The sequence below is a fragment of the Saimiri boliviensis genome, chromosome 15 (genome assembly GCF_048565385.1).
Source record: "Saimiri boliviensis isolate mSaiBol1 chromosome 15, mSaiBol1.pri, whole genome shotgun sequence".
In the NCBI taxonomy this organism is placed as follows: Eukaryota; Metazoa; Chordata; class Mammalia; order Primates; family Cebidae; genus Saimiri; species Saimiri boliviensis.
In genome coordinates this window covers 26,102,770-26,174,858 of record NC_133463.1, presented here as the reverse complement: position 1 = coordinate 26,174,858, position 72,089 = coordinate 26,102,770, and the positions used below count along the sequence as shown (strand labels likewise).

The following is a 72,089-nucleotide window of genomic DNA, read 5'->3' as shown; positions in this document are numbered from 1 at the left end:
GGCAGGATCTGAAACAAGGCCAGGCCCCATTATTAGGGCAATTTCCCTTTAGGCTGATTGCTGCAGAGACGCTGTAAACGCACCTTTGCGGAACACAGACGACACGGGAGAGGTGTTTGGCAGTAATATCAGGACGCCCAGGGAACGCAGGGGGCGGGCGGGAGAGGCAGCTATATGCACATCCCACCCTGGGATCCCTGCCCTAGCTTAGGCTGAGGTCACTTGGGGGTGTCGGCTTCTTTGATCCTCTCTTTCCCTGCAATCTGCTAGACGGAACTGGAGAGAGGGGCCGTCCTAGCTTTAGGCACAGCCAAAACAGCCTGCCAGGCAGGAAATGCGGGGGCTGCACCTTAGAGATGGTCAAGACCAGAGTGAAAGCACAGGGTGGCAACCGCCCCGCCACCCCAGTTGTCATCCCGCCGCCCACCCGGGTTCTCATCCTCGGCCTGCCCTCCGGCCTCCTGCCCCGGGCCCTATTTTCCTGCTTCACAGGCACACGGCAGAGGCAGTGCCCCAGGCCGCTTGGGCCAGCCAGAAGCAGGCAGCAGAGGACCTGTGGGTGCCTAGAGAGCTAGGCCCATAGAGGCCACGTGGTCAGGGCTGGTGATGAGAAGCAGGTGGTGAGAACTGGGGCCCCTGGAGCAACAGGGCAGCCTGTGTCTAAGCAGGTACTGTGGCCCAGCTTCAGCAGATTCTTGCGGTAAAGGAACAAGAGCCTAGTACCAGCAGATCTAATTTTTCAGGAGAAATTAGAAATCTGGATTTCATGTGAACTATTCCACCTTTTAAACTTTTGCATGAAAAAAAAAATCCTCTATGCAGGCCAAATGAAAATTATCTGCAAGCCTGATGTGGCCTCCAACTACAAAATGGAACTTGGTCTTGTTGGAACTCAGAAAACAATACCCCAAAGTAAGGGGCTTTGGCACGTTAAGTGCTCTGAACTGAAGGAGATTGGAAGACCTCAGAAGCATCCTCAGATGCAAGTTCTCTCTGACCTGCTTCCCTCTGTCCCTTGTCCCTCTTTTTCCCCAGAAGCAAGTCATAGAACCCAAAATTCCTCTTCCCAAGGTGGGTGATAGAAACTAGAACCTCGGCCGGGTAGAGTGGCTCACACCTGTAATCCCAACACTTTGGGAGGCTGAGGCAGGTGGATCACGAGGTCGGGAGTTCGAGACCAGCCTGGCCAACATGGTGAAACCATGTCTGTACTTGAAAATACAAAAAATTAGCCAGGTGTGGTGGCATGTGCCTAGCTACTTGGGAGGCTGAGACAGGAGAATTGCTTGAACCCAGGAGGCAGAGGTTGCAGTGAGCCAAGATGGCACCATTGCACACCAGTCTGGGCAACAAGAGAAAAACTCAGTTTCAAAAAAGTAAAAAATAAATAAAATAAAATAAAAAGAAACTAGAACTTCTCTCCCCTAAAGCAAGCAGTAACATCTAGAAGGGACACACTCTCCCTTTTCTCTTGAAGACCCTCATTCCAAGAAGGCTCCTGCCCCACACCCAGGAGGAAGGAATGCTACACAGAGCCCATGAAGAATCTGAGCAGATGAGTTCCCCCTCAGTCTATTACCCATTCATCTGTCACATTTCTACATGGCTGTCCCTGCTTTGTTGAACCCAAGCACAAAAATGGACAATTTTTCCCGGGTCTGAATGAATTTTGGGTCTGAATGGTCCTGTGTCACATAAAACTTTGATTAAACAAATCTGCCATGCTTTTCCCTTGTTAACCTGTCTTTTTTATAGAAATATCAGCAGTGTCGGCTGGGTGTGGTGGCTCATGCCTGTGATCCCAGCACTTTGGGAGGTCAAGGTGAGCGGATCATGAGGTTAGGAGATCGAGACCATCCTGCTAACATGGTGAAACCCCATCTCTACTAAAAATACAAAAATTATCTGAGCGTGGTGGCACGTGCCTGTAATCCCAGCTACTCAGGAGGCTGAGGTAGGAGAATGGCTTGAACCAGGGAGTTGGAGGTTGTTGCAGTGAGCTGAGATTGTGCCACTGTACTCCAGCCTGGCAATAAAGTGAGACTTCATCTCAAAAAAAAAAAAAAAAAAAAAAGTGTTAGCTGTGCTCCTTATGAAGCATGAGGAAAGGGATCACACCTTTCTGCCCTACGGTAGAAACTGAGGCAGCACCCTGGGATGACTTGCTCCCTCCACTCACCACCCTTCAGCCACCAGAAGCGTCTTTCTGCTCCTTGACCATCAACTCTGGGGACTTTGTGCACAGCTCCAGTTTGTACCCTCCCCTCTACCTTCCCCCATGCCCTCACCCTTTTGCTAGCTAACTCCTATTTCCCCTTAAGGGCTTATCAGAGCATTCATCTTCAAACTTCCCTTGCTGCAGCCCAGAATAAGGAATGTATTTAATATCAAGCCCCAGAACACAAATGCAACAAATATTTGTTATGTAGTGGAGGATGGGGCATTCAGGATGGAAGGTGAGCAAAAAAGAGTATAGGTAAGACTGAAAATGGAATAACATGTCTCAACATTAATTCATTTACTATTTATTATTTACAGTCTATGTGGTGCCAGGACACAGGGATGAGCAACTGTACAATTATGCTTTAAATATTCATAACTATTTATTGAGTTCCTACTACTTGTACGATACTTTAACTGTTTATTGACTTTAGGGATCTCTGAAAGCTCACAGTCTAGTAAAGAGGTAAGAAATTATTTACAATAAGCGCTAAAGCAATGGTCTTTGGTTGGGCATGGTGGCTTATGCCTATAATCCCGGCAGTTTGGGAAGCTAAGGCAAAAGGATCACTTGAGTCTGGGAGTTTGAGACCAGTCTGGGCAATGTAGTGAAACCCCTGTCTCTAAAGCGAATGAATGAAAATAGCCAGGCATGGTAGCATGGACCTGTAGCCCCAGCTACTCTGCAGGCTGAGTCAGGAGGATCACTTGAGCTGGGAAGTCGAGGCTGCAATGAGCCAAGGACATGTCACTGCACCCCAGTCTGGATGACAGTGCAAGACTCTCTCAAAACATTGACGAAACAAAACAATAGTCTTTGACTTCCGGTGTATTAATAAAATGCACCGACTGTTCATGATGGTGAGGGAGGTATTAGATAATTTCTTTTGGTTATCATCACCTGCTTTCAGGTTTTAGCCCACCAAGCCATCAGGTGTATCCATTCTGAATCCTATAACCTTCTACTTAGTGTGGTTGACCTGCCTGTTGTAATAGAGTTTCGCTCTCCACTCACTGTTTCTCTGGGAACACTAATCCCACTTGCCTGCTTTGTAGATTATTTTACAAATACAAATAGCAAAACTTCTGTCCTACACAAAATGTAGCTAAGCTAACTCCCAGGACTCATCTGGCCTTTCTAATTGACCAGACCTTGTGCCATAGCTGCTACTTAAACTTTCTAAAAGTGGCTGTTCCTAGTTACTGTATCCCTCATCATTAATTTTTTAAAATTCCATTTGTTTCATTAATTTGTAAATGTATTTCATTTATTTACAGTTTTCTGCTTGTGTCTCTGAATGTAATTTCTCCTTGGAGGTTTTTGGTACCGTATCAACCCAGGGAGTCTACCCTCTAAGTTTTAACCAGAATTTAGGTTTTCTTGCCATAATTAAAGTGAAAAATGTGTTGTTGGATCTGCCTTGCAGAGAAGTAGGAGCCCCGCTGGAATTCCAAAAAATGTTTTGTAATAATTTAGTTAGCTTGATATTAGACTTTTCCCTTGTGCTTGTAATTTAGATTTTCTCCCCTTAGCTTTATTTCATTATGTCTGATTCAATCTGTTATACGATGCAACTTTATTTCTCAGCCTTTCTTTGTGTGTTGAAGCAATGTATGCTTAACTACTGTACAATTATGATTCGTCCCCCCAACTTATACTAACCTGCCCCCACTCTCCAGGCCTCCTGCTCCAGAGCCAGCTTGGGGCATTTACGAAGCTCTGGTCTCTCTCATGTGGGAGTAACAGGCCTTTAAGGCTTCCTCAGTGGGATAGGGGGCCTGTTCCCTCCCAACGCACATGCAGTGGGCATGTCCTCAAATATGGGAGGGGGTTAAGATGCTTGGCCCCTGCTCCCCTACCTGCCAAACTGTGACTATCCCCTATAGTTAGGCCCTCCAGAGATAAGCGACTACGTACCTTTACAGCAGGATACTGAGGGGCAGCCGTATGATCTGTGGTCTTTGTTTTTCTTTTCTTTTCTTTTCTTTTGAGATGGAGTCTCACTCTGTTACCAGGCTGGAATGCAGTGGTGCAATCTCGGCTCACTGCAACCTCTATCTCCTAGGTTTAAGCGATTCTCCTGACTCAGCCTCCTGAGTAGCTGGGATTACAGGTGCCTGCCATCATGCCTGGCTAATTGTATTTTTAGTAGAGATGGGGTTTCACCATGTTGGCCATGATGATCTCAAATTCCTGACCTCAGGTGATCCACCCACCTCAGCCTCCCAAAAGGCTGGGATTACAGGCATGAACCACTGTGCCTGGCCAATCTGTGGTTTTTCTTTTCCACCCCAGCTTCCACTTCTGTGGAAATCGGAAATGTATCAGAGGAGCATTTACCCAGTTGTTTTAATTGTTTTGTTTTTAGTTGTTTTATATTTTTTAATGTATTTTGTATTTTTTAAATGTATTTTGTAATTTTTTTTAACATGGCGAAACTCCATCTCTACTAAAAATACAGAACAACTAAAAACAAAACAATTAAAACAACTGGGTAAATGCTCACAAGCTCCTGGGAGGAACTTAGTCATGTGGCCACTCAGCTGCAAGGGAGCCTGGGAAATGTGGTCTTTGCTTGAGCCACCATGTACTCAGCCAGACCCTGCTATCATGGAAAAAAAGGGAGAATGAATAGAGGCACAACTAGCAGTGGGCCCTGGGTATCAAGAACCATCCCCAAGCAGAACCACAAAGCTGCAGTGCAGGGCTCAGGAGCTCAGTGTGATAGCTGGGAGTCAGTTGAGTTGTCAGCACACCTACTGTCACTGCTGGTGACATCTTAAAGGCACTGCATGGCTTCTGAGGCTGCTAGAGGGAGGATTATTTTTCAGGAGTCCACAAGGGCTAACAAATGTGTTTCCCACCAACATTTTTTTTTCAGTATTTGAATTCCTCAGCCTATCTTAGGCTTTTTGGCACACCAGGTGGATTTTAGTTGGTCTCCCTCTGCCCATGGTGATCTTATTTTCAGAACAACAAAGGACATGCATGCTGACAGGTGGCTTGACCATAGATCTGGATACCTAAACATTTCTGGACATTTCAGCAAGTGTGGTCATCCTGCATGTGCTTGTATAGGATGATTACGTGTTGCTCCTGTAATAGTCACTGAAGGGGCCTTTGGGATGCCTCTGCTTTCCCAATAGAGCTGTTCTTCACATAACTCCACACCCATTCTAGGCAAACCACTCTTGTGCAAAAACTCAATGGCATGAAATTTGTGAGAAAAAAAAAAACACAACAACAACAGGTCGGGCATTGTGGCTCACACCTATAATCCCAACACTTTGAGAGGCCAAGGCGAGTCAGGAGTTCTAGACCAGCGTGGCCAAAATAACAAAACTCCATCTCTACTAAAAATACAAAAATTAGCTGGGCATGGTGGTGTGCACCTGTAATCCCAGCTACTTGGGAGGCTGAGGCAGGAGAATTGCTTGAATCTGGGAGGCAGAGGTTGCAGTGAGCCGAAATCGTGCCACTGCACTCCAGCCTGGGTGACAGAGCAAGACTCTGTCTCAAAAAAACAAAACAAAACAAAACAAAAAATAGTTACATAAAATAGATTGACTTCCAATTAAGAGAAAAGGAAAGATTTGCAGCCATATCTCCACAATAGTCATTAAACAACACCATCTGGAGCAGATTAAAGTTAGAAACATTCATCAATAGAGAACAGAGAGGAGACTCAGATAATTCATAGAAGAGAAATTCTTATCACTGGACTGGTGAAGATATAATTTTCAAGATGGTAAAAATATTAATCAAATCTTTATTGTTTTTAGCAAGAAATCCAGGTTTCTTACCCTGGCATTCAGGACTTTGAAAATGAAGGTCTTGATCTCATTTATGAGCAGAGATGCAAAAACACTAAGTAAAATATTTTTTAAATGGTGCATTATGACCAAGTAGGGCTAATTTTGGGGAGGCAAAAGTGGTTCAACACTAGGAAATCTATTAATATTATTCAATACATTAATAGATTAAAGGAGAAAAACCATTTGAGTATCTCAGTTAGATGCTGAACAAGCTCTTGATTAAATTCAATGCCATTGTTATTAAAGACTCTTAGTAGATGAAAGAGACGAAAATAGCTTCTGGAAACACACAGCAAACATCACACTGAATGGAGTAAATGTAATATTCTCACAAAGACAGGAAGAAGACGGTGACGCATCCTACTAGTGCTACTATTCACTGGAGTCTGCTAAAAGTCTTAGTGAACCAATAAAATAGGTACAAGAAAAGCAGTATAGAGATTGGAAGGGGGTAGCCACAGTGGCTCATGCCTGTAATCCCAGTACTTTGGGAGGCCAAGGAGTTTGAGACCAGCCTGGCCAACATGGTGAAACCCCATCTCTACCAAAAAATACAAAAGTTAACCGGTCATGGTGGTGGGTGCCTGTAATCCTACCTACTTGAGAGGTTGAGACAAGAGAATTGTTGAATCCAGGAGGTGGAGGTTGCAGTCAGCCGAGATTGTGCCATTGTACTCCAGCTTGGGTGACAAAGTGAGACCCTGTCTCAAAAAAAAAAAAAAAGGATTGAAAGGAAAGAATCAACTGTCACTCTTTGTAAATCATATTATTTTCCAGATTAAAAATGCAAGATAATAAAATGAGGAATGATTAGATTAATAAAAAAGATACAAAATCTATCAGAATACTACAAAAATACAAAATACTTAGGCATAAGTACTCTCAGAAATACGGGAGCTCTATAATTATAAAGGATCTAAAATTATCAAAGTTCATTGAGAGACATAAAAAAAAGACCAAAAGAAGAGGAAAGATATTCTAGTTGCTGAATGAGAAAACTTGTTACTGTCTAGATATTGGTTTTTTAAAAATTAATAAATAAATTTAATTCACTCCTAATCCAGATTTTAATTGGATTTTTTGGTAGCTCTTGATAAACTGATTTTAAAGTTCATGCGTATGGACTATTTCTGAAAGGGCAGGTAAGAAACTGGTAAAGCCTGTGGAGGGGGAATTGAATGATAGAATTTAGGAGATGGGGGCCAACCATCTTCCTTCCTGTCTTGACTTTCCTTCCTGTGTAGGACTGAGTCCGTCTCATGGCCCTGGATACCTTCTTGAAACTAAGCATCCCTTTCCCACAGTCCACCTTCTGGTTGCTAAGACTTCTCATCCCCAGCCAACCCACAGACAAGGGCCCCATCAGACACTAGCATCCAAGGCATCCTTCCTTCCTCTCACTGGAGGAGAGTATGAGCTCCCAAACAGCGCAAGGTGGACTGGAGGATTCCATTGTGCTTCCATGCTCTGTGAATCTGGGAGCTGCCAGCTACACTCAATTTACAGTGGGATGAGGTGGCTAACAAAATGAGTTAAAAAATAATTGCTCTGGCATCTTTCCTTCCACCAAATGACATTCTCAGCTCTCAGCAGGGAGTTGAAATGAACCCAAAGTAGCAAACTGATATTTTAATTTGAATTGAAACTGAACTCAAGTAACAATATTGTTCTATCTTTGAAGCTTGAACTAAATCTGACCTGGACAAAATCCAGAAAATTTCTTAACCTATTCCTTCTCTCCAAAAACAACCTGGAGTAACAGCCTCGATCTTTCTGAATTCTGAAACTACTTCATGTTTTATTTTTCCAAGTGAGTAGAGAAATATGTTAAATAATTTTTAAAAAATTTATTACCATGATAGAAGCATGATCTCTTAAGTACAGATTATATCTTTGCTGTTGAAGGAATAAAAGAAGTTGATATACTTCAAAGGTTTTATTTAATTAGAAAAAAATGTTAAAACTGGTATAAAATAATATGAGGTTTATACTTTTTTTTTCTTTTTTTTGTGTTTATTTTTAAAGTGATAAACTCAAGCAGCTACATAAAACATAATTTTTAAAAACTTGGTGAATATTATAGCCCCATGTTTTTGTTGTTAGGTCTGTAAAGAATTTCAGTATGAGAGAGCAAGGTAGTAGGAAACGTAGGATCCATGAATCATGGTTTGAATGAGTCCTTCAAAGTTCATGTGTTGGAAACTTAATCCCCAGTGCAACCTTGTTGAGATCTTTGAGTAGTGACTGGATTAATATATTGAGAGGTGAAAGGATTAATGCCGTTATTGCTGAAGTGGGTTAGTTTTCATGGGAATAAGTTTCTGTTAAAAGTAAGAGTTCAGTCCCCTTATCTGTCACTCTCTCTTGCTCTCTTGCCCATCTTATTTCTGTCGTGGGATGACACAGCATGAAGGCTCTTGCCAGATGTCAGCACCATGCTCTTGGACTTCCCAGCCTCCAGAACTGTAAACCAAATAAACTTTTGTTTTTTATAAATCACCTGGTCTCTGGTATTCTGTTATCACTGCACAGACTAAGGCATGAACTAATAGCCATGTCTCCTTGAGACTTGACAGTATCTAGAATGCAGTTGGAACTCAGTACCTATATGTTCAGTGAATTAATCAAGGAGTTCCTCCTGCCTTCTGTGTGAGAACATATTTACCTTTGTGCATTGTAGACCTTTGGTCTTGATTTTAAATGTTTTCTCAGCTCAGCCCTTTTGGTTTCTAGGCTTGCCTGTGAGTCTTTCTCAGCATTGTAACCACCTCTCTTCATTTTCTGTGAATATCTCCGTTATTCATTTTTTTCTTTCTGACTTGTTAATTCATCACAAGAGTTTGCATATGTGTGTGTGACTTTTCTGAATATTTGATCTCTAATATGACCTTATTTTTCTTAACTTAATTAGAAACCTCAACTTTATGCCAGGCACGGTGGCTCAAGCCTGTAATCCCAGCACTTTGGGAGGCTGAGGTGGGTGGATCACAAGGTCAAGAGATCAAGACCATCCTGGCCAACATGGTGAAACCCCGTCTCTACTAAAAATATGAAAAATTAGCTGGGCATGGTGGCATGTACCTGTAATCCCAGCTACGCAGGAGGCTGAGGCAGGAGAATTGCCTGAACCCAGGAGGCGGAGGTTGCATTGAGCCGAGATCGTGCCATTGCACTCCAGCCTGGGTAACAAGAGCAAAACTCCGTCTCAAAAAAAAAAAAAAAAAGAAGCCTCAACTTTATTTTCTTCTTATACGGAGTTGTATACTTTAAAAAGTATGCACAAGATTAAAGAGGGACTATGTATCTAAGAAATTTATTTCTTTTTTCCTTAGATATCTAAATACAGGCTAGCTCTTATGCTTTGGCTCAAATTTTGACTTGGTAAATTTGTTCTATTCATTTCTTTCTTTTTTATAATTGAAAAAATAGGGATGGGCCTTGCTATATTGGCAAGCACTTCTCCTGCCTTGGCCTCTCAAAATGCTGGGATCACAGGTGTGAGCCACCATGCCCGGCCTATTCATTTCTTTCTATATCTATGGATAGCACCATTGCCTTCCCTTGAGTATAGCAAAGTGGGGCATTTCCCCCAAATTGTACAGAGGAAACGCTAAACAGCAGTGAGCAGGAGAGAAGCAACTGCCCCAAATCCCACTCCCATATATGCTCATTCTTCAAGTTACTCTTTTGACATTGCCTCCCATTTCTTTCCTTCAGTGCCACTTTCTCTATTTCTGTTTCGAATATTTCCAGTCTCAGTTCTGATGACCAATGCTGCCATATAATTCATTTCAGCTTGAGGCTACTTGTACCCCTCTGGGGAAAGTCCAGGTTGTTAAATACTATGTGCAAATATCCCTTGCACAACATCCATATCTCCATCTATTTTCCATTGAGACACAAGCACTGTCACTTGCAGACTTCAAAGTGCCTGATCCCTGATCAAAGGAGCACATGATCTGAACTAAGCAATGAGAATCTTGCCCTATCAAACTGAGATCTTGAGCCATGTGACACGAGGATCCCAAATGGCAAAACAGGTTTATTCCAAAGGGCGGGGCTGCCCATTAGTTCTTGCTCCGTGGATCTCTGGAGCCACTCCAGTTCCTGTCCTCACTGAGGCCTTTTCCTGTGATTCTCTGGGCTACTCTGTGGCCTTTCAATACATTTCCTTTTGTCTTTAGTTATCCAGTGTTCATTTCTGTTGTTTGCAACCAAAGAGCCCCAAGTGATAACCAGTGTTTGCAATTATTTGAGGACTTCCTGTTTCTTCATTGTTATGCTTTAATAAGAGCCTGCCAGATTGATCAGTGTGGATTCTTAAGCCTTGACCACCAGATCGTTCATCTGTTATGTCCACTTTCACCAGCTCCTTTCCAGATACCTGAGTGCCACCTTTGCTTCTCTTGATTCTATCTTGGGAAGATGTGGAACTATCCTGTTTATATTAAAGTCTGTTATTGACTGGATGCAGTGGCTCACGCCTGTAGTCCCAGCACTTTGGGAGGCGGAGGCGGGCAGATCATCTGAGGTCAGGAGCTCAAGACCAGCCTGGCCAATATGGTGAAATCCTGTCTCTACTAAAAATGTAAAAAATTAGCCTGATGTGGTGGCAGGTGCTTGTCATCCCACCTACTCTGGAGGCTGAAGCAGGAGAATCACTTGAACCCAGGGGGTAGAGGTCGCAGAGAGCCGAGATTGCACCATTGCACTTTAGCCTGGGTAACGAGAGTGAAATTCCATCTCAAAACAAAAACAGAAACAGCCAAACAAACACGCAAAAACACAACAGAAGTCTGCTATCCATTTGGGCTGACAGGATATACTTTACTGCCTTTTGGAGAACAATTGAGCTTTATAACTATTTATTGACTTAAACAGAAACCAGCTAAACGAGAATGAAATCAGCTACCAGGATTTCTCCCACCTCACTTTCCACCTGGGCTCTCTCTGACAATAGGTAACCTTTGGATGAAGTTGGCACAAAACTTTGAGAGACAGGACTCCTAATTGGATGACATTTTTAACATAAAGCAGCTATGGTAGTGTCACCAAGAGCTTTCCTCAGGAACACAGATGGCTTGCCTGGGGCCAGCACTCTGCCTTATTCTCTCCATCCCCCTTACCTTCCCTCTTCCACTCTATTTCTGCTTTTGAGCAGCTAGAGTGACAAGTTCCGGTGATTCCTTTTTTTTTTTTTTTTTTTTTTTTTTTTTGAGGAGGAGTTTCACTCTTGTTACCCAGGCTGGAGAGCAATGGTGCGATCTCGGCTCACCGCAACCTCCGCCTCCTGGGTTCAGGCAATTCTCCTGTCTCAGCCTCCTGAGTAGCTAGGATTACAGGCAAGCGCCACCATGCCCAGCTAATTTTTGTATTTTTAGTAGAGACGGGGTTTCGCCATGTTGACCAGGATGGTCTCTATCTCTTGACCTCGCGATCCACCAGCCTCGGCCTCCCAAAGTGCTGGGATTACAGGCGTGAGCCACCGCGCCCGGCCGTTCTGGTGATTCTTATTCATCACCTGCCTCTGGCAGACTGGGGCTTCCCTCTGAGGGCAGTGGCTCTTGGGAAAGGTCTCAAGGACTCCCCAAAAGCCTCAGGTCATGTCAACACAGTCATTCCCTTGGCTCTTAGCTGGGCTAACCGATAGCCTTGGTGACCTTTAGCAATGACAGAGGTGTTCTTTGTTTGCGATGGTCAGACAACATCTGCCCTGGCAATGCTGAAGCACCTCTGAGCAAACCACTCAGCATGGTCTGATGTGATCTTCCCGAGGGAAGATGCTATGTCTGCTTTTTCTCTCCACCCTGGTTGATGGAATAAATAAATGGTTGATGAAAGTATAGCAGAGTACACACAACTAAATTTTAGCCTCTGAGCAGCACAAGGACACAAGAGTCATCTAAGCAAAGTGGTGAGAAGGAAGGACTCCAGGGTCTCTCCAGAAGAGGAAGCATTTTGTAGTGAGTGGCTAAGGAGTATAAACACTGGACTCTAGGCTTAGGGGCCCGTTGTACCACTTAGCTGTTAATTTGGGCAAAGTTACTTATGTTCTCTGAGCCTTATCTGTAAAATGGAGATAGGATTACCACCTATCTCCTAGGGTTCCTGTGACAACTAAATGAGATGAAACCTAAAAAGTCCCCAGCATGAAGACTGGCACATATTGACTGGCAATCAGTATGAGCTATTGCTATCACTGGTAATAAAATCAGCAACCAGCCACCACGGCGGAACAGCCCATGTGCACTGCGACCTTTCTGAAGGCAAAGGCTGCAGGAGGCCTTTCCAGGGAGTCAGGAGTGGAGACGCCAGTGGGGCGCCTTGCATATGGCAGCAGAGGTCAGCATAGGACAGAGCAGAACCAAGGAGAGCTTGCCTTTCCCCAACAATGCCACACTGTTGCCCAGATCCTGCAAGCTTCATAACTCATCCGAGGGGGAAAACAAGGGAAGGGGGAATCTTGTAGTTATCTATGTTTGTAGATGGGAAACGTTCGTACCTGCCACACTTGTAAAAGTTTGTCTTGGCACAGCTGAGACAGAGACACAGAACTATCTGGTCTGTAGGGTGAAGCTACCTGTCTCCCCATCCCTGCTGCCCTTCTACCACCATCCTTGCCATTATCCTTCTCTCCTTGAGGGAAGAATGCAAGTCAGGTAAGAAAAGGGTGAGGCACTGCCGCAAAGGTTGGCATTCAGGTACTGGACTGAGGCCCTGGACTTCTTCCCGCTGGGGCTTGAGTGGGAGCTCACCCTGGCGGTGACTGTGTGTTGCCTGACTGCCAGCTGAGCACCAGGAGCTTGATGAGCAGAGACACAGGAGAGTCCTCTAGCTTAATCCCTGAGAGGCAAGTGGAGTAGGAATGGGAAGGAAGAGCTAGATTCTACAGAAATCTCCAAGAAGAAGTGTTGGGAAATCAGAGTCAGGGGAAGTAAGAGAGGACTGGGATTTGGGCATAGACAGCTCAGGGAATCGTGATGCCATGGCCAGCTGCGGTGGCTCATGCCTGTCATCTCAGTACTTTGGGAGGCCAAGGCGGGCAGATCACCTGAGGTCAGGAGTTCAAGACCAGCCTGGCCAACATGGAGAAACCCCATCTCTACTGAAAATGCAAAAGCTAGCCGGGCAAGGTGGTGAGTGCTTGTAATCCCAGCTACTCAGGAGACTGAGGCAGAGAATTGTTTGAACCCAGGAGGTAGAGGTTGTAGTGAGATGAGATCACACCACTGCACTCCAGGCTCGGTGACAGAGAGAGACTCTGTCTCAGAAAAGAATTCAGATATCAGGTATCAAGAGGGCGAGTGGGTCAAGGGTGAGGGAACTGATAAGTATACTTTAGTCAAGGGGAGTTAAGATGTTGGTGTGATGTCCAAGTCTAAGCATCAGGCACACTAATGAAAATGTAATTACTGTATATGTATGGAGTGGTGGTTCTCAAACTTTTGGTCTCAGTACTCTTATACTCTTAAAAATTATTAAGTATGAATATCCAAATAACTTTTTTTTTTTTTTTTGAAACAGGGTCTTACTCTGTCACCTAGGCTGGAGTACAGTGATAAGATCTCTACTTACTGCAACCTCCACCTCCCAGGATCCAGTGATTCAGCCACCTTAGCCTCCCAAGTAAATGAGATTACAGGCATGTGTCACTACACTCAGCTAACTTTTGTACTTTCAGTAGAGACAGGGTTTCACCATGTTGGCCAGGCTGGTCTCAAACTCCTGACCTCGTGATCCTCCTGCCTTGGCCTCCCAAAGTGCTGGGATTACAGGCATTTGCCACTGTGCTGGGCAGCTCCCAAAGAACTTTTGATTAAATCAATGTTAATTGTATTAGCAGTTAGAACCAAGACATATGTTTACTAATCTTTTTAAAAGTAACAGTAACGAACCTCTTAAACATTAACATAAATCATATTACTATATTTCCTGAAAAAAGTTTAGTGATCATTTTACATTTTTGCAAATCTTTTTAATGTTTGGCTGAACAGTAGATAGTTGGATTACCAAATCTTTTTTTTTTTTTTTTTTTGAGACAGGTTCTGGCTCTGTCTCCCAGGCTGGAGTGCAGTGTTGCAATCTCGGCTCACTGCAACCTCTGCCTCCTGGGCTAAAGGGATCCTCCTGCCTCAGTTTCCTGAATAGATGGGACTACAGGCATGCACTACCATGCCCAGCTGGATTCTCAAATCTTTTGCGCTCAATTTGTTATGATATCTCGTATTTCACCGAAGTCTCTGAAGAGAATCCATATTCACACAGGTAAGTCGTTGGAAAAGGGAAGGTCTTATGACCCCTTCCAGGGAGGGATCCTGGACATACTTTTGGGAATTGCTGGTCTAGAGAGGGGTCACAGATTTCGACAATTTTTTTGAAGTACTATTCCCAGAGATGAGAGTTTTGTAAGAGTATAAAAGAGATCTTGTTGGGAGAAGAGAGAGAAAAATGCAGACAGCTACGACCTGAGCACTAGGTAAATCTGTACAGTTGATCTTCGTTATTCATGGATTCTGCATTTGCAGCAAATTTGCCTATTTGCCATATTTGTAACCCCAAATCACTACTTGTGGCATTTTTGTGGTCAACTGCAGACATGCACAAATAGGTGAAAAATTTAGGTAGCGTGATGTGGGACTAGACATACCTGCAACTGAAGTTGGTAATGGTTGTAGTTTGGGGTCCTCTGCCTGCTGAAGTTAGGACTAGCCCTGGATTCAAATTACAATCATGAGTTGAATAACCACATTTCAGTCAACAACAGACCACATATACAATGGTGGGACCAAATTGTAGTGCCATATGATTACAATAGTTTTGTTTTGTTTTGTTTTTTGAGATGGAGTCTCACTGTTGCTCAGGCTGGAGTGCAGTGCCGTGATCTAAGCTCACTGCAGCCTCCATCTCCCAGGTTCAAGTGATTCAACTGCCTCAGCATCCTGAGTAGCTGGGATTGCAGGCACGTGCCACTATGCCTGGCTAATTTTTGTATTTTTAGTAGAGATGGGGTCTCACTATATTGCCCGGGCTGGTCTGGAACTCCTGACCTCAAATGATCCACCCACCTTGGCCTTCCAAAGTGCTGGGATTACAGGCATGAGCCACTGCACCTGGCCCACAATACAGTATTTTCAATGCACCTTTTTATGTTTAGATCTATTAGATACACAAATCCTTAGCATGGTGTTACAACTGCCTACAGTACTCCATACAGTAGCCTACACTATGTAGGAGCAGTAGGCTACACTATGTAGCCCAGGTGTGTAGCAGGCTATGCCATCTATGTTTGTGTTAGTGCAGTCTACAACGTTCACACAACAAAATCACCTGCTGATTTCTCAGAACATATCCCTGTCGTTAAGGAAAGCAGGACTGTACGTAATGAGATATCTTGGGGATGGAACACAAGTTTAAACGTGAAACTCATTTATGTTTTGCGTACACATTTTACACATGGCCCGAAGGTAATTTTATGAAACATCTTTAATAATTTTGAGCATGAAACGAAGTTTTGACCACAACCCATCACATGAGATCAGAAATGAAATTTTCTACTGGTGCCGTCAGGTCCATGCTCGAAATGTTTCAGATCTTGGAGCATTTTGAATTTTGAATTTTCAGATTAGGGATGCTTAACTGGTGAATTAAATAAGGTTTCACTGATTAGGGATGCTTAACCAGTGTATTAAATAAGGCATTTTTAAATAGAAACACACCTAAAACAAGGTTATATATTGATCAATTGACAAGAATGTAAGCAGAGGCTCACAGAAAGCTAGACTTGTATTTCCCCGATGAAGTCAATTCCCCTGTGAGTTCAGTATTCACTAATTCAGTGTTTTTGGCACCATCATGGAAAAAACTACCTTGAATAATGAGACTCGGCTGTATTTGGAAGTGGGAAGAGGAAAGAAAATCTAGGAAAAACAGAGAAAGTTTCAGTAAAATCATTGCTTGTGAGAAAATTTTCAAAAAGGAGAAACTGGTCAACTTGTCAGCCACAGCAGGGGAAGAAGAGGCAAGTTCAGCCTCTCCTGTCTCCACCACTCTGCTAGTGAAGGTCCCATCACCTCTGCCTGGACAGGTTTCTCCTAGACTTTTGCTCAACTAGATAAATAAATAAATCTGTGAAGCCTGGAGCTTGTCCAAGCTGCATGTGCTTTCCATCATAGGAAAGCAGTGAGAGGAAAGGACTGCTCGACTCCTGTAAAGAGAAAAAGGGAAATAAAGAAATAAAGTGGCCAGGCCAGATACAGTGGCTTATGCATGTAACTCCAGCACTTTGGGAGGCCAAAGCAGGTGGATCACCTGACGTTGGGAGTTTGAGACCACCCTGACCAATATGGAGAAACCTCGTCTCTACTGAAAATACAAAATTAGCCAGGCATGGTGGTGCATGCTTGTAATCCCAGCTACTTGGGAGGCTGAGGCAGGAGAATAACCTGAAGCCAGGAGGCAGAGGTTGTGGTGAGCCAAGATCACGCCATTGCACTCCAGCCTGGGCAACAAGAGCGAAACTCCAGCTCAAAATAATCATCATAATAGTAAATAAAGTGGCAGATGGCAGAGATGAGTTCATTGAAAAAGGAGTGTTTTGAGGTTTTTACACCTTCTATGTACAGGAACTCTGCTTTCTCAGGGGTACACGAGAGGGTGAAATTTTTCAGCAAAGGTGCTCTTGGTTACAACACAGACCTTTTTAGCCAGAAATTGCTAGAAAGGCAAGCACGTTTTGATTAACCCTAGATCGAATATGGCTACGAGGAAAGGAAGTCAGAACTCTATTTTTAAGGTAATTTGATACAAGGTGAGCTCCCTTTCCCTTGCCACGGTGCAGATTACGTGGTCACGGCACACGTCCACCACCTAGTGGCCAAGCACTTAAATTGCAACGCCTGGCCTTTAAGTAAAGTCCTCAGCACCAGGGAGGATCTAATAGCATCTTCTTCTCTGGGCTCCGCAAAATCTTTTGAACCCAGCCTCTGAAGAAGAAAGCTGAAACTCTGCTCACTTCTCCAAAGACGAGTTTGGTTTTGCCCTCCTGTTATAACCAGAAAAGCCAAGTTAGACTTTGAAGTAAACACAGTCCTTCCTCTGAAGTGCCAAGAACCCTAAAATTCCTGAAGTAGTAATTAACTCTATTCTTTCCTGAGAGTTCTCTTTGAAAATGCAGACACCCATTGTGAAGGGTGAGCTGTTAAATCATTAACACTTTAGTGTGAATAGCTGTCTCAGCCACTTTCCTCAGGTGGGGCTCATAGCTCGTAGAGCAGGCGTCCCCAAACTACGGCCCACGGCCCCATGCGGCCCCCTGAGGCCATTTATCCAGCCCCCCGCCGCACTTCAGGAAGGGGCATCTCTTTCACTGGTGGTCAGTGAGAGGAGCACAGTATGTGGCGGCCCTCCAGCGGTCTGAGGGACAGTGAACTGGCCCCCTGTGTAAAAAGTTTGGGGACGCCTGTCCTAGAGGGCCTTAGAGGGGGGTTAAGGGAGGAAGAGAGGGCATCTGATATGGTCCTTCTATTACCCTGGGACCAAGAGGTCAGGACGGACCCTGGTGAGAGCCTCGCCTTCCTGCATGTGATAAGCTGCTTCACCCCAGCCAGCAAAAGCATTGACAAAACCCTGATGACCAGTTAACCAGAGGAAGCAGTGTGTGCCACCTCTGGGCGGACACTGGGGAAATGCTAAGAAAGACACATGATGGCAGTGTCCCAAAGAGGAAGCTGGGTCCTCTAGCTGCAGGACACTGTTTTTGTTTGTTTGTTTGTTTGTTTTTTGAGTCTTGCTCTTGTTGTCCAGGCTGGAGTGCAGTGGCACAATCTCAGCTCACTGCAACCTCCACCTCCCCTGTTCAAGCAATTCTCTGCCTTAGCCTCCCAAGTAGCTGGGATTACAAGTGCCCGCCACCATGCCTGGCTAATTTTTGTATTTTTAGTAAAGACAGGGTTGCACCATGTTGGCCAGGCTGGTCTTGAACTCCTAACCTCAGGTGATCCACCCGCCTTGGCCTCCTAAAGTGCTGGGATGACAGGGATGAGTCACCGCACACAGCCTGTTGTTTCTTTAAAACAGTGTATAAGGCTTATGGGCTTGATCCTCCCTACAGATAAAAATGGTTTAGTCCTCAGCATTTAAAATTGGGAGATTTCACATCAAAATCTGGATTTCTGGCTTTTCCTGTAAAAAGAGTAAGGATGAGGATAATGATGGTGAGACCAGCATTTTCATGTGCTCCTCCGAAATGGACAGGGAGCTGCTCTGCAGGGAGGGGCTCCACCTTCCGGTTCTCCACAGTCCCCAGAAGTCACGCTTGCTACATTTATGTTACTGCCCTGGCTCCTGGAATCATCTGAGGTTGCAACTCTGCTTTCAAATACTACTAATAATTAAAATGATGATAAAAGTCATGAAAATAATCAGTAATGCTATCAGTCATTTTGTCAGAGGCGTTTGAAGCAGAGTGACGCCGTCATTAACAGGGGCTAGATAAAATAAGACTTACTGGGCAGCATTCCCAGGAGGTCAGGCATTCTAAGTCAGACTGAAATAGCAGGTGGGCACAAGGTACAGGTCACAAAGACCTCGCTGATAAAACAGGCTGCTGTAAAGAAACTGGCCAAAACCCACCAAAACCAAGATGGCCACAAAAGTGACCGCTGGTCATCTTCCCTTTTCTGGTAACAATTTAATGCTACTTCAAGCCAGACATTGTGCTAGTAATATTACTCACAAATTAACTCCAATTCTCACGAAAAGATGGGGTTTATATTTTCATAATAGCAAGAAGAAAACCAAGGGACAGGGAGTTCCATAGTCACCTGCTCCTTTTTGTATTGGTATTAGAATATCGCCACTGTAGATTTTCTTGGGTGCTTATTATATCTTTTGTATTTATTCTCCTTTCAATAGAGACTCAGCTAAACATTCATTTTCAGCACAGGCAACACTCTGGCTCTGTAACCCCAAAACTGCAACCAAGACTCTCCTGCTTGTCCTCACCCCTGTGCAATTCAAGATTCTGGCTAACAGCCCTCCAGTCTCCCCTGTTCTACCCGTGAGGCAACTGGCTTTCTGTTGAGCTACAGGTGACTTCTTTTCTCGACAAATACTCATGGTTCCCTATTGTTTGGCTAATTCATTAATACCTGTGTTGTGTTTCAAATGACCAAGTGCATTTTTGCCGACTCAGAAAAAAACAAGAAGGTGTTTTGATTCTTGCCCACTTATTAACAATTCAAGTCCATTTAGGCCGCTGTTTCTTTGACTATGAGGAGTGAGCCCTAGAGAGGCAGTAGAGCTTGCCTCTGAGGGCAACTAATGGGCTTTCTTTTGAATACAGAAATAATACTGTTGCTTTCAATTATTGGGAGTTCTTACCTCTCTCCCCAGTGGAGATAGGTTTCCATGGTCCTACTACACTGTCCCTCCTGGTACTCTAGGTCGGGGTCCTCACCCTAGGACTAGTACTGACTGTGGCCTGTTAGGAAGTGAGCATCACCAGTTACCACCTGAGCCCTGCCTCCTGTCACGTCAGAGGCAGCATTAGACTCTCACAGGGGTGTGAACCCTATTGTGAGCTGCGCATGCGAGGGGTCTAACTTGTGTGCTCCTTATGAGACTCTAACTAATACCTGATGATCTGAAGTGGAACAATTTCATCCCAAAAACATCTGCCCCACCCCCCTACTTTGCCACCACCCATTGCTGGAAAAATTGTCTTCTGCAAAACTGGTCCCTGGTGTCAAAAAGATTGGGGACTGCTGCTCTAGATAATTTCCTCCAGCCCTGTCCTTTCTTTCAAGGCAGAAAGAAACGTGGGAGGCGATGGGCCTATTTTCTCACCCCATTCAATTAGTTTGGCAGAAATTAGTTTGATCATGTATTGTGTGTTTAATTAAAAAAAAAAGTCCCAATGACACATCTTTTAATGTCCCTGTTGATGAAGAAAGCAAACTTCTGTACAATAGTTGAAGAAGTTTTTTCAGAGCCAAATGTGAGGACCATGACCCAAGACGCAGCCTCAGGAGGTCCTGAGAACAAGCGTCCAAGATGGTTGGGTTACAGCTTAATTTTATATATTTTAAGGAGACAGAAGTTACAGGCAAAGACATAAATCAACACATGTGAGGTATACATTGATTTGGCCCAGAAAGGCAGGACATCTGGAAGCAAGGGTTTTCCAGGTCATAGGTGGATTCAAAGATCTTCTCATTGGCAATTGGTTGAAGAGCTAAGCTTCACCTGAAGAGCTGAGTCGGCATAAAGAGATGTTTGAGTCAACGTAAGGGGGATAGTGGAATCCCAGGTTTTATTGTAGAGATGAAGTCTCTAAGTAAGCAGCTTCAGAAAGAATAGATCGTATATGTCTCTTACTGGGCCTGAAAAGGTATCAGACTCTCCAAAAAAGTCCTGGTAAGGGAAGAAGGTTCTCTATAGAATGCAAATTTTCCCAAGAGATAGCTTTACAGAGCTACTCCAAAATATGTCAAAGAAATAAATTTGGTGATAAAATACTCTGATTTCCTTTACAGCCTGTTGTCTGTCATGTGATGCCATACCAGCATCAGGTTGGGCCTTGGTATTTTGTTGCTGCAAAGAGAATGTTTTATCAGTCTCATAATCTCTTTTTCCATGTTAATGCTGGTTTGTCATCTGCCTAAACCCCAAAGGGTGGCAGGTGTAGCAGAGGATATCTGACCTCCCTTCCCATCATGGCCTTAACTAGTGTTTTGAGGTTTTCTTGTTTTTTGTTTTGTTTTGTTTCTTGAAACAGAGTCTCGCTCTCTCTCCCAGGCTGGAGTGCAGTGGTGCAATGTCAGCTCACTGCAACCTCCGCCTCCGGAGCTGAAGCGATTCTCAGGCCTCAGCCTCCTGAATAGCTGAGACTACAGGTGTGAGCCACCAAGCCCAAATAATTTTTGTATTTTTAGTAGAGACGGGGTTTCTCCATGTTGGTCAGGCATTGGTCAGGCTAGTGTCAAACTCCCAACCTCACATGATCTGCCCACCTCAGCCTCCCAAAGTGCTGGGATTACAGGTGTAAGCCACTGTATCTGAGCTTTTTGCTTGTTTGTTTCCATATATATAATATATATATATGTTTACCAACAAAGTTCAGTCTCTGGAGAGACTGTCAAAAATTGCCAGTGCTGACTATATATCAAGTCATCATGGAAGGGTATTGAGAAGAATTTTCCATCAAGTAAACCTCAGTGGCTGCAATCCTGCCATTGCACAAAGCTTCCTCAGGTTTTCTATGGGATCTACATGGCCAATGGGTGGCCCATTCAGTGGCTGGGGGTGCTTAGAATTTTATTTTTGGTTTACTCCCCAAACTTGGTCATATTCTTTCCTTCCTTCCCCTTTGTTTATTTCAGCCCTAGTAATTTTCTTTTTTCTCTCTCTCCTTTTTTCTTTTTTTAGAAAGAGTCTCACTCTGTCATCCAGGCTGGAGTCCAGTGGCATGATCTCAGCTCACTGCAATCTCTGCCTCCCTGTTTCAAATGATTTTCATGCCTCAGCCTCCTGAGCAGCTGGGGTTACAAGTATGTACCACCACACCCAGCTACTTTTTTGTATTTTTTAGTAGGGATGGGGTTTCCGTATGTTGGCCAGGCTGATCTTGAATTCCTGGCTTCAAGTGATCCTTCTGCCTTGGCCTTCCAAAGACCTAGTCATTTTCTTTTTATCAGTTTTAATTCTTTTTTTTTTTTTTTTGAGACAGAGTCTCGTTCTGTCGCCAGGCTAGAGTACAGTGGTGCAATCTCGGCTCACTGCAATCTCCACCTCCTGGGTTCAAGCAATTCTCCTGCCTCAGTCTCCCGAGTAGCTGGGACTACAGGTGCATGCCACCATGCCCAGCTAATCTTTGTATTTCTAGTAGAGACAGGTTTTCACCATGTTGGCCAAGATGGTCTCGATCTCTTGACCTCGTGATCCACCCGTCTTGTTCCCATAAAGTGCTAGGATTACAAGCATGAGCCACTGCACCTGGCCCAGTTTTAATTCTTATTGAAGTTATCTATCATCATAAGAGTCAAATCCAAGACTTGTTACAAAAATTAGCAGATCCCTCTCACTCCATTTCCTGATCTCTAAATAATTTAATACTATATTCTATGCTTTTCAGTTTGAGATGTACAGTGTCAACTTCTTGCTATGGAAAATAAGGCCTAATTTTCTCTCTCTCTCTCTCTCTGTCTCTGTCTCTTGTGCTCTCTCTCACGTATACACGTTCACACTTTCTGACTTCCTATCTTCCTGAAACAATTACATCAGTTTGGTTAGACACATATTCAATGTTGTATTGATCAAGGTCTACTCAGAATTTTAGTTTTTGTTTACTCCCAAAAACTTTGTAACCTTCTTTCTTTCCATCCTCTTTATCTATTTCAGCCCTAGTAATCAGAAACCACAGAGTAATTGGTGCAGAGAAAGTTTAATATAAAGAATTATTGGCGCCGGGCGCGGTGGCTCAAGCCTGTAATCCCAGCACTTTGGGAGGCCGAGGCGGGTGGATCACAAGGTCAAGAGATCGAGACCAACCTGGTCAACATGGTGAAACCCCGTCTCTACTAAAAATACAAAAAATTAGCTGGGCATGGTGGCGCGTGCCTGTAATCCCAGCTACTCAGGAGGCTGAGGCAGGAGAATTGCCTGAACCCAGGAGGCGGAGGTTGCGGTGAGCCGAGATCGCGCCATTGCACTCCAGCCTGGGTAACAAGAGCGAAACTCCGTCTCAAAAAAAAAAAAAAAAAAAAGAATTGTTGGCTGGGTGTGGTGGCTCATACCTGTAATCCCAGCACTTTGGATCCCAGGCAGGCGGATCACCTGAGGTTTGGAGTTCGAGACCAGCCTGACAAACATGGAGAAAGTCTGTCTCTACTGGAAATACAAAATTAGCTGGGCGTGGTAGCACGTGCCTGTAATCCCAGCTACTTGGGAGGCTAAGGCAAGTGAATTGCTTGAACTTGGGAGGCAGAGGTTGTAGTGAGCTGAGATCATGCCATTGCACTCCAACCTGGGCGACAGAGTGAGACTCCATCTCAAAAAAAAAAAAAAAAAAAAAGAAAGAAGAATTATTAACTACAGTGTAGGATTACCTATCAAGGGGGAAAAAAATTCTAAAGAATGCTTAGAGGTGGGCAAGTGTGGGAGACCAGAGCACGCCTTCCCAAAGTATAAGGGATGATTGAGCTGAAGACATTCAGAAGAAACAGATGCAGGAGAGCGCTCTGCCCTCTGCTGGGGCTGGGAAGACAACGCCGTGAAGTAGGCACTTTGGCAGCCTGAGTGCTTTGATCTAAAGGAGACTGGAAGGCCTCCGAAGCAAGTTCTCTCTGATCCTTGCTGTTTTCCTCTCTCGTCCCTCTTTTTTTCCCCCAAAGTAAGTCGTGGAAAGCAGAATTCCACTTCCCCAAGGCTGTTTATTAGAAACTAGACCCCCTCTTCTCCAAACCAAGCCTTAAAAAGAGAGATATCACTCTTCTGTATTTATATGCCTGGCATTATGTGAAGCACTTTACTATCTTATCAGATCTTTGAGATAGGTCTTCAGTTCTCATGACCACAGAAGAGGATTATACTAAGGCTCAGATAGGATAAGAGATGTGGCCCCAGTGTGTCCCCAGAGCCTATGCTTTTAGATAAGATTAAGAAAATAATTTGTTGGGCCGGGCGCTGGTGGCTCAAGCCTGTAATCCCAGCACTTTGGGAGGCTGAGGCGGGTGGATCACAAGGTCAAGAGATGGAGACCATTTGGTCAACATGGTGAAACCCCGCCTCTACTAAAAATACAAAAAAAAAAATTAGCTGGGCATGGTGGCACATGCCTGTAATCCCAGCTACTCAGGAGGCTGAGGCAGGAGAATCTTCTGAACCCAGGAGGCGGAGGTTGCGATGAGCCGAGACCGTGCCATTGCACTCCAGCCTGGGTAACAAGAGCGAAACTCCATCTCAAAAAAATAAATAAATAAATAAATAAAAATACATTTCCTTAGCTTTGCAGTAATGTAGAAACAAATAATGTCTCTAATATTTAGACAGACACTACAAAGCACCTTACAAGGAAAAATGTATAAAAATGGCACAATTGACCAGCGGCCCTGGGCTTGTCCACAGTACTCTCATGGTGAACAGTAACTGCATTGCGTAAATGCTCATGAACAAAGTATTACTGGACTTTTCCAATTTAGACATATTACATTTTCTTTCAAACAGTCCTTCAACTTCTTTTCATATATCAGTGATAGAATTATTTCCTTCTCTGAAAACTGAGCAAAAGTTGATTCTCAATAATATATCCCTATGTCAGAACAGCACTAAAATATAATGACTTATTTTCTGTATTTTACATTGTAACAGTCCATATCATTTTACTGCTTTCCAAAAAAATTTCCTGTTTTGGTGGTTCTTAGAATTAGTTTAATGGGAGAATACAAGACAAGTTTTAGGGCAGGTGCAGTGGTGTACACCTGTAATTCCAGCACTTTGGGAGATTGAGGTGAGTGGATCACTTGAGGTCAGGAGTTCAAGACCAGTCTGGCCAACATAATGAAATCTTATCTCTGCCGAAAATATAAAACAGCCAGGTGTAGTGGTGTGCTTCTGTAATCCCAGCTACTTGGGATGCTGAGGCAAGAGAATCACTTAAACCCAGGAGGTGAAAGTTGCAGTGAGCCCAGGTCATGCCACTACCCTCCAGTCTGGGTGACAAAGTGAGACTCCATCTCAAAAAATAAATAAATAAATGCAAAGAGAAGTTTTAAAGTTTAGTACCTCATGTTAGCCTTTTAATTTCTGGAAAGCAGAAAAGATCAATCAAATTAAACACAACAGGAAAACCACAATGAGAAGGTCTCCAGGGGCCCTTTAGCAAACTTCCAAAAACATGTCTCAGCTGTGTGGAAATAAGACTTTACAGCAGCCAGGTGCAGTGGTGCAGGACTGTAATCCCAGCACTTTGGGAACAGAGACAGCCAGATCGCTTTGGGCTCAGGGAAACAGAGTGGAAACCCCCATCTCCCCACCACCACCCTCCACCCCCTTCTCTACTGAGAATACAAAACTTAGTCAGGTGTGGTGGCAGGCACCTGTAGTCCCAGCTACTCAGGAGGCCGAGGCAGAAGAATTGCCTGAGCCCAGGTAGCAGACATTGCAGTGAGCCGAGACCTTGCCGCTGCCAGCCTGGGCAACAGAGCAAGGCTTCGTATCAAAAAAGTAAATAAAAAAATAAAAATAAAGAAAAAGAAAAGAAAAACAAGGTTAAGATAGACCCCAGACTTTAAAGATACACGTTTAAGAGAAATCCACCCACCCCCAAAAATCCCAACCCTTTCTCTCTCAATCATTAAAACACCACAAGGGTGTGATAGTTTTGCAGCCTGTAGTAGGCTGATAGTAACCCCTCAAGGTACCCATATCCTAATCGCAAGAACCAGTGGACATGACCTGGTATGGCAAAAGGGGCTTTGCAGATATAACGAAGTTAAGAATCTTTGGCTGGGAAGATTATCCCAGCCTGTCGCAGCTAGGTTAGTATACTCACCCGGACTCTTATACGGGCAGAGCAGGTGATGGAGAGTGGTCGGAGGTGTAGTAATGGAAGCAGGAAACTTAAGTCATTCAAGAAGGGCAGCACAAACTGAGAATTGCAGGCCATCTCCAGGGCCTGGAAAGGGATTCTCCTGCAGAGCCTCAGAAGGCACACTGGCCCTGCTCCCCACTTGACTCAGTGAAGACTGACTTTAGAATTCTGGCCTTCAGAACTGTAAGGGCATACATCTGTTTTGTTTCAAGCCACTAACTGTGCGGTAATTTGTTGCAGCAGCAACAGAAAATTAGTATTGTAGTAAAGCCTCAAAACCCACCTGAAGGGGCTGGGTATGGTGGCTCATGCCTATAATCCCAGCACTTTGGGAGGCCAAAATGGGCAGATCATTTGAGGTCAGGAGTTTGAAAACCCATCTCTATAAAAAATACAATGCTGGGTGCGGTGGCTCAAGCCTGTGATCCCAGCACTTTGGGAGGCCGAGGCGGGTGGATCACAAGGTCAAGAGATCGAGACCATCCTGGTCAACATAGTGAAACCCTGTCTCTACTAAAAATACAAAACATTAGCTGGGCATGGTGGCACGTGCCTGTAATCCCAGCTACTCAGGAGGCTGAGGCAGGAGAATTGCCTGAACCCAGGAGGCGGAGGTTGCAGTGAGCTGAGATCACGCCATTGCACTCCAGCCTGGGTAACAAGACTGAAACTCCGTCTTGGGGAAAAAAAAACAAAAACAAAAATGAGCTGGTGCAGTAGCACCTGCATGTAATCTCAGCTACTTAGGAGGCAGAGACATGGGAATCGCTTGAAACTGGAAGGGAGGAGGTTGCAGTGAGCCGAGATTGAGCCACTGCACTCCAGCCTAGGTGACAGTGAGATTTCATCTCAAAAGAACAAAAAACAAACAACAACAACAACAAAAATCACCTAAAGGTTTCCAGTTCTGTCCCCCACCCAACCCCCAGAAAAAGAAATTTCATGGATGTTGGCCGTGAACAGGGAGAAAAAAGCCTTCTCATAACAGAGCCCTACCCAGGGGAAACCCAAGGGAAGGCATTGTCAGGGCAGCTACTCTGCCAAGGCCATTTTCTTTTTCTTTTTCTTTTTCTTTTTTTGAGACAGGTTCACTCTGTCTCCCAGACTGAAATGCAGTGGCATGATCTCAGCTCACTTCGACCTCTGCCTCCCCAGTTAAAACGATTCTTCTGCCTCAGCCTCCCAAGTAGCTGGGATAACAAGAGAATAGCATGCCTGTCTAATTTTTGTATTTTTAGTATAGACAGGGTTTTGTTATGTTGCCCAGGCTGGACTCGAACTCCTGGCCTCAAGTGATCCACTCAACTCAGCCTCCCAAAATGCTGGGATTACAGGCTTGAGCCATGGCACCCAGCGCTCACCAAGTCCTTTGATGGTAGTCTTTTTCAGGTGATTAGTCCTTGTCTAGTCTGGCTCTGCCACAGTCTCCCTCTCACCAAGTTGGACTCCCTAGCTACTCTTCAGAAGAGGAAAGCGTGTACCGCGATCCCAACTTGGTATGGTTCAGATCTGCATTTAACTCGTGAAACCTGACTGCTCCCCAGGCCCTGGAGAGAAAATGGTTTCTCTGTGGGCATGATAAAGGATTGCCCTGCCTGGCACTGTTGCCCCTTACCATCGTTCTTCCTGCTTCAACCTTACCCCCTACACAGAGCCTGGGCCACCCAACTTGACATCAATCAGATGGCTCAATAAGTCAGTTTGATCTTCTAGACAAAAAAAAAAAAAAAAAGAAAGTCTTTGCAGATATACAGTTGCAAGTTAGAATGCTAAAGAACATAAACATGTAACAATTTAATGTACATATAAATTCAACATACATCCAATCATTATGACTATGACACAGTTGAATATTAAAATACTATTTTCAAAATGTATACAAAATGTTCTATTTATTCAAAATACAAATCTTCAACATAATTTGCCACTAATATCTACTTAAGTCCCTTCATAGGACACATGATCCACTGGGTGTTAACAGATTAGCAGCTGGCAGGCAGTGACACACAGCAAAAACAAAAACCAAGAGGTGAAATAGTTCTGAAATAAAGAAGGTTTTAACACTGAGATAAATCATGGAACCACTAAGTAATTAGCAGTAATTTTGACTCAACTAACTAATTAATACGAGATGATACAATGTCCTATGCTTTGGTAAATACAAACTATGTTTAAGTGATGTCTGTAATGTGACTTTCAAAATGCTTCTGGCTCTACAAAGATGAGATTATAATGTAGTAATACATGCTAAAGCATTTCCCCCTGCAGAGCATGTTGTAACTTTCATCAGTCACATTGGGAGTCCAGAAGATGAAGAAAAAGGTCATGGATTTCACTGAGAACTTACCAAAATTGAACTCCTTCACTTTCCATTACTCAGCATTGGTGGGTTCTGGAAATGGTGACTCTGTTAGCTTGTTGGTCTTTGGTCTCTTAGAAGGTAGAGAACACTCAACATCTTGTAAAAGAAAATGGTCATTACTGAAGGAACCATCTTAGAGTTACAGCCACCTCCTGGTCAATTCCCAGCATTCAAAAAGCAAGCGGGGCTTTAGAGCTATTTTGAGTCTTGATAATTATTTCTGTAATGTGATCTTCAGCATACTTTTTTCTAGTTCCATTTGAAATTTTATTCTTTTGGAATGTGCTCAGGTAAATGTTGCTTTTTCCTCTATCTTGCTTCATTAATTTTTAGTTTGCTTCATTTGAATCATCATTATAAATCTCCCCTTCTCCTCAAATAACTTTCAAGTTGCTGCCAAGAACTATGTTCTATTTTAAGGCTTTTGAGAACAAATTTTCAGTGAAGATAGCCACCTAACATTATATAAATATATAAGAAAGGGGATAAAATAAAGCTTAGATTGGAAAAAAATATTTAAGCTTACACAAAATTTAAGCATACATAAACAAAAAAGCTTGATAATTGTATGTTCAAACACTTTCAACATGGGCAAAATGTGTAGGATTAAAGAAATAGGGTGGGCTGGGTGCTGTGGCTCACATCTGTAATTTCAACACTTTGGGAGGCTGAGGCAGGTGGATCACTTGAGGTCAGGAATTTGAGACCAGCCTGGCCAACATGGTGAAACCTCATCTTCACTAATAATACAAAAATTAGTTGCTATCCTGAGAGTTTTATACTTATTCTATTGTGGATACAACAGCAATTCACCGTGTGATGATCCTCCAATACAGCTCATATTAGAATTAGTGATATCTGAGTCAAATCAGTTGCCACTGTCATTTGCTAGTCCCCCAAAACGTCAGGCACTGTGAAAAGCAGTTTGGAGCCGGGCGTGGTGGCTCAAGCCTGTAATCCCAGCACTTTGGGAGGCCGAGGCGGGTGGATCACGAGGTCAAGAGATCGAGACCCATCCTGGTCAACATGGTGAAACCCCGTCTCTACTAAAAATACAAAAAATTAGCTGGGCATGGTGGCACGTGCCTGTAATCCCAGCTACTCAGGAGGCTGAGGCAGGAGAATTGCCTGAACTCAGGAGGCGGAGGTTGCGGTGAGCCGAGATCGTGCCATTGCACTCCAGCCTGGGTAACAAGAGCGAAACTCCATCTCAAAAAAAAAAAAAAAAGAAAAGAAAAGAAAAGAAAAAAGAAAAGCAGTTTGGAAAATTTTCAAAGAATTTAAAACAGAAGTATTATTCCACCAGCAATTCCATTACTGTGTATATATCCAAAAGAAAATTTAAAATTCTACAATATAAAGAAAACCACATGCACTTGTATGTTCACCATATTACTACTCACAATAGGGAAGGCATGGAATTAACTTTTGTGTAAATCAATGAATTGAATAGAAATATATGCTACATATACATCATGAAATACTATGCATATATTAATAAGAATACCATCATGTTCTGTGCAGCAACATCAGTGCATCTGGAGGTTATTATCCTAAGGAAACTAACACAGGAACAGAAAATCAAATGTCACATGCTCTTGCCTATAGGTGGATTCTAAACATAGGGTGTTCATAAATATAAAGCTGTCAACAATAGACACTGAGGATTACTAGATGAAGAAGGAAAGGAGGAGGGCAGAGGTGAGAAACTACGGGTGCTATGCTCACTACCTTGGTGATGGGATCAAACATATCCCATAGTATATGGTCACTAACTTGGTGATGGGATCAATAATATTTCACATATCACAGCATCACACAATATATCCAGGTAACAAACCTGCATAATCTAAAAGTTTAAGGCAGGGACAGAGTAAGAAGGCAGAAAAGAATCCAACACCACTCATCCTCCATACAAAAACACAAATTTTTTTCAACTCATTACATGCAGGAAGCACCGTCAAAGGGACCAAAAATTAGGAGAGCAATCACAGTACCTAGTGTTAACTTCCTATCACTGAAAGAGACATTGGAGAAGACGAATGAGTCTAGAAGCACCGATGCCAGCCCTTTTTCAACCATCAGTAGTGGCCCCATGGTGCAGAGATTGTATGTTTAGGAGAGGGAGAGCACAGATTGCGAGGCCTTGGAATAAACTCAGTACTTCCCTGTCACAGTGAAAAGCAGAACCAGGCTGTAATCAGCTGACATCTGACAATGAAGGGAACATTAGGATTGGCCCGAGCAAAAGGAAAATCTCCCACCTCAATGTTGGGAACTTGAGTCTTCACAAGCCTTGCCGCCACGAGTTGAAGTGCCTAAGAGAAGTTAATGAGCCATCTAGCCCACAGGACATCAATTATTAGGCAAATCATGCTACCAAGCTGGGCTTAGGGCCAGTGGAATGTGGGGTCGGGGTGGGAGAATGTGGCCTATTGAGACACCAGCCAGAGCAGCTAGGGGAGTGCTCACAACACCACTCCCCGACCCCCACCCAGAAGCGGCCATGCAACAGAGAAATCTGTGACTTGGGAGAGGGAGAGCACAGTGACTGGAGGACTTTACATTAACCTCAATGCTGCCATGTCAGTAAAGATCTGGCAGAATTCATTGCCTGCTGACCAAAGCACCTCTGTACTCAGAATAAAAAACAGCAACACCCATGTCATACACCATAGGCATCGGTCTCTGAGAAGTGCTAACTTCAGGTGTGAACCAGCATATTTCCAGCTGTGGTAGCTATGGTGAAATACTTCTGTTTGAGGAAAGCAGGGGGTAAAGTAAAGAAAATTCTTTATTGCACATTATATACCAGTTCAGCCATGGTGGGGTAGAGCACCAAGCAGAACCTTAGAGTTTCTTAGTCCAGGCCTAGGGTCTTGGTCAGCATTTCTGTACTCATCGTGGGCCAAAGGTCGAGTCCCAGTCATTGCAGAATTTATCACAAGCTTACTGAAGAGTCCTCGGGCTTTAAGTGAGAAATTGATGATGATCTGGCAGAACCCTTTTCATGGGCCAGTGGTTTTGGCAGCCACAGAAGAGGGTCCTCTGCCTGCAGATGAGGGAAAGAAGAGTAGAAAATTTTTTGTCTTATGGCCTAAGTGCCAGGTTAGCTACAGTAAAATAGAAGAATAGGTAAATATTAAAGATTTATACTTCAATCTCTAGCTCCCAGATAGCATCTATGGACTTACTCATGCTAACTTGCCACCCTGGAGGTAGAGACAAAAACCTGGCTGGCTTTGCCACCTATTAATCATAGAGCCCTAGGACTTTGAATAAATTTATATGGTGGCCAAGTAGTGGTTACAGTGGGCCTTGAGTAAGACCAAGTTCCATGTCTACTTCAGGTGTGAACCAGCACAGTCCCAGTGGGGGTAGTCACAAGGGTGCTTATGTTACTCAATCCTAGCTCCACATGCCTCAGAACAGAAAGAGAGACTCTGCTGGTTTGAGAGAAAGTAAGGGAAGAGAACAAGAGTCTCTACTTGATAAATCAAGATAATTTTTCTTGACGTTAATCCAAGACCACCAAGGCAATACCTCTATTTGTTTGCATAAATTACTGTGTTGGCCGGGCGTGGTGGCTCAAGCCTGTAATCCCAGCACTTTGGGAGGCCGAGGCGGGTGGATCACGAAGTCAAGAGATCGAGACCCATCCTGGTCAACATGGTGAAACCCCGTCTCTACTAAAAATACAAAAAATTATCTGGGCATGGTGGCACGTGCCTGTAATCCCAGCTACTCAGGAGGCTGAGGCAGGAGAATTGCCTGAACCCAGGAGGCGGAGGTTGCGGTGAGCCGAGATCACGCCATTGTACTCCAGCCTAGGTAACAAGAGCGAAACTCCCTCTCAAAAAAAGAAAAATTACTGTGTTATTGGATTTGAAGCCCAGGTCTCTTTGAATACCTGGAAAGTTTTCCCAAAAATAATGGGCACAAACAAGCCCAGACTGTGAAGACTACAATAAAGACTGAACTCTTCAATGCCCAGATCCAGGTGAACATCTGCAAGTATCAAAACCATCGAGAAAAACAAGACACCACCAAACAAGCTAAATAAGGCACCAGGGAAATATCCTGGCATAAAAGAGATATGTCACCTTTCATACAGGAAATCCAAAATAGTAGCTTGAGGTAATTCAAAGAAATGCAATACAACACAGAGAAGGAATTCAAAATTTTATCAGATAAATTTAACCATGAGATTGAAATAAAAAGAACAACAGCAGAAATTCTGAAGTTAAAATGCAATTGGCATACTGAAGAATGCATCAGAATCACTTAAAAGAATTAATTAAGGAAAAGATAGGTTTAGTGAACTCGAAGTCAGAGTACTTGAAAATACAAAGTCAGAGGAGACAAAAAAGAATAAAAAATAAAGCATGCCTACAGAATCTGAAACAACAACAACAACAACAAAAAACCAGCCTCAAAATAGCAAATATGACAGTTATTGGCCTTAAAGAAGAGGTAGAGAAAGAGATAAGAGTTAAACATTTATTCAAAGAAATAATATTAAATACTATTGAACAATTCCCCAACATTCGATATCAACATCTGAGTACAAGAAGGTTACAGTAGAACACCAAGCAGATTTAACCCAGAGAAGACCACCTCAAGGCACTTAACTAAACTCTCAAAGAAAAAGGATAAAGAAATAATTCCAAAAGCAGCAAGAGAATAGAAACAAATAACATTTAGTGGAACTGCAATACATCTGACAGCAGACTTTTCAGTGGAAAATGTACAGGTTGAGAGAGCGGCATGACATAGTTAAAGAGCTGAAGAAAGAAAAAGACTTACTTTAGAATAATATATCTGGCAAAAACGTCCTTTAAACTTCAAGAAGAAATAAAAACTTTTCCAGACAAACCAAAACTGAAGAATTTCATTAACAAAGACCTGTCCTATAATAAATGCTAAAGGGAGTTCTTAATCTGAAAGAAAAAAAATGTTATTGAACAATAAGAAATCACCTGAAGGTACAAAACTCACTAGTAATAGCACACAGAATAACACAGAATATTATAACATGGTAGTTATGGTGTACAAAAATCTCAGAAAGAGTAAACAATAACCCAATAAAAAAATTACACCTTTCCAAAACATAGCCAGTAAAATAGGGAATGAAGAGAAACAATAAAAAGTTTAGAGGCCGGATGCGGTGGCTCAAGCCTGTAATCCCAGCACTTTGGGAGGCCGAGGCGGGTGGATCATGAGGTCGAGAGATCGAGACCATCCTGGTCAACATGGTGAAACCCCGTCTCTACTAAAGGTGCAAAAAATTAGCTGGGCATGGTGGTGCGTGCCTGTAATCCCAGCTACTCAGAAGGCTGAGGCAGGAGAATTGCCTGAACCCAGGAGGCGGAGGTTGCGGTGAGCCGAGATCGCGCCATTGCACTCCAGCCTGGGTAACAAGAGCGAAACTCCGTCTCAAAAAAAAAAAAAAAAAAAAAAAGTTTAGAAGAATGGCAATGAAGTTAAAGTGTCAAGTTTTCATTAGCTGTTTTGCTTGTTTCTTTGTTTATTCACTCAGTGTTAAATCGTCCACAGTTTAAACTGATGAGTTATAAGATATTATTTTCAAGCTTCTTGGTAATTTTAAATCAAAATGTGTACCACAAATGTACAGAAAAAAACAAAAAGCAAGCAATTAGATTGCAATACAAGAGAAATACCTTCACTAAAAGGAAGACTGGCAGGAAGGAAAGAAGGAAGAGGACAAAAATCAATCAGACAACAAATAACAAAATGGCAGGAGTAAGTGCTTACTTGTCAATAATAACATTGAATGTAAATAAAAACTCCAGTCAAAAGGCAAATAGTGGAAGAATGGATAGAGAAGCAAGACAATAATCTGTAGCCTACAAAAAATACTTTACCTATAAAGATACATTTAGACTTAAAATAAAAGGATGGAAAAAGGTATTCCATGCCACTAGAAACCAAAAAAGAGCAGAAATAGCTATACTTATTCCAGACAAAAATAGATTTCAACGAAAGACTGTAGGAAGAGATAAATATATTTTATTATATAATAATGATACATTCATCAAGAAAATATAATAATCAGAAATATATATGCACCCAACACTAAAGCACCTAGATAAATGAAGCAAATATTATAAGAGCTGAAGAAAGAGACTTCAACATAATAATGGCTGGCCACTTCCACAGCTCACATTAGTCATTGGATAGACCTTCTAGTCAGAAAACCTGCAAAGAAACATCAGATTTAATCTGCACTATAGAACAAATAAACCTAATTGATATTTACCGAAAATTTCATCCAATAGCCACAGAATACACATTCTTGCTTTTAGCACATGGGTTATTTTCAAGGATAGACCATATATTAGGTAACAAAACAAGTCTATGAACATTAAAAAAACTGAAGTAATATCAAGCATTTTCTCTGACCGCAATGAAATAAAACTGGAAATCAATTTTAAAAAAAGAATTTCAGAAACTGTACAACCACATAGACATTAAACAACACGCTCCTGAATAATCAGTAAGTCAAAAGAAAAGTTAAGAAAAAAATAGAAAAATTTATTGAAACGAATGATAATGGAAACACAGCATAGCAAAACCTGTGTAATATATTAAATAAGGTACTATTATAAAAGAAAAATTTGTAACTTTAAGTACCTACATAAAAAAACCAGAAAAACTTCAAATAAATAATCTAACAATACATCTTAATTAACCAGAATAAAAAGACCAAACCAAGCCCAAAATTAGAAGCAAAGAAATAATAAAGATTAGAGTGGAAAAAGCAATACAAAAGATAATAAGACAAAAACTTGAATTTTTGAAAAATAAAACAATTGACAAATAGATAGACCGACTAAAAAGCAGAGAAAATACGAATCAATAAAATCAGAGGTGAGGAAAGAGACATTACAAGTAATACTTCAGAAAATTGAACACTCATTAGTGGCTACTATCAGCAATTGCATGCCAACAATGTAGAAAACTTAGCGGAAATTAATTCTTTGACACGCAGAACTTACCAAGATTAAATGAGGACAAAATCCAAAACCTAAAAATACCAATAACATGTAACAAAATTAAAACCTGAATATAAAAGGCTGTAGGACCATACTGAAATTAGAGAAGGGGTGGACATTTCCAAACTCATTCTTTGAGGCCAGTATTACCCAATATCAAAACCAGACAAAGGCCGGGCGCGGTGGCTCAAGCCTGTAATCCCAGCACTTTGGGAGGCCGAGGGGGGTGGATCACGAGGTCAAGAGATCGAGACCATCCTGGTCAACATGGTGAAACCCCGTCTCTACTAAAAATACAAAAAATTAGCTGGGCATGGTGGCGCGTGCCTGTAATCCCAGCTACTCAGGAGGCTGAGACAGGAGAATTGCCTGAACCCAGGAGGCGGAGGTTGCGGTGAGCCGAGATCGCGCCATTGCACTCCAGCCTGGGTAACAAGAGCGAAACTCCGTCTCAAAAAAAAAAAAAAAAAAAAAAAAAAAACAGACAAAGATACATTGAAAAAGCAAACTACAGGCCCATATCTGAGAATATTGATGCAAAAATGTCCAAAACACCTAGCAAACTAAATGAAAGAATACATAAATAGGTAAATCATAATGATCAAGTGGGATTTATCCCAAGGATGTAAAGATGGTTCAACATGAAAGTCAATGTGATATATCATATAAACTGAATAAAGGACAAAATCCATGTGATCATTCCAATTATGCTAAAAAATTATATGATAAAATTTAATATTTTGTTTTTGTTAAACAGAGTCTCACTCTGTCACCAGGCTGAAGTGCAGTGGCATGAGCTTGGCTCACTGCAATCTCTGCCTCCAGGTTCAAGGGATTATCCTACCTCAGCCTTCTGAGTAGTGGGGACTACAAATGTGCACCACCACGTTCAGCTATTTTTTCTGTATTTTTAGTAGAGACAGGGTTTCACTATGTTGGCTAGAATGCTCTCGATCACTTTATCTTTTGATCACTCATCTCAGCCTCCCAATGTGCTGGGATTGCAGGCTTAAGCCACTGAGCCCAGCCAAAATTTAATATTCTTTTATAATAAAAAAAAAAACCCTTTGAAAACTGGGTATGGAATGAATATACTTAAACATAATAAAAGTCATATATGAGAGACACATAGCTAGTATCATACTGAGTGAGGGAAAACTAAATGCCTTTCCTCTGAAATCTGGAAGATGACAAAAATATCCACTTTTACCACTGTTATTCAACATAATTCTGAAAGTCCTAGCTGGAGCAATCAGATAAGAGAAAGCAATAAAGAGCATCCAAAATGGAAAAGAATTCAAACTATTTTCTTTTGCTGATGATATAATCTTATATTTGGAACAAAATAAAGATTCCTGATAGGGTTTGAATGTATGTTCCCTCCCAAATATCATATTGAAACATAATCCTCAATGTTGGAAGTGGGCCTGGTGAAAGGTGATTTAACCATCAGGGTAGATTACTCATAAATGGCTTAACACATCCCTCATGACAGTGAGTGAGTTCCCAGAAGATCTGGTTATTGAAAAGTGTAACAACTTACTTCTTTGTTTCTTGCTCCTACTTTTTGCCTTGTGATGTGCAAGATTCTGCTTCATCTTCTGCCATGATTGTAGACTTCCAGAGGCCTCCCCAGAAGCATATGTCAGTGCTATGTCTTCTGTACAGCCTGTAGAATCATGAGCCAGTTAAACTTCCTTTTTAAAAATAAATTACCCAGTCTCAGGTATTCATAGTAATGCAAAAATGGCTTAATACAGAAAATTGGCACCAAAGAGGAGAAAATTGTCATAAGAATATCTGAAAATGTGGAATAAGCTTTGTAATTGGGTGCATAGGCAGAGGTTGGAAGAGTCTGTAGAACTCAGAAGAAGATAGAAAAATGAGGGAACGTTGAGATTTTCTTAAAGACTGGTTTAATGGCTGTGATCAAAATGCTGATAGTAATCTGGACAGTGAAGGCTGGACGGAGGAGGTCTCACATGAAAATTAGGAACTTGGCCGGGCGCGGTGGCTCAAGCCTGTAATCCCAGCACTTTGGGAGGCCGAGGCGGGTGGATCACGAGGTCAAGAGATCGAGACCATCCTGGTCAATATGGTGAAACCCCGTCTCTACTAAAAATACAAAAAATTAGCTGGGCATGGTGGCACATGCCTGTAATCCCAGCCACTCAGGAAAAGTCAGAGGCAAACAATACCAGCCCATGAGAGCAGCTATAGGGGCTGAACCATGCAGAGCCACAAGGTCAGACTTTCCCAAAGCATTAATATGTCCAGGAAATGGGACAGAGAATCAAAAATAATTATTTTGAATTCTTATAATTTAATAACTGCCCTTCTGGGTTTCATACTTGCATGCGTCCTGTGGCCCCTTCCTTTTGGCTGATTTCTTCCTTTAGAATAGGAGTATTTATCCAATGCCTATACCCCTTTTGTATCTTGGAAGTACCTAATTAACTTTTTAATCTTATTTTACAGGCATATAGAAGGAAGAAACTAGCTTTGCCTTAGATGAAACTTTTGACTTTTGAGTCAAAGCTAAAATGAGCTAAGAATTTGGGGATTATTGGGAAGTCATGATTGTATTTTAAAATATGAGAAGGATATAAGATTTGGAATACCCAAGAGCAAACTAATATAGTTTGAGTGTGTGTTCCCACCAAAATCTCATATTGAAATGTAATCCTCAATGTTGGTGGTGGGCCTACTGGGGAGGTGATTCAATCATGAGGGCAGAATTTCCATGAACAGTTTGGTATCATTTTTTTATCCTCACATAGTAAGTTTTAATGAGAGCTGGTTGCTTAAAAGTATGTAGCACTTTCCCCCACACACACCCTCGCATTTACAATATGATGTACAAGCACCAGATTTATCTTTTACCTTGAGTGTCAGCTGTCAGAGGCTTTTCCAGAAGCAGAACCCAGTGCTATGCTTTCTGTACAGCCTGTAGAACCATGAGCCAATTAAACCTCTTTTCTTTATAAATTATCCAGTCTCAGATTATTTCTTTATAGCAATGTGAGAATTGCCTAATATAGCCACTAAAAAAACTATTAGAACTAATTAATTAAATTTGCAGAATACAAAATTGATATATACAAATCAGTAGAATTTCTATAAGCCAACTGTCAACAAACTGAAAAAGAATTTTTAAAAATAATACTATTTGGGGGCCGGTCACGGTGGCTCACGCCTGTAATCCCAGCACTTTGGGAGGCCGAGACGGGTGGATCACGAGGTCAAGAGATTGAGACCATCCTGGTCCACATGGTGAAACCCCGTCTCTACTAAAAATACAAAAAAATTAGCTGGGCATGGTGGTGGACGCCTGTAATCCCAGCTTCTCGGGAGGCTGAGGCAGGAGAATTGCCTGAACCCAGGAGGCGGAGGTTGCGGTGAGCCGAGATCACGCCATTGCACTCCAGCCTGGGTAACAAGAGTGAAACTCCGTCTCAAATAAATAAATAAATAAATAAATAATAATAATAATACTATTTGCAATAGCCACAAATAAAACAAAATGTGTAGAAATTAACCAAATAAATAAAAGTTCTCAACAATTAAAACGATAATACACTGGTAAAAGAAAGGAAAGAAGACACAAATCATAGAAAGATATTTTTATGTTCACAGATTGGGAGAATCAATATTTTTTAAACGTTCACACAATCCAAAGCAATCTACAGATTTTATGCCATCTCCACCAAAATAGCAATGACATTCTTCAAAGAAATAAAAAATTCTGAAATTTATATGGAACCACAAAATGCTATAATAATCAAAGGTATGCTGAGTATATAAAACAAAACAGGGGGAATCCCATTACCGGGCTTCAAATTATACTACCAAGCTATAGTAATTAAAACAGCTTGGCCCTAGCATAAACACAGATATGGAACATAATAGGGAACCCAGAAACAAACTCATAAACCTACAGTAAACTTATTTTCAATGAAAATGCCAAGAGTATACAATAAAAAAATAAGACAATTTCTTCAATAAATAGAGCTGGGAAAACTGGCAAGTCATAGGCAGAAAAATGAAACTAAAACCCTATTTCTGGCCACATACAGAAACCAAATTAAAATGAGTTAAAGACTTAAACCTAACATCTCAAACTATCAAACTTTTACAAGAAAACACTGGGGAAACTCTCTAGGGCATTGGTTTGAGCAAAAATCTCTTAAATAATGCCCCATAAGCACAGACTAACAAAGCAAACATGGACAAATGGGATTAGAGCAAGTTAGAAAGCTTTTTTACAGTGAAGGAAACAATCAACAAGTGAAGAAAAAACCCACAGAATGGGAGAAAATATTTGTAAATTACCCATCTGAAATGGGATTAACAGCTACATAATGTGGTTAGGATTTGTGTCTTCACCCAAACCTCATATTAAATTTTACTCGCCAGTTGTTGAGGGAGAGACCTGGTAGAAAGTGATTGGATCATAGAAGTGGTTTCCCCCATGCTTTTCTTGTGATAGTGAATGAGTTCTCACGACATCTGATGGTTCTGTAAGGGCATCTCCCCACTTTGCTTTACATACCTGCTCTCTCCCCTACTGCCATGTAAGAGGTGCGTGCTTCCCTATCTGCCATGATTGTTAAGTTTCCTGAGGCCTCCCCAGCTGTGTGAAACTGTGACTCAATTAAACTGATTTTCATTGTAAATTACAGTCTCATGTATTTTTTCATTGCAGTGCAGAAGCAGACTGACACAGTACAATATATTAAGAGTTCAAAACATTCTATGGAAAAAATGTAATAACCTAATTACAGAGTAAGCAAAAAATTTAAATAAACATTTATGAAAAGAAGACATACAAATGGCAAACAGACAAATGAAAAGGTGCTCCATGTTACTGATTATTATAGAAATGCAAATCAAACTTACAATGAGATATCATTTTACCCCCATACCCTGTTGTTGGGTGTCGTGGACCGTCCGGACGGGTAGGCACGTCTGCCCGGGGGTCTCTCGACCTGCAAGAGGGTCCCAATACCTGGAAGAGGGAGTGCGCCTGAGAAAATAATAAAGACAGAGAGAGAGAAAGCGAGGCGTCTGGAGGGCTGATAGGCTGTGCCTAAACAGCAAATTTTATTTTTCAAATGCCAGGAATAAATACACTTTCTTGGCTCTGGTTTACGTCATAGCAAGAGGAATGTAAATGTATGCCTCACATGGCCTATACAATAGAGAAATCAGATACACAATGGTTGCAAGAGGAAATGCAAATGTATACCTTACATGGCCTATACAATTGAAAAGTCAGATACACAATCAGTGGTTGTAAAAAGTAACAGAATTTCCTGTCATCACAAAGCTTGTTTGCATCCAGACATTATTCCTCCTGGCTGCAGGTATCTCCGGTTTGATCTTGTTTTAGAACTGAGATGTGAAAAGGTTTTCTGGTTTTGCTCATCAGAATATCTCTTGGCCGGCGCGGTGGCTCGAGCCTGTAATCCCAGCACTTTGGGAGGCCGAGGCGGGTGGATCACGAGGTCAAGAGATCGAGACCATCCTGGTCAACATGGTGAAACCCCGTCTCTACTAAAAATACAAAACATTAGCTGGGCATGGTGGCTTGTGCCTGTAATCCCAGCTACTCAGGAGGCTGAGGCAGGAGAATTGCCTGAACCCAGGAGGCGGAAGTTGCGGTGAGCCGAGATCGCGCCATTGCACTCCAGCCTGGGTAACAAGAGCGAAACTCCGTCTCAAAAAAAAAAAAAAAGAAAAAAGAATATCTCTTAACCGGATTCTCCTTTGTCTACTCCTAACTCAACTCAATTTCCCCATTCAGGAATCTCTGAGTCAGGAATCAAAGCCATCCCTTATGGTGGTATTTGCTTTGTAAATATCGACAGTTAAACCATTATCTAGGGTACAAGGCAGTCTGGTAAGTAAGGTTTAAGGATTATTCTTAAAGTCATAAAAAGGTTAAAAGCAGGAACCAGTTGCCGGCAGGGGGTCACTCGGTCTAGCAGCAACGCATAGTTTTAGGCCCAAACGATATTGTGGTTGATATTAGAAACTGATCATTCATCTTTCAGTTCCTATATTCCGGATAGCTCGACTGCCTCCAGTAGGAAACTGTGTTTGGGATCAAACTCACCGTATAGTGAGACTCACGCCTTTTAGGGGTCTCACACGGGAGTGTTCCCCACAGTTGGGAACACGATTAAGAACAGTTTGGATGTTTCTGATATAACTAAAAATAGAACTACAATATGGCCCAGGAATCCCACTTCTCAGTATATACCTAAAATAAATAAAATTGGCAAGTCAAAGACATATCAGTACTCCCATGTTTGCTACAGCAGGGTTTATGATAGCCAAGATTTGGAAAGAATCTAAATGTCTATTAAGAGATGACTGGATAGAGAAAATGTGGTACATATACACTATCCAGCTATAAGAGAGAATGAGAGTCTGTCATTTGCAATGACATAAATGGAACTGAAAGTCTTTATGTTAAGTGAGATAAATCAGACACAGAAAGACAAATGTCATATGTTCTTATTTGTTTGTGGGTGCTAAAATTCTAAACAATTGATCTCATAGAGATAAGAGTATAAGGATGGTTACCAGAGGCTGGGAAGGGCAGTGGGGGAACAGGGGGAGAGTGGGAATGTTATATGGGTACAAAAAATTGTTAGAAAAAATGAATAAGACAATATTTGATAGCACAGCAGGGTGATTACAGTCAAAAATAATTTACACATTTTATAATGACTGAAAGAGTATAATTGGATTGTTTATAACACAAGCAATCAACGAATGAGGGAATGAATACCCAATTTTTTATTATGTATTACTCATTGAATGCCTGTATCAAAGTATGTCATGTACCCTCATAAATATATACACAAATTATGTATCCACAAAAATAAATTTAAAAATTAAAATTAAAAAAATTAAGGGAGGAGAGTATAATGAGGCATGTGTGATCCATGGCCTGAACTAACTTTTCAGGATAACTTTGAAACGTCCTTATCCAAGAAGAGGGCTCCATTTAGACAATAGGGGCTTAGGAATTTATTTTTGGTTTACAAGTGGAAGAAAGAAGGATTTTTAATCCTGAGCCATAGCTCTCAGTCAACCAATCCCTGCAGGGAACCTTGTTCTTTACTCTGTAGATAAACACTATTTTTCCTTTCCACAGAAGAATACCACATTTTAAAATGACAGGAAACATCTTAAAACTAAGAGATACTACCTTGTTGAATTTGATTTGGTTTAAATTGTAGTTAATCTAATCACATGTGTGGCTCATGTCTGTAATCTAAGCAATTTGGGAGGCCAAGGTGGGCAGATCACCTTTGTTCAGGGGTTTGAGACCAGCCTGGCCAACATAGTGAAACCGCATCTCTACTAAAGACACAAAAACTAGCTGAATGTGGTGTTGCATGCCCGTAATCTCAGCTACTTAGGAGGCTGAGGCAGAAGAATTGTTTGAACCTGGGAGGCAGATGTTGCGGTGATCCAAGATGGTGCCACTGTACTCCAACCTAGGCAACAGAGCAAGACTCTGTCTCAAAATAATAATAACAAATGAAAATAGAGAAACCTCATTGTGTTTCAAACAAAATTCCTTTTGAGTATCAACTATATCAACTTGCATATTATCTATAATCATTTTGTTTACTTGATATTTAATTCTGAGGAATTTTTGAGGACTAATTTCACTGTTTTCTACCATTTTGGTAAACATACCAAATTCCATCAAACATAATGCACAAAATTACAGAGAAATACATTTTCTCCTTGAGGAGTAGACTTGCTGTCTACTTGTTGTGTTAGAGGAACCCACGGTTACCAAGCCTCCAATTTAATAAACATGACTAGAATACTCTATCTTAATATGGGTAGCTAGGTACTCACAAGACAGCTGAAAGATTAATACTTATGTTCTGAAAATAGCCACATATTTTAGCTGGCCACCAATTACAATTGCAGAATATGTACGGCCATACAAGACATCTTCCACCAAGCCTGAAAAAATACATAAATGTCCTAGAAGTACAGCATTTTTTTTTAAGATAGTATTAATGAGCTAGCTTAAGTCAAAGGTTTAATAATAGCCATTGTTAAAACCAGTAGCACCTGCCTTTAGTGAGTACATCTGCACTTTCAAGTTTAATTGTAACTCTTTCTCTTTATAGTTGCCTGTAAGCAGAGAGACTAACAAAAGACAGTGCACTCCTGCTCTTGTCTTCTGATGAAACAAGACCCAACTTTGTACTGGAGTCATTGCTAATAAACTTGCTTTTTTCACTGTGCTCTCTGACTTACCTTAAATTTTTTCTTGCACACAATCTAAGAATCCTTTGTGGTCTGTATCAGGACCCTCTTTTCCAGCAACATCTTTCAGCAACATCATGAAAGGACACCAAGGTAAGACCCCCCAACTCCAAGGAAAACAATCCATACAGAATTAATCAGCTGACATTGAGCAAGTGGGGTATCTTTTAGAGTCATAAAGCCATTCTGGTGGGTAAGAATGATTATCTACTATCACTTAAGTGGGAGGCCCTACGGTATAATGCTAGAGTGAGAGACTCAGCCCCAAAAAGTTAAAGGGCTTGGGGTGTCATACTCAGATTTAGAGGCCAAGCTCACAGAGTTAGAAGCCCTGGGGTATATTGAAAAGAATGGATTTTGCTAAACAAGATGTTTGCCACTTTCTCTTTTTGAACTGCCTACCTTGTACTCTCTGTCCTTCACCTGAAGGCTCTGCATCTTGTCACCTTTCTGCTCACTGCCTCTGTTTTGTAGCAGCCTGGAGGCTACCACAGGAAGCAGACCTCAAGCAATTTAGCTTTTACTTTCCTCAATGATTTTCTGACTTTTAGCTGATTGCTTGTTTAATTTGCCACTGATCCAAGTGACACTTTAAAAAAGAGATGTCTTGGAACCTAGTATTTCCTTTTTAACCTTGATTATCAGAAAACATCAGCAATAACCTCTCCATCATTATAATTAGAAGTTGAAATTTATTTAACAGCCTCACATGAAAAAGATCATGGGGAACAATCCAAGGCCAGTAGCTTACTTTTCTGAGCAGATAGACCAGGTGGCCTCAGGGTGTCTTAGATTTCTTAGCACTGTTGCTGCTACAACTTTTCTAGAAGGCAAGGCTAATAAACACTAGGATAGCACCTAAAGGTTTTTTGACCCCACACCGAGGGAAGGTGGTCCTAGAAACTAAAGGACACCAGCGGATTATAGGAGAACATTTATTAAAGTATCAGGCCTTATTGCTAGACACTTCAGACATAATCCTTGAAGTCTGCCAAACCATAAACCCAGCTACTTATCTGCTAGAGTACACAGGTGCTTCCAGCCTTTCCAGCATACAGATTGTATTAGTCTGTTCTCATGCTGCTAGTAAAGACATATCTGAGGCTGGGTAATTTATAAAGAAAAGAGGTTTAATTGACTCACAGTTCCACATGGCTGGGGAAGCCTCACAATCACGGCAGAAGGTAAAGGAGGAGCAAAGTCACATCTCTTACATGGTAGCAGGCAAAAGAGCTTGTGCAGAAAAACTCCCCTTTATAAAGGGGAGTAATCCCAGCACTTTGGGATGCCAAGCTGGATGGATCACCTGAAGTCAGGAGTTTGAGACCAGCCTGAACAATATGGTGAAATCAGGCCTCTACTAAAAATAAAAACATTAGCCAGACATGTTGGTGAGTACCTGTAATCCCAGCTACCCAAGTGGCTGAGAAAGGAGAATCACTTGAGCTCAGGAGACAGATGCTATAGTGAGCCGACATCATGCCACTGCACTCCAGCATGTGCAACAGAGCAAGACTGTCTCAAAAAACAAGCAAAAAAAATTAAAAAGTAAGGCCGGGCGCGGTGGCTCAAGCCTGTAATCCCAGCAATTTGGGAGGCCGAGGTGGGTGAATCACGAGGTCAAGAGATCGAAAACATCCTGGTCAACATGGTGAAACCCTGTCTCTACTCAAAATACAAAAATTAGCTGGGCATGGTGGCGTATGCCTGTAATCCCAGCTACTCAGGAGGCTGAGACAGGAGAATTGCCTGAACCCAGGAGGCGGAGGTTGCAGTGAGCCGAGATCGCGCCATTGCACTCCAGCCTGGGTCACAAGAGCAAAAATTCCATCTCAAAAAAAAAAAAAAAAAAAAAAATTAAAAAGTAAAATCATTAGATCTCATGGGAAGCCCCCACCCAATTCAATTACCTCCAACTGGGTCCCTCCGAAGACACATGGAAATTATAAGAGCTAAAATTTCAGATAAGATTTGAGTGGAGGCCGGGCGCGGTGGCTCAAGCCTGTAATCCCAGCACTTTGGGAGGCCGAGGCGGGTGGATCACGAGGTCAAGAGATCGAGACCATCCCGGTCAACATAGTGAAACCCCGTCTCTACTAAAAATACAAAAAAAATTAGCTGGGCATGGTAGCACGTGCCTGTAATCCCAGCTACTCAGGAGGCTGAGACAGGAGAATTGCCTGAACTCAGGAGGCGGAGGTTGCGGTGAGCCGAGATCGTGCCATTGCACTCCAGCCTGGGTAACAAGAGCGAAACTCCGTCTCAAAAAAAAAAAAAAAAAAAAAAAAAAGATTTGAGTGGAGACACAGCCAAACCATGTCACAGGTTATGAAACAAATTTATTCTAGCAGGTCAGACTTGAGATGAGATCCTTGACCATCCCAAGGAAGAGTGGTTAACAGATGAAAGTTGTTTTAGGCATCAGGAAAACAGGAGGGCTAGACATACTCTTATTAGTCAGCACAAGTTAATCAAGTCACAAGCCTTGCTGGCATCTACCTCAGCTCAAAAAGCTGAGTTAATTGAACTTACCAGAGCCTTGCAGTTGAGAAAGGATTAAAAGTTAACATTTACACTGATTCTAAGTATGATTTTTGTAGTGCTTCATGCTTATGCTGCAATTTGGAATGGGTAGGGACTCCTGACCACAAAGGGCTTTTCCATACATCACTCAGATTTTTGAGCTTGTTAGAATGCTGCTTGGCTGCCAAAGAAAGGTGACTATAACTCATTGCAGAGGACATCAAAAGAGAGATTGACCATGTTAAAGAAAATGCCCTTGCAGATGGGGTAGCCAAGATCACTGCACTGAAAGGGCCAATGGAGCTGATGGGCATGCTGGTCAGCATACCCAGAGCTGGGCCAGAATGCTTCGAAGAAGAAAAATGGGCCAGGGAATGCAGTTTAGCCCAGAACCCCTCCAGCTGGCTGACTCATGGTAATACATTACCAATGCCAAGTGCTAATCATAGGAAAATAATTAAGCACTTACATGATTCGTTTCACCCTAGAAAGGATTGTTTCAGTTAATATCTCATTGGTTTATGACAATAAATCTTTTCAAGACACTAAAACAGGTGACTCTGCCCTGAGCTCTGTGCCTGAAATAACCCAAACAGCCAGCAATTTTCTCTTCTAGTTTAACGTGTCTGACACTGAGAATCCTCTCCAGGTGAGGACTGAAAACTCTAATTTACTCAGATGCCTTTGTGTAGGACATTCAAATATTTGCTAATACTTACTGATACCTTCACTGGTTAGATCAAGGCATTCCCCATGCTATCTGAAAAGTGTTCACAGAAGATATTATTCCTCAGTTTGGATCATCTAAAAGTCTGCAAAGTGACAATGGCCCATCTTTCACATCAGGCATATCCCAACACCTATCCTCAGCTTTAGGAATCAAATATCACCTTTGCTCTGTGTGGAGACTGCAGTCCTCTGGAAACGTGGAAGAACTAATCATACTCTAAAGAAGACTGTAACGAAATCAGAGGCCCGACTACCTCTAACACCCATAGCTTACTATAGGTTTGAGCTGCTCCAAAGGAAAGCTTATTAGGTCCTGTTGAGTTGGCATACAGAAAGCCTTTCCTAACCACAGATCTCCTAAGAGATGAAAGGACTCATCTCATCTATCACAAAAATATGTCAGCAATCTAGGACAGGTGCAAAGGCACTCTGTGAATATGGAAACAAAAGCCTTCCCCTCCCACATGGGAAGAAAATTCAGTTTCAGCTCAGCTAGGGATTTGGTCTTACTGAAGACATGGGAAGAAGTTCTCCAGTTGACCAGCTTTTCTGTTTTTTTTTTTTTTTTTTTTTTTTTTTTTTTTTTTTTTTTTTTTTTGAGACGGAGTTTCGCTCTTGTTACCCAGGCTGGAGTGCAATGGCGCGATCTCGGCTCACCGCAACCTCCGTCTCCTGGGTTCAGGCAATTCTCCTGCCTCAGCCTCCTGAATAGCTGGGATTACAGGCACGTGCCACCATGCCCAGCTAGTTTTTTGTATTTTTAGTAGAGACGGGGTTTCACCATGTTGACCAGAATGGTCTCGATCTCTCGACCTCGTGATCCACCCGCCTCGGCCTCCCAAAGTGCTGGGATTACAGGCTTGAGGCACCGCGCCCGGCCGACCAGCTTTTCTCAATGTAGAAAAGACCGCAGCAAGGCCACCTGATCTCTTCAATAGACGTTAAACTCCAAGGGATTCACAGGTGGGTACACCTGTGGAAAAGTAAAGCTGTTACTTATTCTGAAAGCCCAATCCAAGTCTCTGGGAGGTGAATGTGGGGCTATGTAAGCACTGGTGGACTGCAGGCTGAATCATTGTGTCATTGCTTCTCCTTTTCACGTTTCTTCTGCTGCCCATAGTCCCGACTTGGCCATGAGGGAGTTCATGCTCACCTAAACCAGACACTGCAGGAACCATATCGGTGCAAAGGTTGGCAGCCTGGGGTCTAATCTAAGGGCACAGCTAGGGTCTGTGGGGTGGCCAGTGAAGATGTTGGCAGTGGAAGGGGTGGTGCCTCTGCATTGCGGTCCCTGGGCTCCCTGCCCAGGATGCGGTGGCGCTGGGTGGCTGGCAAGACTGCCAGGTCGAACCTTAAGGGACTTAGCGGCCTGAGGGTGGGGGTGGAAGTGGGAAAGGGACTGGAGCAACTCCAACTCCCTGAGCTCTGTGACTCAGCCCTGGTCTTTCTGGCCTCTCGCATCTCTCGCAGTTCTGGGAGGTGATATTTGATGAGCATGGCATCAATTCCACTGGCACCTACTGTGGGGACAGTGACCTGCAGCTGGAGCGCATCCATGTGTACTACAACGAGGCCAGTGTTGAGACTCCAGTCTTGCCCCAGTAGCTCTTCTGGGAACGCTGGCCTCTCCTTACCCATGCCTTCCCATTCCCTTCAGGTGGCAGGTACGTGGCTCGCGCTGTGCTCGTGGATTTGGAGCCGGGCACCATGGACTCCATGCGCTCGGGGCCCTTCAGGCAGATCTTCAGGCCAGACAAGTTCATCTTTGGTGAGCTGTGGTGCGGCTTCTTAGCCAGGGCAGCTGTGGTGAGCTTTGGTGAGCTGAGGACTGTGGTGCGGCTTCTTAGCCAGGGCAGTTCAAAGTCAATGAGTGCCTCAAGATCATCTCTGTCGGAACTGTGGAACCGGGGCCCCTGAACACCGTCCCATCCTCTGAGTCACTCAGTCTCCCTTTCCTGAATGGGCTTTTGGGGAGGAAGGCCCAGCTGTCTCCTGAACTTGAGGAGCTGATTTGGGGCCATGACTACAGCCTTCCCATTGCCTGGGAATGGGCAGGAGCCACCTGCCGGGAATCTGTTGTTGGTTGTCTCAGGATTGGCTCCTGATCCAGGTTCTACCAAGCAAGGCTGCTGTCCTGTAACTTAGGGGGAGGGGGTTTTCTTTGCTCCACATGCAGGGTGAATGGTGCTTTCACCTCACATGTGACACTTGGCCTTTTTTGCATTGTGGTAGTGACTGCCATTTACCTGGCCATCGACTGACTGGCTGTACTACCTTACAGGTCAGTGTGGGGCCAGTAACAACTGGGCCAATGGGTACTACACAGAAGGTGTGGAGCTGATGGAATCAGTGATGGATGTTGTGAGAAGAGAGGCTGAGAGCTGTGATTGCCTGCAGGGTTTCTAGCTGACCCACTCCCTGGGCAGGGGGTACTGGGTAGGGATGGGTACACTTCTCACGGGTGAAATTTGGGAGGAGTACCCAGACGGGATCATAAACACATTCAGTGTTCTGCCCTAGCCCAAGGTGTCAGACACCATGGTAGAGCCCCACAATGCCACCCTTTCCATCAACCAGCTCATAGAAAATGCTGATGCAACGTTCTGCATCGATAATGAAGCACTCCATAACATCTATTCCAGAACCTTAAAACTGACCACACCCACCTATGGTGACCTGAATCACCTGGTGTCTGCTACCATGAGTGGGGTCACCACGTGCTTGCACTTCCAGGGCCACAGCTGGCAACCTGCCGAAGCTGCCTGTGCACGTGGTTCCATTTCCTGGGCTGCCCTTCTTTATGCCTGGCTTTGCCTCACTGACCAGCCAGCAGTACTGGGCCCTGACCGTGGCTGAGCTCACTCAGCAGCTATTCAATGCTAAGAATATTATGGCTACCTGTGACCCCTCGACATGGCTGCTACCTAACCGTGGCTGCCATTTTCAGAGGTCACATGTCCATCAGGGAGGTGAATGAGCAAATGCTCAATATCCAGAACAAGAACAGCAGCTACTTTGCTGAGTGGCTCCCTCACAACAAAAACAGCCGTCTGGGACATCCCACCCTAAGGGCTAAAAATGTCGGCCACCTTCATCGGTAACAACACAGCCATCCAGGAGCTCTTCAAATGCGATAACAGTTTACAGCTATGTTCCAGCGCAAGGCCTTCCTGCACTGGTAGGCGAGCGAGGGCATGGATGAGATGAAGTTCACCGAGGCCGACCTGGTGCCAGAATATCAGTAATGCCAAGATGCTACAGCTGAGAAGGAGGTAGCCTACAAGCTTCCTTTTCCAGGTAAAGGGAGAAGCAGTGTGGATTCTTTAGTGTATTCTGATCGCCATTGTTACTTCTTTGTACCTCTTTGAGTCTTTACATAGCCTCTGGCTACATTTTAAAGCATTTTTATAATGTGTAGTTTGGCCTAATAAAGTATTTTTATGGCACTTGGTTTCACCTCCACTTCTTTCTATAGGCCCCTGGGTGCTGCTTCCAGATGGGCATAGTGGTCCTGCAAGGCTGCAGCTGTCTTGGGCTTGTCACATCCCAGGAACAAGAAGTCCAGTGGCTCCTGGAGGGGTCGGCATGGGCTGTGGACATGGCAGGCAGGCTTTACACAAATTTGGGGCTGGCCTGGGCCTTGGGCAGCTACTTGGTGGAAAATCTGTTTCTGAAGGTAAGCCTTGGTTTATCCTATTTACCAAACTTCCAGGAGACCAGCTGGGCCTGTTTGTGGAATTTCATAAGTGTTCAGTGACCCCGGTGTATAATGTCCCAGTGTATCACCTCAGGATAGGAATATGATTGGACAGTTGGCCCTGAACCAGCAATGAAGGGTGGGCAAGCAGGGCCCCAGCCACCCCCTTGCTATAATGGCCTGGGTGTGTCCGTGTGGCCTCACTCTCTTAATGAGGTGGGCATGGGTATGTGGCAGGAGCTAGTAGGCAGGAATTGAGCCCACCGTATACTCACATGCAGTGAACCCCATAAATAAGGGGATTCGGTTGTGAAGGCCATAGATAAGCCTGCTGGCCTGTGTGCTTGGTGTAGTCTCGATCCAAAGGCACAGACAGGGTTTCTGAACGAGACCTGGGGAGACAAGCAGGTGCCCACAAGTGCTGTTTCCCTCAGCTGGCAACCAGTGAGAATGACCTAGTGCAGGTCTACCTGCCCTAGACTGGAGGGCTGATGTTCTCTGGAAAGTTGGCTAATGGGCACTGTCTCCTGTCTGCCTGACTCCCACTCAAAAACTTCAGGGCAAAAATAATCCAAGATTGTCAGGATGAGACTGGTGAGGGTGGCATCCTTGGGGATGAGTTCTTTGGCCCGGGACCCTAGCCCAGCAGAGTCTCCTCCTGGGGCTTGTCAGGGAGCCTGGACTTCAAGGCCTGCTTCAGGGAAGCTGTCAAATAAGAGATGTATGTGTGAGCTGGGTGCTGGGTAGCATGCCAGGACAATGCTCTTCTACCTGGCTCTTGTAGAACTTGTCCATGGCCTATGTGATGACCTCTTGGTAATTCCCCTCTCCCATGTCACACAGACAAGATAAAGCAAGCATAGCCTGGAGGTGGGCAGATATACACGTTCCACCCCAGTTCCCCTGGGCATACCCACTGGCCTCAGATGTGTCAAGGAAAACAGGTGATGCTCCTCTCTGTTTCTGAGTGTTGACAATGGGCCATTGGGGTCAAACGAGAACTGGCAAGGAGGATAGTACCTCATTTTGAAAGAAGTGGCTCCTGGAAGCAGCAGAGGTGGGAGAGGTCCCCCAGAGTCCCCCGAGCTGTTCTTGGAGCAAGAAAAAAGGCCTCTCTGACAGTGCTCCTCCGTGGCTCTCATTCTCTGAGGGATGTCCTTGCCCAACCCAGCCCAGCCCAGGTGCACACCCTCAGATGACCTTGCAAGGATACTTGTCACTTCTTTGTACTTCTTTGAGTCTTTACATCTCCTCCTGCTACATTTTATTTTTTTATTTTAATTTAATTTAATTTTTTTTTTTTGAGACCGAGTTTCGCTCTTGTTACCCAGGCTGGAGTGCAATGGCGCGATCTCGGCTCACTGCAACCTCCGCCTCCTGGGTTCAGGCAATTCTCCTGCCTCAGCCTCCTGAGTAACTGGGATTACAGGCACGCGCCACCATGCCCAGCTAATTTTTTGTATCTTTAGTAGAGACGGGGTTTCACCATGTTGACCAGGATGGTCTCGATCTCTTGACCTCATGGTCCACCCGCCTCGGCCTCCCAAAGTGCTGGGATTACAGGCTTGAGCCACCGTGCCCGGCCTCCTGCTACATTTTAAAGCATTTTTATAGTGTGTAGTTTTGCCTAATACTTTTATGGCAAAAAAAAAAAAGGGGGGGGGGGTGGGACCTTTACACTGTGTAGTTTGGCCTAATAAAACATCTTTATGGCAAAAAAAAAAAAAAAAAAAGAGGGTGGGATCTTTGTAATTCCTGGCACATCTCTTTCACTATGTGGAATTTTGTTTTAAGCTTATCTAAGGTGAGTGTATTCCAGTTTTGTCATTAGTTTTAAGGTTTTGGTCTTAACTAGCACAAACATTTTTCTTTTGTTTTCTAGATTTGTAGGATTTTTTTTTTTTTATTTTTTTTTTTTTTTTGAGACAGAGTTTCGCTCTTGTTACCCAGGCTGGAGTGCAATGGCACAATCTTGGCTCACCACAACCTCCGCCTCCTGGGTTCAAGCTATTCTCCTGCCTCAGCCCCCTGAGTAGCTGGGATTACAGGCACGTGCCACCATGCCCAGCTAATTTTATATATATATATATAGATAGATAGATAGATAGATAGATTTTTTTTTTTTTTTTTTTTTTTTTTTGAGGCGAAGTTTCGCTCTTGTTACCCAGGCTGGAGTGCAATGGCACGATCTCGGCTCACCGCAACCTCCGCCTCCTGGGTTCAGGCAATTCTCCTGCCTCAGCCTCCTGAGTAGCTGGGATTACAGGCACGTGCCACCATGCCCAGCTAATTTTTTGTATTTTTGGTAGAGACGGGGTTTCACCATGTTGACCAGGATGGTCTCGATCTCTCAACCTCGTGATCCACCCGCCTCGGCCCCCCAAAGTGCTGGGATTACAGGCTTGAGCCACCGTGCCCGGCGATTTTTTATATTTTTAGTAGAGACAGGATTTCACCATGTTGACCAGGATGGTCTCGATCTCTTGACCTCGTGATCAATCTGCCTCGGCCTCCCAAAGTGCTGGGATTACAGGCTTGAGCCACCACGCCCAGCTGATTTGTAGGATTTAAAAAAAATTTTCAATTTAAATTATTTGTACAGGTGGTTTCTGGTCACATGGATAAGTTCTTTGGTGGTGATTTCTGAGATTTTAGTGCAGCCATCACCCAAGCAGTGTACACTGTTCTCAATCTGTGGTCTTTTTTTTTTTTTTTTTTTTGAGACTGAGTTTCGCTCTTGTTACCCAGGCTGGAGTGCAATGGCGCGATCTCGGCTCACCGCAACCTCCGCCTCCTGGGTTCAGGCAATTCTCCTGCCTCAGCCTCCTGAGTAGCTAGGATTACAGGCACGCACTACCATGCCCAGCTAATTTTTTGTATTTTTAGTAGAGATGGGGTTTCACCATGTTGACCAGGATGGTCTTGATCTCTTGACCTCGTGATCCACCCACCTCGGCCTCCCAAAGTGCTGGGATTACAGGCTTGAGCCACCGCGCCCGGCCAATCTGTGGTCTTTTATCCTTCCCTCAGTCCTCTTCCAGCCTTCCTCCCTGAGTCTCTAAAGTCCGTTATATCATTCTTATGCCTTTGTATCCTCATACCTTAGCTCCTACTTAACAAGTGAGAACATATGATACCTGATTTGCCATTCCTGAGTTACCTTACTTGGAATAATGGCTTCCAGCTCCATTCAGGTTGCTGCAAAAGACATTATAACATTTCTTTTTGTGGCGAGTAGTACTCCATGGTGTATGTGTACCACATTTTCTTTATTGACTCTTTGGATGATGGGCACTTAGGTTGGTTCTATATCTTTATATTTGAAAATTAGCACTGGTGTTTTCTATGATGTATTTGAACTATAGCTATAAAATAGTGAACTTGTCCTTACTCTGTGACTTTTTTGAAGCTTCAATGAAAAGTTTGAGTCCTTCTAACTAAGTCTGTGTAACTTACTGAGGCTTTTCCTTTTACCAGTATAGTCAGCCACACATAGAAGAATTACTTTTTATGCAGCAAGCCTCCTCAGCATCAGGCTCACAGCTGAGCTCGTGGCATTCTCTTCTCATACATACCCTTTTGTCTTTGAAAAATCATCTTCTCTAAAAATCACCTGTTTGCCAATCTCTATTCTTTCCCTCTGCTTTATCTTTTTCTTCCTATTGGTTGTCTCTACCTTACTACATTTGGTGTACAACATTACATTATGTTATGTTACCATAATCTCTTCTCCAGAAAAATAAGGAACAGCAGCACAAGAACTTAGATTTTTCCCCATTGCTGTATTTCCAGCAGCTGGCACAGTCCTTGACACTCAGTAAGAAGTCAGTATCCGTTGAGTGAACAAATGGATTATTACAAAAACTTTTTAGCATTATTATTTTTATCCTCATTGAATAGACAGCAAAACTAAAGACTGGAAAAATAGGCCAAGTCGTAGAACAGGTGGTACATCTGGATTAAAATTCAGTGTTCTGACTCTGAAAATTACTGTTTCCAGAAAAGCAGAAAGTGAAATGAAGGGTCTGGTGCTCAAGCTGGGGGGGCAGGGACTATGGGGATGACACTGTGGGCAGATGATTTTGCTGGGTGTCTCTTTAGCATGTATCTGGGTCACTTTTATTAGAGGTTGGCCTGGCTGCTTTTTTTTTCTACTTATGTCATATACTAGCAGCATATGTACGGTGATCCTTGATTGCCAAATAGAACTAGATTAACCCCTTAGTCTGGGGTCATCCACCCTACCAACTCCCCTTTCTGAATTTGTTTGCTAAGCTTCTAGATTGTGAGAGTGAAATAGTTAAGGAAAGTCCCCAATCAGCTGGAAAATAAAAATATCACATGCTTGTTTTTATTATATAGAATTCATCAAATAACAATGATTTACTTATGTACTTAATTCTATGTGATGTCACTGAAAAGAGCAACACAATAAAAATGCAATTCATTGCACATATTAACCAAAGAAGTGGGGACAGAAGAAAAGAAATGTCCTTTTGAAACTATTTGAAACAGAAAGTTTAGGAAATACTCTATGAAGATACTTTTCTAAAATCTGTTTATAGATTTTAAAAAAGTATACGTATTTTTGTAAATATGTTATAGCCATGGAATGTAAACTGTGGATTTGTACTGTTTGAATTCTGCAGTTCATGGGGACATGTGTTGTACAATTTTATTTCAATTTGTTACTATGTATAGCCGCAAAGTACTGAGAAAAGTAAGTCTGGTAAGAGGAAACAGGTCTGTTCTAGATTGCGTACTTAACTTGCTGATACCTTGCCTCAAACAGAAAAGCAATATGTAGGAGAATTATACTAGGGAATAGTTTTTTTTTTCTTTTTCTCTGCCCATGTTAATAAATAAGTACATTTGTGACTTGAGGGACCTCAAAGCCCTTGGACTCCCCCATGCTCATTGTTTTGGAAATGGCATTCCCGATTTCTCACTGCTTTTGCCAATATAGCAACTCAAAAGTTGCATTAGATTACATTGTAAACTGTGTGTGAGGTGTGTGTGCATGTTTGTAGGTGTTTTTTTAGGAGTCAGTGTTTGAAATCTATGGTCTTAGCTGAAAGCCAGACATAGTTCCCATTTAGTCATGTTGCAAAGTCCTGTCTCTTAAATCACAGAAGTAAATGGAAAAAAAAGAAAGCAAAATGCAAAAATGAAACAGTTGGCATGATGCACTCACTTTTCCCTCAGGTGACAGAGCAGGGGGCCCCACTCCCATGCTTCATCTGGGCAGGGGCTATGAGCAGAGCAGGGGGCTCCCCTCCCATGTTTCCTCTGGGCAGGGGTTATGTGCAGATCAGGGGGCCCCCCTCCCATGCTTCATCTGGGCAGGGGATATGCATGTGTCAGAACAGCCAGATGAGACTGTGAAGGATGATCCCCCCCCAACACCAGCCATGGCTACTTGTGTCTGGCTGAGTGTTGTCATTCTAGAATTTGGGCTCAGTATTTACATCCATAGGTTTATAAGAAGGAGCCATGGGAAGCAGCTGACTTCCTCACCCTTGAAGAGTCAGCTTCTAATCTGTTTGTGATAGGAAGATGCTCTCATACCTGATTTGAGGTGTTTCCGGCTCTTTATTTTCTAACTCTATTCTTACTTGTCAAGGAACCACCGTCCAGAGCTGCTGGCTGTCAGCCACCTTGAGAGGATGCTGCAGCCCCTGTGAGGCCACTGCCCCTCACTTTTCCTTCCTTGAGTTTCCTTATTGTTATCACCCAGGTACAAGGCACCCAATTGTATTGGAGAGAGGTGATGGACTAAACGGATTAGAATTTAGAAAGATTTTATTTTTATGAACTACATATTTACATACATGTTTTTATAAAGTAAATATTTGTCTGAATGCCTTCATATCTCAAAGAGCAAATACGAGATGGTGAAATGTGCCATGGAATGGCCCTGCTGTTTCATCTGCTGTATTCTCAGTGGGTCCCCTCATCCAGAACTCGACGATGTGACTCCCACTCCCTGAAGCCTCTCCTTTCTCCCATAGACCCCATTTCCCCTGCTCCTACCCCTCCCTCAGCAAGCAAAGGGAAGTGAGATTTCCCCATGTCTGGGGAAAATCTGACAAGATTACATTCAGGGGCCCCTGAGGGAAGAGGAAGAAATGAGAAACTAGATTAGAGTGGTGCTTGGTGCGGAGTGGGAAGGGAAAGCCTATCCGCAGAATGTTTCCAAGTGGGCTTCAGCAACACAGTTCTGTCAGTGCAAACCTCCCAGGAGGCTTCAACGATCCAGTTCAGGTTCCTTTGAAGATGCATCTCTTTATTCTTCAGGTCACCCAGGAGGTACACATCAATTAAACAACATGCCCACATCTAAAGACAAGCAGTGTTTCTCAGCGGGAAGTGTGGACTAATCCACTGAAAGAAGCAAAACCTTTTCCTAATTGGGATAAAATCTGCCCTGGCTGGCCTCCTCCACAGTGAGGGATGACTGCCTTACTCAGAGCAGGGCTCATTCACCTTGCTTCTTTTGCCAGCCTTCCATTCCCTACAGGTCTATTGGAGAATTTAAAAAAGGGATTTATTAAACGCATCCTACCTATTAACTCTGTAATGTCTATCACTTTGTGGGAAAAATCCCAGAAGACTTTTTCAAATCATTTCATTTTCTACCCAGGCAAAATTCTTGGTAAAGGGTTTTCTGTAATGTTTGTACACAAAACGGTCGTTTCTAAGTAAGCTCTCGGGTTGTAGATAGTCTGGGTAGGTGGTTTATGAGTTATTCACTCAAAAAAGCTGAATACTAGTTCCCTATTGAACTAGTATCTAGGGGAACAAAGTCAAGATTCTGAGTGGGAAATGTTGACATTTTCATATGCTTTTCTGTTTTTTTTTCCATCAGTTTCAGGGGCTGAATTTTTCAGCATTAGTAAAGCAATAATTTGTGGGTTGCTGTTAGTATAATTTTTATTTGGAATTGAGATTAAAATGTACTATATCACATATAGCTGTATTTTGCAGCAGTAATGAAAATGTAGAACACCATTTCTTTTCACAAATCAATTATTCTGTCTTTGCAGTCCATGGGAATTATTACTGAATAAGCCTTTCGTTTTCCAGTTTTGGATTTTATATACTTAGAAGAGTATTTTCAGTTAAAAAAAAAAAAAAGTTTTGCTTTTTACAAATCTTTTTTTTTTTTTTTTTTTTTTTTTGAGATGGAGTTTTGCTCTTGTTACCCAGGCTGGAGTGCAATGGCACGGTCTCGGCTCACCGCAACCTCTGCCTCCTGGGTTCAGGCAATTCTGTCTCAGCCTCCTGAGTAGCTGGGATTACAGGCACGTACCACCATGCCCAGCTAATTTTTTGTATTTTTAGTAGAGACGGGGTTTCACCATGTTGACCAGGATGGTCTCGATCTCTTGACCTCGTGATCCACCCGCCTCAGCCTCCCAAAGTGCTGGGATTACAGGCTTGAGCCACCGTGCCCGGCTTCTTTTTACAAATCTTAAAGAGCTCACTCTCTGAGATAACTGAGAAAAAGATGGCATTTTCATTGACAGAGCAAGCATTATGACATTGTGACGAAAGTAGCTATGACTCAGTATCTCAATAACTTTTTACAGATGTGTTATATATACTATGGCTAGCGCAGTAGAAAAATATATTTACCTAGGGTCAGAGAGATGATTCTATGTCTCACTTCTGTCCTTGTTGGCTGGAGGAACTTGAATAATTCACTTGGTCTTGTAAGAATTGTTCCCCGGACACAGCTTCTAAGACAGATATTGGTGTTCAGGTGTTTATTAGGGAGCACTTCAGGATGAGCAGCTGTGGAGGGGAGAGGAATGAAGGAAGACTGGGTGGAGGAGCAGTTGAGCTGAGATGTACCTGACAGCCTCAACTACCCCACTGCAGCTCTGGAGCTAGAATGTTGCTGCAGATTTCTCCTTTGTTGGACCTTTATACCTCTTACTTAGTCACTGGGTGCAGGATACAGACTGGGAGAGTGTGAGCTCAGGAAAGCAACTTTTTGCACCTTAGTCTGTCTCTCTATCTCTCTTTATTTCTTTCTTTTCTTCTTTCCCCCTCCCTCCCTTTCCTTCCTTTCTTTCCTTCCTTCCCTCCTTTCTTCCTTTCTTCTTTCCTCTCTCCCTTCCTTCCTTCCTCTCTTTCTTCTCTTTTCCTTTCTCTTTCTTTCTCTTTTTTTCTTTTTGAGACAGGGTCTCTCTCTGTCACCCAGGCTGGAGTACAGTCATATAATCTCAGCTCAATGCAACCTTCACCTTCTGGGTTCAAGTGATTCTCATGCCTCAGCCTCCTGAGTAGCTGGGATTACAGGTGCCCACATCTGGTAATTTTTGTATTTTTAATAGACACGGGGTTTCATCATGTTGGTCAGGCTGGTCTCAAACTCCTGACCTCAAGTGATTCACCTGCCTCGGCCTCACAAAGTGCTGGGATTATAGGCATGAGCCACCATGCCTGGCCTGCACATGAGGCTAATTTCTGAAGAGACCCACAGCTGAACATTGCTTACTGACAAGTTCCTTCTGAAGCTGGGGTGAGTCCTTTTTTCACAGTAGACCCAGGTGGGGAAGTATCTATCCATCCCACTTGACTTTTGTGAGCTTCAGTTTTCTTATAAATACTGTATGAAGACTAAATGCAATGCCTGTAATACACATAGCCTAGTGCTTAGAACTTCATTAACTCACAAAAAGCACTATGATTATTATTACTCAAAAGGTAGCAGTTGGGACAGGTAGTTTCACGGTATCTGTTCAGACAGAAATACAGATGCTTTCAGCATAATATTATTCATAAGTGCTTGTTAGATAATTTACAGCTGTAACAAATTCTTAAATACCTAGTATTCTGTTTGTTTGCTTGGAGAGAAAAGTGCAAGGTATTTTTGTGGCAAATTAGGAAGGCAGGATTGCATAAAGATACAAAGAAACTGGAGTGTCTCACAGAACTCTCAGACAGATGTTAGGAACAATTGACATAGGAAGACATAATGATTTATTCCACATGTTTATCTCTGCTTTCTAAAAGCAGCAGCAGCACTGAAACACATTTATGTTTGCTTTTTCTCCTTCCTTGTTCTGCAGATCACCTTCCTTCACTTCTTTGGTCTCCCATGGCAGAAAATACGGTAGTGACAGTGTCCAAGCATTACATATTAGATCCAGCATCCAAGCAGTTCTGAAATCCCTGGAGGGCTCTGACTGCTTTGACTTAGGTCAAGTGTCCAGCCCTGAATCAATCAAAGGTGGCTGGGGTCGCATTTTCCTGTGGCTCTTTCTGCCTCATGCATCGTACGATTAGGAGGTGTAAGGGAGCAGCGGAGTTTCAAGACAATGCCAAGAAGGTACGGAGCAGATAAAACAGTAGGCAGCCACATGCTTGGAAAGCCAGGAAAAATGCTTTTCTTAGATGTTATCTTAGAAGAACAAAGATAATGTGGATCACTAAGAAAAGTAGATTATGGATTAGAGGGTAACAGGATTTATATCTGCTGGCAAAAGTGCTTCATAAACTCTAAAATAGCATTGCCATCTCAAAAGATACAACATTTCTGCCAGCTCAACAATATAAATTATATTTATATTGGATTTTTGGAGTTAAGTGGAACTTCTAAAAACTATTTTCTAAAACTGCATAGCTGTTCTCAGCTCTGTTATATTTTCTGATCTAATGCCAATATAATCGTCCTAATGTCCTCGCAATTGTCAAAAATAAGAGATGAATGAAATAATTTTGAAAATGTGTTTCCTCATATCCAATATCCAATTCACTAATGTGGGTGAATTTTCTCTCTGATAAGCAGCGTGCTCCAGCATGGGAGTCAGACACACTTGGGTTTGAATTCTGACTCATCTCCTGACTAGCTCTCTCATCTTGTGCAAGTAACTCTCACTCTTCAAGGAGTAAATGTTCCTACATCCTTAAAAGCGTCAGCATCTTCTTTCTCTTCAATAAAACCTCTCACCTTCTACTTGCCTGAAAGCCAACTCATTTATAAGAATATTTCCCCTGAGGTCTTCTCAAGATTGGCTTGTGCTCTTTTTCTCATATCTCACTTGCCTTCGATGTTGCCCCCTCCCCAAGTTCTCATTCCCAACTGTCATTGTCGGACACTAGGCATCCCTTTTCCCTTGAAACAAACAAACAAAAAAAAAATAAGTTGAATTTAAAAAATAAAATAAGCCCCTCTTTAGTGAGACTTGCACATTTATTTGTATAAGCTTCTTCTCCCTTTTAACAATCAAAACTCGGTGGACATACCTTTATTCATTGATCCTTTTTTTTTTTTGAGACGGAGTTTCTCTCTTGTTACCCAAGCTGGAGTGCAATGGCGCGATCTCGGCTCACTGCAACCTCCGCCTCCTGGGTTCAAGCAATTCTCCTGCCTCAGCCTCCTGAGTAGCTGGGATTACAGGCACGCGCCACCATGCCCAGCTAATTTTTTGTATTTTTAATAGAGACAGGGTTTCACCATGTTGACCAGGATGGTCTCGATCTCTTAAGCTCGTGATCCACCCGCCTCGGCCTCCCAAAGTGCTGGGATTACAGGCTTGAGCCACCGCGCCCGGCCTCATTGATCCTTTTGACATCAATATAGGTATCCTCAGATGGCAACCTTCTTTTCCTACCCAAACTCTATTATCTCATATGACTTCAAAAACCATGAAGATGTCTTCACATTTTTGCCTCTCCATTACTAAACCACCTCATTTTCAATTTCCTCTTTACAACAGTACTGTAGGCCGGGCGCGGTGGCTCAAGCCTGTAATCCCAGCACTTTGGGAGGCCGAGGCGGGTGGATCACGAGGTCAAGAGATCGAGACCATCCTGGTCAACATGGTGAAACCCCGTCTCTACTAAAAATACAAAAAATTAGCTGGGCATGGTGGCACGTGCCTGTAATCCCAGCTACTCAGGAGGCTGAGGCAGGAGAATTGCCTGAACCCAGGAGGCGGAGGTTGCGGAGAGCCGAGATCGCGCCATTGCACTCCAGCCTGGGCAACAAGAGCGAAACTCCGTCTCAAAAAAAAAAAAAAAAAAAAACAGTGCTGTAAACACCCATCTCCAATAGTCAAGTCTTGAGCTGTGTCATCACTAGAAATGGTGCCATGTCTGAAAATCTGAATAAAAACCATTAAAAATGTTATTGAACCATTAAAAAATTGTCTCTGAAATTCTGACTTAAAACCATTAAAACAATTTAAAAACCAGGATTTAAAAACCATTAAAATCATGGCTTTCTATCATTTTGGTTCACATGTTGAGTACTGTTGCAGCAACAATTTTTTCAACCTCATTATGAATTCTAATCCATTAACCCCACAATGTTATATCTTTTAGCCCTCTGCCCCTTGTTATTATTCATTGTCTGGCTTACTTTCTATAATTCTCTATTGTGATCACCCTTTTGCAACTCTCATCACCTCTGTTGACTTCCTCTACCTTTTTCCCCCACCTACCCATAAAACTCTAATCTTTTTTTTTTTTTTTTTCAAAGAAAAATGTTCAATTTTACTTATTTTACATGTTTCACTAGAATATGCATGGGTTTAAGAAAGTGTGAAATAAAATGTATAGTTCTGTTTCTAGTTTTTGCTTTCACAAAACTCTAATCTTGAATGCACTCAAACACATATTCTATTACCTCTATTCAAGCAGCAGAGGATTGCTGGAGAAAATCTTCCAATCATCTTGATAGTATTAAAAATTCATGTTCACCGGCGCTATTTGGGATCTCACTCTTACACCCCTAGGTTTTTGTATATGCAAATCCTTCCTACTTTCTCCAAATCTCCAATACTTCTCCCTGCTACTTTTCAGAGGTAGTAATATTCTTTTCTTTGAAGAACAGAAGCTTTCATATGGCATTCCCCTCATTTTTTGCTGACACATCAACAAACCTACATCCATGTTCTCTCCTTCTACCCTCCTGATAATGCAGAAAATATCCCTTTTTCCGTAGAAGGCCAGTCCTTCCGCATGAGCTCTGAATTCCATTCCATACTCTCAGGGGCTTCATTCATCTGTAATCCTCTCTAGTTTGTACCCTACTTTCTTGCTCTCAACTTGAGTTTTCCTATAATGATCTGGCATGCTCTGATATGATGTAAAATTCTTCCTGGACCCCACATTTCTCCCCACTTACTGGTGTATCTCTCTACTTTTTTTATAGCCAAACTTTTAAAGTGAGTTGTTGACACTTGCTTTTTCCATTTCCTCTGATTTCATTCATTCTTCAATCCATATTTTGACATTATCAAAGCAAAGGATGATTTTGAATCCTCATGTTATTTGATCTCTTAGCATCCAAGCCCAACATCAGTTTTCCTACCGCTTAGGCTTTCTTGCCAAACCTATCTTGATCTTCCATGGTATCCTCATTCTCTAATCACAAATATTTGACATCTTTTTGTCCTCAAAGTTTCAACATCCAGCAATTCAGCAAAGCTTGACTTTTTTTTCCTTCTCAAAATCTAACTCTGTCTGTTTTTTTCCATTCCCTGCAATGATCTCTACTCAATGAGTATCCGTTCTTGGTTTCCTGATAGCTACAGTAAGGCCAATGGGTACTACTCAGTCTTCATTTTTCTTGCCTTCTCAGCAACATTGCTACTCCTACCACCAACCTCACCCTCATGCTGGTCATTCGCTGAAACAGCCTCCTAACTGATCTGCTTCACTTAGATATCTATGTTCCACTACATTTTAATTTCCACTGTCATTCCAACTTCCCAATCCATGATTTGTATGTAGTACAGTTTTATAGCTCTTTCTCCAATCTGTCTTCCTCTCTTAGCCACATACTCAAAAAATAATTAGTTGCTTATTTTGTTTACAAAAAAATCTCTTTGCCAACGATCAAATTCTATATAATAAAGCTCTTATTTACTCATAGAATTTCTTCTCCGGTAGCTTTTCACATATTTATTCTAACCACATTTCACAATCCATAGCTACCTAAGAGCAACATGCACATCCTATTTCTGCACATCATATTCTCTCTCTGATATGCCTTCTTTCCCCACTCCTTTGCAGAATAAGACCTGTACTATTACTCTCCTGTGTTATGGTAAGGAGAAAAATCTCATAAATCTGATATTTCATTATCAAGCTACATGCATGTTTATGTTACGGTAGAAACTGCATGTTAAGGGTGGATGGTTAATGAATTAATAGAAAAATCAGGCTGAATTGAAGAATTAAAGATGAACACACACATACATCTTAAACATTTTATTTTAATTTTATATATAGAAAGTTGTTACAATTCTGGGATGCATAGCCACAGCCATTACTTAGATTAAGCAGATTTTAGTTCCCCATCATCTTTTTGTAGTGGCTTAGGATTCTCCGTTATGCAACTAAATTCTATGATTTCCAGTCTCCATTTTTTTTAAAGGTAAATAACTAGCTAAATGATTTCAAATAACCTGAATTTGGATGAGTATTTTTTGTTTTTCATACTTTTTTCTCCAAATTTTCAGAATGGTCTCATCCGCATCAAATAAACATCTTTTAAATGTCTTGTATTCATTCAGTCTTTCCAATGCATTCAGTTTTATTAGACACATCTCTCTTTTTATTCTCATAATTCATAAATTATGTGCTAATTTTAAAATTTACATAATTATTATCAAAAGCATAACTGGCATAAGCAGATCTCAGAACAAACATCACTATCTCTGGATGTGCAGACAAATCTGCTGATGAGAGCCTAAATGTATGATGGTCAATGCTCTCCACATATGCAGACTCTGTGGTCATTATCATCTATTTCCTTTCAAAGGGCAACAAATACCATTTTTTTTTTTTTTTTTTTGAGACAGAGTGGCGCCAGGCTAGAGTGCAGTGGAGCCATCTCAGCTCACTGCAACCTCTGCCTCCCGGGTTCAGGCAATTCTCCTGCCTTAGCCTCCCGAGTAGCTGGGACTACAGGCGTGCACCACCATGCCCTGCTAATTTTTGTATTTTTAGTAGACACAGGGTTTCACCATGTTGGCCAGGATGGTCTCGATCTCTTGACCAGGTGATCCACCCGCCTCAGCCTCCCGAAGTGCTGGGATTACAGGTGTGAGCCACCGTGCCCAGCATGAAGCTTTATGTTTAAATAGGTACAAAATGGGCATTGAAATAAGGAAATATATATTATCTGTAAGTGCAAATTATTATAGCAAATGAGTCATTTATTTTTAGTGGTAAAATTTAAATTAATTTAAATTAAGATGTCTTCAGTAAAGGTCAATTATCTAATAAGTATTTTTCAAAAACTGGTAACTAAATTTACTTATATAATTATGTTATTCTTTTATTTGTATATATAAATGGACATTTGAAATTCAGCTAAATTAGAGCACTCTTTAAAGCTAGTGACATCTCAGATTCTCTTAGTATATGCAGTTTACATATAACAGCATTGCTTCAGGTATAAAGTTTATTTAAACAGATGTTGCTTATTAATACAATTAGTTATATTTTTACCATATGACATAGGAGGAGGCAAAAAAGAGGTTTCTTTAGCATATAGTATCGCTTACACTTTCATTTTTTCGAAAGCTATAAGAGGAACTTAGAAAAAAATTCTTTTGCAGGGTATCAATACATTTACATAATCCAGGTGTCCCCAAACTTTTTACACAGGGTGCCGGTTCACTGTCCCTCAGACCGTTGGAGGGCTGCCACATACTGTGCTCCTCTCACTGACCACCAATGAAAGAGGTGCCCCTTCCTAAAGTGCGGTGGGGCGGGGGGAGGCGGATAAATGGCCTCACGGGGCCGCAGTTTGGGGATGCCTGACATAATCTGTTTGTTTCAATGGTGATCATTTTTCACTTCAAATATTCAAGAAGATGGAGCCATCTCTCTGGCAATAGAATTGGTTATAAAACTAATTGACATTGGTCTAAGATAGATCAAACTCAACTATTCTCAAAACAGATAAAGACTCTATGGTTCTTAACTAGCATTTACTGGTTATACACTTCCAGATAGATGGTATTCTTTCTCAGTATATGTTGTTTAGAGTAGGTACTATGGTAGAATGCAGATATGAGTGATAAGAGTTCTGGTTACTATTTCTAACTCTTAAATCACTGCCATTAAAATAGAAGTAGTTGTAGAAAATTTAGTAAAATATTATTTTTTTTATTTTTATTTTTATTTTTATTTTTTTTTGAGACGGAGTTTCGCTCTTGTTACCCAGGCTGGAGTGCAATGGCATGATCTCGGCTCACCGCAACCTCCGCCTCCTGGGTTCAGGCAATTCTCCTGCCTCAGCCTCCTGAGTAGCTGGGATTACAGGCACGCGCCACCATGCCCAGCTAATTTTTTGTATTTTTAGTAGAGACGGGGTTTCACCATGTTGACCAGGATGGTCTCGATCTCTCGACCTTGTGATCCACCCGCCTCGGCCTCCCAAAGTGCTGGGATTACAGGCTTGAGCCACCGCGCCCGGCCGTAAAATATTATTTAACTATATATTTATAGCTACTAAATTTATGTTGTTTCTCAATAATCAGCGGTTAGACTCAAATTTATAACACCTAAATTTAATTTTTAAAAAATCTATTGCTATATAATGGCTGTCCATATTTTGTGGCTACATGTGGTATTTTGATAGCTGTATAGAAGGTGTAATGAAGCAATCAGGGTAACTGGAACATCCATCACCTGAAACATTTATCTTTTTGTGTTTGTGTAGAATATTAATATTACAATTCTTTTCTAGCTATTTTGAAATACACAATAATTATTGTTTACTATAATTTTCCTACTGTACTATTAAATACTAAAACTTATTCCTTCTGTATTTCTGTGTCCCTTAACCAACTTCTCTTCATCCCCTCTTCCCTTCCCAGCCTCTGGTAATCTCATTTCACTCTCTGTCCCCATGAGATTTACTTTGTGAGTTCCTGGGTATGAGTGAGACCATGTGATGCCTAAATTTAAATATTATGCTGAAAAGAAAATATTCGCATAGACTCCTCCAACTTATTCCAGTGCTCATGCAGCTGTTCTCCCTTGAGGGATATTTATCAGCCATTACTCTTGCCTTAGCCCTTATCTTCCCTGAGAGCTAAATCCAGGCAGATGAACTGAAGTGAAAGAAGGGAGCGCAGTGTAATGGGTAACATGGTGATTAATAGGCAGCAATGGAACCAAGATGAAAATGGTTCTGTGAACTGACGAGGTGGAGGCTCCTGGCCTCCATCCGTGAGCTCAGATAAGTGGAAGCATCTTCTCTGGAGAGACTGGCAAGGTTGCTGGGTCAGTTTCTGCAGGGTCGGAGTAGGCAGAGACCATGATTGTGTGTTGCACGAACAGGTAGGGCCTTGCAAGCTCACAGTGGGGCATGGGACGTTAACGACAATATAAAAAGGATGGTCTCTTATTTATATCTCTTATTTTTCTTCTACTGTCTAGCCATGTCATACACATAAAGAATTATCATTCAGAAAAAGTGACTGTGTATTTTACAAATACAAGATTCAAAAGGCTGGATATTTTCTTCTTTCTACACTTGTCATTCTTATTCAGCTTATTTGTATCTGTAGAGTATGTGTAATTTTTCCATGTGCAAAAATTCTGTTCGTGTGTAATAAACTACTGACTTTATCATATATTTGAGCACAACTGAAGAAACAATAAACATTGATATTTGTGCAGAAATATGATAAAAGTGTAACCATGATGCTCATTAAGTTAAAGGCTCATTTTGCTCCTGTTTTGAGAATTGGCCTAATGTGTTTGACATTTGAAATATAAATAACCCCAGCACTTTGTGGGGGCAGAGGCAAGCGGATCACCTGAGGCTGGTAGTTCGAGACCAGCCTGACCAACATGAAGAAACCTTTCTGCCTCTACTAGAAATATAAAATTAGGCCATGCACGGTGGCTCACACCTGTAATCCTAGCACTTTGGGAGGCTGAGGTGGGTGGATCACCTGAGGTCAGGAGTTTAAGACCAGCCTGGCCATCATGGTAAAACCTCATCTTTAATATATATATATATATAATTATCCAGGCATGGTGGCACATGCCTGGAATCTCAGCTACTTGGGAGGCTAAGGCAGGAGAATCGCTTAAAATCAGGAGGCAGAGGTTGTGGTGAGCCAAGATCGTGCCATTGCCCTCTGGCCTGAGCAAGAAGAGTGAAATACCATCTCAAAAGAAAAGGAAAAAAAAAAAAAAAAGAAAAATAAATAACTCAGATCTTAGAGATAATACAATGAAATAAACTTATTGAATGTTACCTGTTTTTGAAATGCCAGCATTGCTTTGTAAATACACTGCTTGACATTGCAGCATTTTCACAATGTGAACTACACTTTTGCAATCTTAAAATGTTTAAAATTTTTTTTCTGAGTTTTTCCACAGTTTATTAAATAAAGAAGCATAAAAAGAAAACAATAGAAATGTTTTGCTGTAAAGGTGACCTAACAGATAAGTTTAAATATAGGGAATTGGGCACTGTGTTGAATGTCTCATTATTAGCACATAAACGATCTTAAACAAATGTCTAGTGCATTAGACACTCTTTAAGACAAAGTTATCAGAGCTCTGCTTCCAAGGACAGGCTGGCAACATATTTCAGGAAGGATGTGATGATTCTTTTTTTTTTTTTTTTTGAGACGGAGTTTCGCTCTTGTTACCCAGGCTGGAGTGCAATGGCGCGATCTCGGCTCACTGCAACCTCCGTCTCCTGGGTTCAGGCAATTCTCCTGCCTCAGCCTCCTGAGTAGCTGGGATTACAGGCACGAGCCACCATGCCCAGCTAATTTTTTGTATTTTTAGTAGAGACGGGGTTTCACCATGTTGACCAGGATGGTCTCGATCTCTTGACCTCGTGATCCACCCGCCTCGGCCTCCCAAAGTGCTGGGATTACAGGCTTGAGCCACTGCGCCCGGCCGGATGTGATGATTCTAATGCAGCCTTTAAGCTATGAGAGCAATACAGCAGTGAAGACTCACGACCATTGTTCCCTTCCTGTCTCCCCCCTAAGCCCCAGAAATGTTAGGGGACAAGAAGGAAAGAAAAGTCTCTGCTGCATATTTTCCAGGCACCAAATATCATAAAAGGGCAGTATGATACTACAAACTTTAGCTAATAAAACAAACTGACACAATTAAATGACTATTGAAAATAAACATTGTGGTTTCAAAGATTTATTGATGATTTAGGGTGAAGTTTTTCTATTATGCATTGTCTTAATGTGGGACGATTCCCTTTCTTTTTGTTTAATAAATATTTGTGAAGCACATGTATCCACTAGGCACTATTTTAGGTGCTGGTGCTTCAGTGGTAAACAGAGCCCGTGCACTCATAGAGTTCTCACTTTGTGGGTCAGAATGCGGATAGCAAATCAGTAAACAGACACAAATACACGACACAATTTCAAATGCCAGGTGTTGAAAGCATTCCACCTGATTTTTCTGAAGGAGGAGGCAAATAACTTTCTGCTGGCTTAGATCTGTGCTGACTAGGACACAGATCTACACAGATATTACAACTATGATTTGTAAGAAATTATGGTTACTCAGAAATATACAGGAGTATTTATATCTTTATGACACATATACAATCAATAAGGGCCCTGGGCATTTGATTTTTATTTTATTTCAATGATAAAATGGGTCTAGTAATGTTAGTTGTCATAGTTACTAGTGCTGATTTAATGTTAGTGAACTTACGTCATATTTAGCATAGGAAAAGTGTGGATTTATTATTTGTAAATTAGAAACACAGAATAAAATCTAATTACATTATTTGTTCTGGTATAAGAATCAGCATATAGCCGGGCGTGGTGGCTCAAGCCTGTAATCCCAGCACTTTGGGAGGCTGAGGCGGGTGGATCACAAGGTCAAGAGATCGAGACCATCCTAGTCAACATGGTGAAACCCCGTCTCTACTAAAAATACAAAACATTAGCTGGGCATGGTGGCCTGTGCCTGTAATCCCAGCTACTCAGGAGGCTGAGGCAGGAGAATTGCCTGAACCCAGGAGGTGGAGGTTGCAGTGAGCCGAGATCGCGCCATTGCACTCCAGCCTGGGTAACAAGAGCAAAACTCCGTCTCAAAAAAAAAAAAAAAAAAAAAGAATCAGCATATGTGAATTATTTTTGCATTTGCTGAATTACAATGAAGTTCTTAACAAAATGAGAGGTATAAAGGCCCACTGCAATGGTTCTTAAACTTCACCGTGTACTTAGGGATTACCCCATGAACACTGATAAAAGGCAGATTGTCAGGCTCTGACATAGCACATTCTGATTCTTTATATGTTGACTATTGCCCAGGAATCTGGGTTTTCAATAAGCATCCTGTGTGATTCTAATAAAGATGGTCCTGGAACCCCACAGAGACCCACCCTCTTGTTGGGTTGTATCAGACATACATGAGTTAATTTTTCTTTTCTTTCTTTTTTTTTTTTTGAGACAGAGTTTCACTCTTGTTACCCAGGCTGGAGTGCAATGGCGCGATCTCGGCTCACCGCAACCTCCGCCTCCTGGGTTCAGGCAATTCTCCTGCCTCAGCCTCCTGAGTGGGTGGGATTACAGGCACGCGCCACCATGCCCAGCTAGTTTTTTTTTTTTTAGTATTTTTAGTAGAGACGGGGTTTCACTATGTTGACCAGGATGGTCTCGATCTCTCGACCTCGTGATCCACCCGCCTCGGCCTCCCAAAGTGCTGGGATTACAGGCTTGAGCCACCGCGCCTGGCCCTTCTTTTATTTTTCAGTGACACTCAAGCAACGGCAAAGGGAACAATTTTAAGTACTCTCTGACATAAGTATCTAGGAACCAGTAGTGGAATATATTTTACACAAAGAGTAATAGAGTAGTTTTATGCCTTAAGACCAAAGTTCCTGGCTCCTGTCCTAGAATAATGTAGTATTGTTTAATTGATTAACAGGTGGCCGCTAACCAAAAAAAGATAAATATGTATAGAATTAGAGAGATACTGTCTAGAAGGATGGAGTCTAACAGTGTCTGGAATTTTCAAAATCATCAGAGTAATAATTTTAAATGTGCCACAAAGTAATACCATAATCCAAATAAGTTATACATTCATTTGCTTAACATTCATCCATGAAAATCTTTATATAATTACTGCTTGTTCTTTTGAAATCGTTTTCTACTGTGTAGTTTGTAAAAGCTCAAAATAGATCAAAACTAGTTGTTACCCTATTTACTTCTGTAAACACAAAACTCTGTTAAGGCTTTTAGGTGAAGTAAACCCAAATTTAGGCTATGTTCTGTCATGTATGACTAAAATAAAAATTCAGCCTAAGGAAGACATTATTGGTACTACAAAAAGTACAAAAGTTAGCTGGGTGTGGTGACACACAGAGACTGTATCTCCATGCTGCCAACTCTAGGTTTCAGTATGTTCCCAACACACATCTTTAATGGTTTTAAATGGTATTTCAATTTTTTCTTCAGTTTGTATGCTCTGCCAGCTGTATGCTTCCTCTGCATGTTTCCAAAGTGAAGAAAATGAAAAAATCTTTTTTTTCTAATACTGTATTAATAGAGAAATCTAGATTTTTGGATTAATATTCTTTAATAAGAACCTAACTCAATAGGTTGCTCTCTAATTGATTACAATTCCCACTGGAACACTTCCCCAGGTTGACTGAAGGTCCGGGTTTTTTTCTTATTCTTCCTTCCATCCTCTATTCAGTTTCAGTTGAGAATCTACCAAACTAAGATTACATTGACCACTCAGTTTTAGGCGGAAAGGGACTGCATTGATTAGTTCAACTGCCTACTTTTCAAAGAAACTAAAGCTCATGGACTGATTTACCAAAGTGGGTGTATTCTTCTTATCTGTGCTGTCCTATTATTCAAGATCCTGGACTAGTCATAAAGCAAATGGTATAACTGCTAGCTGATGGGAATTTCTGGAATGAGTTTAGGTGTGAGGAAGACAAAGGTCTAGTGGCAAGGTCAGCTTTGGAGGTAGGTTACTTGGATTCCAATCTACTTAGTTGTGTGTTCTTGGGCAAATTACATAACTTTTTTGTGCCTCAATTTATTTGAAAGATGGTGTATCTATCTCACAGCGTAATTGTGAGGATTATTAAGCTATTCTACCAAAAGTATTAAAACATGCGGTTAATTAGCTGGGCATGGTGGCGCGTGCCTGTAATCCCAGCTACTCAGGAGGCTGAGGCAGGAGAATTGTCTGAACCCAGGAGGCGGAGGTTGCGGTGAGCCGAGATCGCGCCATTGCACTCCAGCCTGGGTAACAAGAGCGAAACTCTGTCTCAAAAAAAAAAAAAAAAAAAAAAAAAACATGCGGTTAAACTCCCAGTAAACACTATTTTTACCCGAATTACAAACTGCCAAACCCTTAAGTCTTGAGCTCCCAAGGGGAATTAGGACCCCACCGCCCCACCCCGTGGCATTCCTCTTCTAAAAGTCTGCTGAACAAAAGTTGATGCTGCATTTTCAAAGAGCTCAAATGGATTACTTTTATGAAGTTTGGGGCAAATGAATTATACATACATATGACCCTCCCTCAACACCCAGAAGGTATGTGGACGGGCAGAATTCAAAAGTCTGAGGGTGACTGTGCTCAGGGGGTGAAGGAATGCCTAGAAACCGACACTTTGAGGGGGAAGGCAGGACGTTCAATAAGAGCGGCTGGTGACCAAAGAACTAAACTTTAACACAACAAAGGTGAGTCTGTCTCCCTGTGGCCACAGGCCTCCGACCCAGGAACACCTCTCTCCACCTGGAAGGTCCAGGTGCGGCTGGAGGGGGACTGAAAGGGTCAGACCACGGGATTGTTCTCAACTTTGGGCTTTTACACAGCAGTTTCGAAGATAAAGGG

The 72,089-nt window shown here is 42.3% G+C and overlaps 2 pseudogenes; one reads left to right on the top strand and one right to left on the bottom strand.

Annotated features, from left to right (window-relative positions):
• Positions 1-21,157: 21,157 nt before the first annotated feature.
• LOC141581517 (U4 spliceosomal RNA) lies at positions 21,158-21,281 on the bottom strand (annotated as a pseudogene).
• A 26,413-nt stretch (positions 21,282-47,694) lies between these two features.
• On the top strand, positions 47,695-59,555 carry LOC101050205 (tubulin beta-8 chain-like; annotated as a pseudogene).
• The last annotated feature ends 12,534 nt before the right edge of the window (positions 59,556-72,089 follow it).